General features: G+C 42.6%; 1 protein-coding gene across 1 annotated transcript; it reads left to right on the top strand.

The window, feature by feature from the left end:
• The first annotated feature begins 12,405 nt into the window (after positions 1 to 12,405).
• PIWIL4 (piwi like RNA-mediated gene silencing 4) lies at positions 12,406 to 54,840 on the top strand. Its single transcript, XM_032488312.1, has 20 exons — positions 12,406 to 12,559; positions 13,757 to 13,835; positions 15,968 to 16,093; positions 21,707 to 21,921; positions 24,667 to 24,788; positions 26,367 to 26,447; positions 28,498 to 28,695; positions 30,146 to 30,257; positions 35,186 to 35,309; positions 36,634 to 36,751; positions 37,284 to 37,395; positions 39,964 to 40,148; positions 42,628 to 42,700; positions 46,084 to 46,281; positions 47,221 to 47,324; positions 48,989 to 49,059; positions 50,440 to 50,593; positions 52,757 to 52,882; positions 52,990 to 53,137; positions 54,093 to 54,840. Exons 1-20 carry the CDS (start codon positions 12,473 to 12,475, stop codon positions 54,207 to 54,209), a joined length of 2,550 nt encoding a protein of 849 aa, XP_032344203.1. The 5' UTR covers positions 12,406 to 12,472; the 3' UTR covers positions 54,210 to 54,840.
• The last annotated feature ends 2,608 nt before the right edge of the window (positions 54,841 to 57,448 follow it).

Below are 57,448 nucleotides of genomic sequence, written 5' to 3'. Positions count from 1 at the left end.
TGGCCTGGCTAGGGTCCTGGTTGAGGAACGTAAGGAGTGTAATGGGAGCACAGATGCGGGGAGTCCAGTTCAGCGTGGATGTCAGAGTGGGTGGAAATTAGGAAGGTTTCCCTGACCTAGAGACAGCTGGGTGAGTCTTTAAGTAGGAAGCACACCTTAGAGGTGAGTATGAGAGATGTGTATTCGGGAGGAACTAGCATGAGCAAAAAGCCCATGAGTGTGGGAGAATATGGTGGGTTAGAGGGACAGCTTGTAATTCTGGACTAGAAGACAAGGGTGTGCTGGGGCAGGAGTGAGAGGTGAGGAGGGCAAGAGATGCTTCTAGAGAGGAAAGCAGCGTCTGAGCATGAGGAGCCTTGTAAGCGAGGCTAAGGATTTTGTATTAGTTCCTAAATTCAGGGGAACCATTGAAGGCTTCAGTTTCATTGCCCAGAATAAATGCCAAGGTGGAGCCATGCCTTTGCCGATGCTGCTTCTCTACAGATTTTTCAGCGGATAGCAGTCTTGGGTGTTCGGTTCTCCATGCTCATTTGCCTGTCAGAAGCCTGATGGAATTTTAGTTAGCCCCGTTAATTCACTTTGGCCATTCTGGTGGTGCAGCGCAGCCAGTGCCACTCCAGGGTCTGGAAACTGGGTCTTGTGGTCCAGTTCCACCATCCCCCAGTTTTCCTCATGCCTCTTTGGCCACAGCTTCTACCGCCCCCAGCTCTTGACAACCACTGATCTGCTTTCTAGTGCAATAGTTCGCTTTTCTAAAATGTTATAAATGAAGGGGAAGAGGAAGACAGAGCAGGTGAATTTTATTGAATCTGCTGTGTGGCCACCTAAGTTGGCCCACATACATTTTTCACATATATTATCCCATTTTACAGTCACGATACTCCCTGTGAGTTGACTTTTATGATCTTCATTACACAGATAAATAAAAGGCTGAGTTACCTGCTCAGGGTCACACAGCTTTTCACTGCAGAGCTGCCTCCGATTCTCTTGGCCTCCAAGGCCGCTTGTTTCCACAGTGCACTGCCTTGCGTGCCGGTGGACGGACTATTGCCATTCTAAATCTTTAAGCTTCCATAAAGGATTGTTTAGGAAGTTTCTTGCCCAAAAGTAAGGAAAAAGACTCTATGCGTGGCTTTCATACCTTTATTTTAGGAGCAGAATCTGATTTTCAAGCAAAATTGTATGTCAGTTTTATTTTCATGTATTTGGTGCTCAGTTATTAGATGCATATGTGTATAAAATTATTTTATATTTTTGATAAACACTTATTTTTTATCATTACAAAATGTTCCTATTTATCTCTACTAGTATTTTTTTTAAATCTCTTTTTTTCCAATATTACTGAAGCCAATCCAATTTTCTTACAGCTGTCGTTTACCTGAGCTGTATTTTTCCATTCTTTTGATTTTAATCTATTTGTAATTGAGTCTCAGTGTGTCTACTGTAGACAGCATAGTTGGGTCTTTGTCGTTTTCGGTCTAATCATCTGGACTTTGATTGGCTTATTTAATCTGTTTACATTAGATGTTTATATTGATACAGTTGGATTTATAATGCCATTTTACTAAACCAGTGCTACTTTGTGTGTCTGTCCTGTGAGCCAGTGCTGGTTTGTAACTGACTGTTATCAGCCCACCAAAAGATACATACAGGGACTGAAAGGGAGTGTAAGTGTGTAAGTAAGTGAATCTCTGCCTCATCTTGTCTCAGGCTGGTAACTGCCAAAAAAAAAAAAAAAAAAAAAGCATATATTGTATCACTGCATCTGCTAAAAAGTTTATTAGCTCTTCATGGACCACAGATTGAGCAGCATGGTGGCTAAACTGGGATTTTTTTTTTTTTTTAGACTTTTGCTGGGATCACATAAAAACTGATAAATATTCTATACACTATCCCCAGAAAAATGTGATGTAAAAAAAAATGTGAACGTTAATATAAAATGTCAGCATATAAATGTAGCTCCTCTGAAGCCACAGCCGTACAGATCTTAGGATCATTTTTTTTGCTTGTTTCTATTTTTTAAATTTTTATTTATTTGTTTTTATTTTTTAAAGTGGCAGTTTCTATTTATTTATTTATTTTTTTATTTATTTAAGAGGGAGATAATTAGGCTTATTTATTTATTTATTTATTTAATCCAGGTACTGAGGATTGAACCCAGGACCTCATGCATGCTAAGCACACACTCTACCACTGGGCTATACCCTCCCTGCTAGATCTTAGTTTTTTAATCCCAACAAAAGACAAAGTACAGGAGGATTTTGAGCAATCATTTCATCATTCAACAATGCCATTCCACTTATCTGGGAGTATAAACTGGAGTGGCCAAAAGAGAGACCCCATAACAGGCAATCACGGGAGTAAGTTGAAATATATCATTTATTAGTCACCCATTCATCCAGCCAAACCCAAGTGCCTACAGTGTACCAGATCAAGTTCCATTCTCACACCGCTGCTCCAAAAATCAAAATGTGTCCTTCTTGTTCCATCCCTCACGCACAACCTCTGCTCCCGGAACTTGCGCCCTCTTCCCAGGTTGGGAGAATTCCACACTGGAAGTGTTTTCATAGGAGGCAGAGACCATCTCCCTCCATAAGAGAGAAAAACTTACCTCCCCAAACATTCTTGCAGTTGGACAGGACACGAGGCTCCACCAGTCAGGTAACCACATGCCAGCCTCTGTCTTGGGACTTGGTGACAGCTAGGCTGGGCTAGGACAGTACAGAATACATTTGGCACTGGTGACGTGAGTGGCAGTCGTGTCATCCAGTTGCCAGGAGCAGCAGAGACAGCAGTCCTAGCCCCAGGGTCCAGCATCCAGCATCATGGGAGTCAGTGGCGTGAACAGTGGCAGCTGGGGCTAGCAGCATGGGCAGTGGTTCCTATATGGTACCTGACCTAGAGTGGGATTTTGGATTCTGGTCTTGGCTGTGTAGCCTCAAGCCTGCTCTGTGCCTTTCCCTGAAATAAAACAAGGCCCAATTTCCCTCTCTCATTTATGTTTCCATTAATTTGGAATCCATTGTTCACACCAAGAAGTGAGAAATCCATGTGGGAAATAGCCTCAGAGAGCAAGGAGTCAGAGATTTTTTTTCCCTCAGCTTTAATGAGATACAACATTGTGTAAGTTTAAGGTGTATAACCTGTTGCTTTGATACACTTATATTTTGCAAAAGGATGCTCACCATAGCATAGCTAACAACTGCATCGCATTACATAATTACCATTTCTTTTTTGTGGTGAGCACATTTAAGATCTATGCTCTTAGTAACCAGGAGACTTTATGCTGAACTGATAACCATTTTCTAAATCTTCCACCTGCCTATACCCCCGGTAGAGAAAACATGTATCTCCTAGCATATGTCTCGTCTTGTTTTTCTCCAGGAAAAAACATTTAAATGTGGATTTAAGTCCTCTCCCCTCAATGGTCCCCTATCTGGCTGGATTGCTTGTGGGTTTATTACAAAATCTTCAGGCCTATCCCCTGGCCCAGCATTTTACAATATTGGGCATGGAGTCAGGATCACTTAATTTAACAAGCCCTGAGTGTGAGGCTGATGCACAGCCACGTGGGAATCCTGGTCTACCTTCCTGCTACAAATGTGTGACCTGAAGACCAGCAGCATCAGCACCAAACTTGTTACCAATTCAGAACCTCATGCCCTACTCCAGACCGCCTAGATCTTAATCAGATGTCCAGGTGGCTCCTTTGCGCCCTAAAGTTTGGGACTCCCTGGTCATCGTGCCTTCTAGATGTGGTGTCAGAACTGAGCCACCTGTCCTCCGCGATCCAGGCTCGCATTTTCGTTCAGGGCGAGGTAACTGGTGCATTCATAAGCGTACTACTCACTGCACCCCGCGGAGGAGGCGCGCAACCGGGCCTGGTTTGCATCCACCAAACCACTTGGAGGGTAGGAGACCCCGGCCCCGCCCCCGCGGCCGACCACGCCCACACAGCCTCGCCCGATCTGAAAAGCGTGCTTGGTGGAGGCTGCGATTGAGTAGAGCATGGGGGGGGGGGGGGTCGGTGGAGGGGGTAAGGACTGACTTTAAAACGTCAGTTGCAGTGTAGCTAAAATGCCAAGAAAAGGAGTTTCCTGCTGGGGGCCGTTTCCTGCAAAGAGCTGCTTACAGGATTTATAGCGAATGTCTCAGCCTCTCCTGCCCACTTCAGTGTGGGTTATTTCCTAGTTTGCCCCATGGGTAGCAGCAAGCTTATTTCCCAGAGTTAATTGTTCCAGCTACAGCTATGGATTTCTTGTGTCCGTGGAGGAGGTGAACTCAAGATCCTCCTACATCATTATCTTCAACCAGAACCCGTAGTCTTGATAATCTCTCTTTGCTGCTGTTGAGAATGCAAGGATAGTGAGTGTTCCTTATTTGTGTTCCATTGAGGGCAAGTCATTTTTCCTTTTCAGCTTGTTATTGTCCTTTTTGACCTATTGACATTTTTGCAGGCTGTGTTTTCTTTACCTTAAATTTCTGCTTTCTTCTATAACAAATCTTCCAACAAAATTTTCATAACAAATCTTCCAACTTTTTAAAGCCAAACCCCAATTCAAGTATTTCCACAAACATTTATTGATAATTTGCTGGGTTCATGGAATTGTGCTGAGTTCAGAGTGGGACGAAGGGCCAGACTGGTTCCTTTGCTGAAGGAACTCACAGATTGATAACTTTGAAAAAGACAGGCTTACCAATAACTGTTGTGGTTAGTGCTGAAAGAAAGGGACAAAATGCTGAAGAAGCCAAAGAATGAAAACTGTTTTCTTGGAGATGCAAGAAACTTTCAAAACAGAAGAGACATTTGAATTGGGTTTGAAAAAGCTGTAAAGCACAACTGTAGGGATTTTAATTAGCAAGGAATTTAATTCAGGAATGTTGGACACACTGAAAGTCCACGTTCTGTCTTTTTCCGGCATGACTTCAGGAACAGGTCAGAACTGGCCCAGTAAGACACCTCCTGCCCCTGGGGCCACCACTGTGCTTTCTTGGCTCTGGAACCCACAGTCACACTGTGGCCCTTAGCCACCAGAAAACCAGGGGAAAGAGAGACAGGTCAAGTAGCTCTCACTACCCTGACAATTCCCAGGACACAGTTGGGAACAAGAGCCAGTGCCTGGGGAACTAATTACAAAAGCTTTTAAGAACCTGTGTCAAAACAGGACGTGATGGCTGTATTGTATCCACAGTAGTGACTCCGGTGACCAGGTCTGCTTCCTTGGGCTATTGTTTGTGGGCAGATCTGAGTATGATTATAGCATAACTCTTGGCTCTGTGAAATAAAATTCATATTCTATGGCAAGACAAGAAAAATTTAAACATAAAGAATTCTCTGCCTTTTGGCCTTCTCTCACCCTCAACTGTGCATTGTGTGTCTGCATTGGGCATTGAACACACCTCGCCCATCGGCAGGAATACCTACCCGACCACAAAGAGCACCATTCCCCTAGCATCAACAAGACAACTCTTTAAAAGATAACATTCCTTCTTGATCTTGTAAGGGGTCACATGACCCACCAGGATGCCACTTAGATCTGGATTATGTAAACTGTCAATAATACATCATTTGATATACAGCCCTCTGTCTCAAAAAAATTGATGTAAGTGTGCCTTGGTTCCTAGCAGGCAGAACAGTTCTCAGAGCTTTTTGAGATGCTCTTCCTGGAACCCTCAGATTTGCCTCGAATAAAATTTTCCATTTCTTTCTTGGATGGACTGAGTATTTTTCATCGACACTCTTTTCCCCATGTACCTGCTCTTAGTTGCCCCAGGAGAGCTACCTCAAGGGAAGGACGGATACAACCACTAGAGTCATCATGTGTCTCTTTTAACATCTCATTTCTAGCCACAAGATTACAAGTAAGTATTTCTCCAGTGGTCAGTGGTTCTAAAGGGAAGATGGGTCTGTCATGGTTGAAGAATGGAAGACAAACAGCCAGTTCCAATTAGCCAGGGTTTTTTATCTCCCCCTCTAGGGCAGCTAGCCCACTCTAGGATCTCAACTGGTGGTGTCTGGGACTTATTTTCCAATATTGCAAATGATATAACCTTGTCTACTTTGTGCTGATCTTTAAAATAGCACTGATAAATAGTATAAGGAAACAAAGATCACATAGAGATATCTGGTTAGTGGTCAAAACCATGTGAAAGTGTAGGGAGCGGAGTGACATTGGCATCATGTGGAGTGACTTGTTTCCTTTTTCTCTCTCCTTTGATTTACAACTAATTGGACATTTATAACTGAACAAGTGTCTCTGCACAGCAAACCAGGACATCTGGGCGATCTCTGCTCACCTGCACATCCAAAAGTGGGTGGATAGGACCTCGGAAGGGCTGCAAATCCAAGAGAGTCGGTAAGCCTGCCCGACCCCACTTACCACGATTGGGAAAGTGGGACCCTGGAGAGTGCAAAACTGAGTGGACACCGACAGGAGACAGAGAATTGTGGAGGTCGAGCCTGCCTGATAGGAGAAGCTGCCCTGCCATCAGAGCGGGACAGAGATGAGTTTGGAGGCGGAGGAGAGAGAGGAAACGGCCAAGGCAGCCCCCTTCCCGAGGGGGAAGGCAACTGAGCAGCGGAAGCTGCTACCTCTCTAGCAGGGGAGGTGGAAAGCAGCAGTGGTGAGTGACAGACTGCCCGGCTGCACCGGCTGCAGCTGGAGGGAACCGTTTCTCTCCAGCAGCACCCAGATTTCTGAGGAGGGACCTCTGTGCCTGCGGGGAGAGGGAAAGGAAGGGAGGCAGACAAGATTATCATCAAAGGGCTTTGAAGGAACACATTTCCTGCTGTCTGTCTGGGGCCTCAGCAGGATGTCCACTATGGACCCGTGGGAGCCCGCCACTCAAGGATCCCCCATGAGGCCTGGGGGCACCCCTAAAGCCCCAGATGCTAAGCCCACACCTCTCCCCACTCTGCTGCCAGCTCCCGGTGTGCGCTCTTGAGCACAGCCCTGAGAACCGGCTCCAACAGGAGAAATAAAAAAACCTGAGGAATTGCGCCACCTTCTGGAACACAAAGGAAAGGTTTCCAATTGTCAGTCTGTTGAATTCTTAGGAATCAAAGATAAATTAAATCCTTAACTAAGGCAGGACTCCACTGCTTCAAATGTGAAAAAACAAGCACATATTGTCAAACACTGAGAAAAATCAAGAAAATGTGATTTCAAAAAAAGAAAATAACTCTCCAGCAACCAAAGTCAAAGGCACAGAAAATTGCTAAGTGATAAAGAATTCAAAATAGCTGTTATAAAGAAATGCAACCAGCTACAATAAAAGCCAGAACGGTAATTTGGTGAACTCAAGAATAAAATTATTGAACAGAACGAGTTATTTACCAAGGAGATTGAAATTATTTTTTAAAAAAAGAATCAAACAGAGATTCTGGGGCTGAAGAATTCAATGAATTAGAAAAAGAATGCATTAGAGAGCATTAGGTAACGGAAGGTCAGTTGGAAAGAAGAATAAGTGACTTGGAGGATAGGAATTTAGAAATGAATCAGAAGAGGTGAAATGCTAAGATTTTTAAAAAGTGAAGAAACTCTAAAAGACCTATCAAATTTGATTGGAAAGACAAATAGAATAATTCGTGTACCGGAAGGAGAAAAGAGAGAGAAGAGGGCAAAGAGTTTATTTAAAGATGAGAATTTTTCAAGCCTGGGGGAGGAATTGGATATACAAGTCCATGAAGTTAATAGAACACCTTATTATTTCAATGCAAAAAGACCTTTTCTAAGACACATTATAATGAAACTGTCAAAAATTAATGATAAAGAATGAATTTTATGACTGGATAAAGAAGTTGTGATATATTTGTACAATGGAATACTACTCAGCCATAAAAAAGAAAAATGCTATTTATAGCAATGTGGATGGATCTGGAGATCATCATTCTAAGTGAAGTAAGCCAGAAAGACAAAGAAAAATATCATAGGATATCACTTATATGTAGAATCTAAAACACACACACACACACACACACACACACACACACACACACACACAAATGAACTTATTTACAAAACAGAAACAGACTCAGATATAGAAAACAAACTCATGGTTGCTAGGGGGAAAAGGGGTTGGGAAGAGATAAACTGGGAGTTTGAGATTTCAGGAGTAATATAAGGGAATAATAAAAAATGGTAAAGTCTTGGTGCAGAGCAGATATAGATAAGCAGAAAAGAAATGGAAGGCACAAAATCAGATCTAGGTATGTATGGGAATTTGTCATTTGCTGGATGTGGTTCCACAAATCATATAGTATACACTGTTTAATAGGTGATGTTAGGGGGAAATGGCTCAGTACACAGAGATAAAGTTAGATCTCTACCTCATATCATACATATCATATAAATATATATTTATATGTATAAAATATAAATGAACTCCTGAAGAATACAGGATAGCTAATGTGAACAGTAAACTTATAAAGTGAATAAAAGAAAATGTCATATAACATCCTTGTAAACTTAGGGCAGGGAAAATTTTCTTTCAAAATAAAATCAGAGTAAGTCAGAGAATATCACATGATACCGCTTGTATGTGGAATCTAAAAAAATAACACAAATGAACTTATTTACAAAACAGAAAGAGACTCATAGACATAGAAAACAAACATATGGTTGGAGAGGGGGGAAAGGGAGAGGGAAGGATAAATTGGGATTTGGGGATTGGTTGATACAAACTACTATGTACAGAAAAACAGCAAGGTCCTACTGCATAGCACAGAGAACTATATTCAATGGCTTGTAGTAACCTGTAACGAAAAAGAATATGGGAAAGTGTATAAATATATATATTTATATATGTGAATCACTATGCTGTACACCAGGAACTAATACACTGTAAATTATAAAAAAAAGAAAAAAATAAAATTTTCTTTCAAACCACAAAAGCACAAACCATAAAATTAAAAATTAGTAGATTTGATTACAACAAATAAAATAGAAATACAGAATATCATATGAGAATATTATGAAAAACCATATGGAACCAAACTGGATAATCTAGAGGAGATGGACAAGTTTCTGGAAACATACTGTCCACCAAGACTGAATCAAGAAGAAACTGACCACTTGAACAAACCAATCACTAGAAATGAAATCGAAATAGCAGTGAAAAACCTCCCTACAAATAAAAGTCCAGGACCAGACAGCTTCACTGGGGAATTCTACCAAACATACAAAGAAGAACTCATACCAGTCCTTCTCAAACTCTTCCAGAAGATTGAAAAGGAGGGAATACTCCCAAACTCATTCTATGAAGCCACCATCACCCTGATACCAAAACCAGGCAAAGACACTACCAAAAAAAGAGAATTATAGGCCAGTATCACTGATAAACATAGACGCCAAAATCCTCACCAAAATATTAGCAAATAGAATCCAACAACACATAAAAAAGATTATACATCATGACCAAGTAGGGTTCATCCCAGGGACACAAGGGTGGTTCAACATATGCAGATCAATCAATGTAATACATCACATCAACAAGAGAAAGGACAAAAACCACATGATCATCTCAATAGATGCAGAAAAAGCATTTTATAAAATTCAACACCCGTTTATGATAAAAACTCTCACCAAAGTGGGTACAGAGGGAACATATCTCAACATAATAAAAACTATATATGGCAAACCTACAGCCAGCATAGTACTCAATGGTGAAAAACTCAAAAGCTTCCCACTAAAATCTGGGCCAAGACAAGGATGCCCACTCTCACCACTCCTATTCAACAGAGTCTTGGAAGTCCTAGCCATAGCAATCAGGCAAGAGAGAGAAATAAAAGGGATCCAAATTGGAAAAGAAGAGGTAAAAGTGTCACTATATGCCGACAACATGTTACTATATATAGAAAACCCTAAAAGGTCCACACAAAAACTACTAGAGCTGATTGAAGAATTCAGCAAGGTAGCAGGTTACAAGATTAACGTTCATAAATCAGTTGCATTTCTTTACACCAAGGATGAATCAACAGAAAAAGAAAGTAAAGAAACAATCCCCTTTAAAATAGCACCCAAAGTAATAAAATACCTAGGAATAAACCTAACCAAGGAGGTGAAAGAATTATACACAGAAAACTATAAACCGTTGATGAAGGAAATTAAAGAAGACTTTAAAAAATGGAAAGATATCCCATGCTCCTGGATTGGAAGAATCAATATTGTTAAAATGGTCACACTGCCCAAGGCAATCTACAGATTTAATGCAATCTCTATCAAATTACCCAGGACATATTTCACAGAACTAGAACAAATCATAATAAAATTTATATGGAATCACAAAAGACCTAGAATTGCCAAAGCATTCCTGAAGAAAAAGAGGCTGGAGGAATAACTCTCCCAGACTTCAGACAATACTATAGAGCTACAGTCATCAAGACAGCATGGTATTCATACAAAAACAGACATATAGACAAATGGAACAGAATAGAGAGCCCAGAAATGAACCCACAAACTTTCGGTCAACTCATCTTCGACAAAGGAGGCAAGAATATACAATGGAATAAAGACAGTCTCTTCAGCAAATGGTGTTGGGAAAACTGGACAGCAGCATGTAAAGCAGTGAAGCTAGAACACTCCCTTACACCATACACAAAAATCAACTCAAAATGGATCAAAGACTTAAACATAAGACAAGATACAATAAACCTCCTAGAGGAAAATATAGGCAAAACATTATCTGACATACATCTCAAAAACGTTCTCCTAGAACAGTCTACCCAAGCAATAGAAATAAAAGCAAGAATAAACAAATGGGACCTAATGAAACTTACAAGCTTCTGCACAGCAAAGGAAATCATAAGTAAAACAGAAAAAGAACCTACAGAATGGGAAAATTTTTTGCAAATGAAACTGATGAAGGCTTGATCTCCAGAATATATAAGCAGCTCATACGACTTAATAAGAAAAAAATAAACAACCCAAACCAAAAATGGGCAGAAGACCTAAACAAGCAATTCTCCAAGGAATACATATAAATGATCAACAGGCACATGAAAAAATGCTCAATATCACTAATTATCAGGGAAATGCAAATCAAAACTACAATGAGGTATCACCTCACACCAGTCAGAATGGCCATCATTCAAAAATCTACAAATGACAAATGCCGGAGAGGCTGTGGACAGAAGGGAACCCTCCTTCACTGCTGGTAGGAATGCAGTTTGGTGCAGCCACTGTGGAAAACAGTATGGAGCTTCCTCAAAAGACTAGGAATAGACTTACCATATGACCCAGGAATCCTGCTCCTGGGCTTATATCCAGAAGGAACCCTACTTCAGGATGACACCTGCACCCCAATGTTCATGGCAGCACTATTTACAATAGCCAAGACATGGAAACATCCTAAATGTCCATCACGGATGACTGGATAAAGAAGAAGTGGTATATTTATACAATGGAATACTACTCAGCCATAAAAACTGACAACATATCGCCATTTGCAGCAACATGGATGCTCCTGGAGAATGTCATTCTAAGTGAAGTAAGCCAGAAAGAGAAAGAAAAATACCATATGAGATCGCTCATATGTGGAATCTAGAAAACAAACAAACAAACAAACAAAGCATAAATACAAAACAGAAATAGACTCATAGACATAGAATATAAACTTCTGGTTGCCAAGGGGTTGGGGGGGTGGGAAGAGATAGACTGGGATTTCGAAATTGTAGAATAGATAAACAAGATTATACTGTATAGCACAGGAAAATATACACAAGATCTTATGGTAGCTCACAGAGAAAAAAAAGTGACAATGAATATATATATGTTCATGTATAACTGAAAAATTGTGCTCTACACTGGAATTTGACACAACATTGTAAAATGATTATAAATCAATAAAAAATGTTAAAAAATTTAGATTTGACTACATAAAAATTAAGAATTTTGATGAAAGAACTTCACAGTTAAAACTAACGAGTGAGAAACTGTAAGTAGATATTTGCAATGTTAAAAAAAATTTCTTCCAAATCACCAGAAAAAACATGAGAAATCCAGTTTAAAACAGTAATGGGTATAAAGACAATTCACAGAAAACTCCACAGCAAATACGCCTATGAAGGGGTGGTTACCCACACCTGCGAGCAGAAAAGAAAGAAAAAAGTAACAGTGAGATGAAACCTTATACACACATGTCATGGGCAAAACCCAGAAAGCTGTATAATGCCAGTTTTTGGAGGGGGAGGAGCGGAGGGTGAGGACAAGAAGTCTGAGCCCCCCCCCCCCCCCGCCCACGCGCTCCCGCCCACGCGCTCTTCCCCTTCTGACCCCCGCCCCTCCCACCGCGGGCACCTGGCAGGCTGTGCGCGCCCCTCCACCCCGCAACGTCGGCTGCGGTTCCTTCCCCAGGGCCAGACACCCACCACCCCCACCGCCTCCGTCGCAGCTTCGCCATCTGGATGCCAGTGGAAAAAATACCGTGGTTGAGACTTGGCTGCCTTTGAAGTCACTCTGCGCTCATCCGGAACATGACTGGCCGCGCCCGCGCCAGGGCGCGAGGCAGGGCCCGCAGCTCCAGCGACGCGGAGGTGGGGCGCCTCCACGCCTCCCCTTCGGTTTGTAGACCCGTTAGCCGACAGAGTCTTGCTCTCTCCTACCTCTGCTTCCTTCCTGGACGTCGCCTTCCTCTGCAGATACCTCTTCCTCTCTGCTAGGAAGTACTGGGTTATCTTCTCTCTCAACTTGGAGTCTTTCCAGGCTTTCTGCCCACCCCCCACCTTGCTGGGGAATTTGTCTAAGATATTAATTAATGTCGCTATTTTAGCCAGTGAATAGGGCTGAAAATTGGAGGCAAGTGTATCCTTCTCTTCTGCTTCCTGAGTTTTAACTACTTCGTTTGGTCTCCTGGTGAAAATGCCCCTATCGTCAAAGGGACCATTTTATGGCAGATAATCGAATATAATCCGTTTTGTTAATTCATATATAAAAATAATCTCAAACACGAAGGTCATAGATAATCAACTACTGTTTCTTGAGCAAGCACTGCGTGTAGGGCTCCTTCCTAGACTTAGGCAGCTGGGTTGAATTGAGCGGCAAATCAGCAGTTTTTAAGTAACGTTACAACTACTCAGTATCTGGAGCAGTCTCTTAGACTAAAGGTGTTCACGTGAGTAGTCTGGTCATTATGCCTTTACTGTCACGCAGACGTCTTCTCTTGATCTGTATCCATTTTCTAGCAGGCCCAGATGTATACATTCTGGAACAAAGAGAAGTAGTTACTGTAAAGAGAAAATATTGATGGTTCCGTTCACCTCTTCCGTGAACTAATTTTGGACAGTTTATTCAGGAGAGTCATCATCTCAGCTGGTGGCCCAGGTCCTCGGGCCCAATTAATTTTCTTGCTCCAGGCGTGTTCACACGGGAGGCCCCACGTCTGTGCAGCACGAAAGCATAAGGTCCGCTCTTGCCTGTACCGCCTTCGGTCTGATGAGCTCCTTGGGCACAAGGATCACACCTCTGCCTCTCTCCGTGTCCAGGGGCTAAAGGCTGTGTCTGGCTCACAGTTGGCACTGAAATCAAAGACTGATGAATGCGGAAAACCATAGCTTGTCCTTATCCTCGCCTCCTAAAATGGGCAATCTCCTCTCCTCTCTCAAACATCTTACCTGTTAACATTCATTGCCTAGCTCTTGGTAATCTAATGACATAGCATGTGATATTCTTCTTGTGATCATGTTTTAATTTATGACTTAACATCCTAAATCTGGCCGAACTTTTTCTTTTTTCTTTTTTTTTTTTTTTTCCCATTTTAGCCTCCATCTGTTGGTCTCGGTGACAGTGAGGTATCCTCTAGCAGCGGCCCCGTGGGAACAAGCAGGATTTCCCAGAAATGTAAGTGCAGCTCAGTCTGTTCCACCCAGTCCTGTTCCAGTCTGCTAAGCCTTATGGTACAGGGTCACTCCTCGGGCCTCCCATCTTCCTTTTCCTGAAGGATGCCACTTGTTTGTTGTGTTTCTTTGGGGCTTCCAAACACAGACTCTGCCCCTGAATTTCCTGACAGTGCTTAGCAATTGGGAAGCCACAGACATTAGGAAGTTGGTTTTTCTGATTCTGTCTATTTACTGAATACTTTTTTTTCATGTTATTTTTTTGGGGCAGGGGGAGGTAATTAGGTTGGTTTGTTTGTTTATTTTAATGGAGGTACTGGGGATTGAATCCAGGACCTTGTGCATGCCAAGGATGCACTCTACCACTGAGCTATACCTTGCTCCCTACAGAATAATTTTGAAAATATATTTTTAAATTCTTTATGACATAAGTGCCAATACCATTGCCTTGCAGGGAGGGTAGAAACCGGGCATGCCTGTTGCCTCTTCTCCCTTCTTCCTTCCCCATCCATGATAGACATCACCAGATTTGGTCTCAGGATACTTGTCAGCATGCTACTCCAAGTAGCCCCACCGCACCATGCAAGTCGGCATGCCCGATGCACTGGCTTGCTAGGGCTGCCCACACAGAACCGCAGGCTGGGTGACTTAAACAACTGTAATATATTGTCTCGTAATTCCAGCACTACCGCCACCATTCAAGTGTTATTCCAACTTTTCTTTGGAATTTCTTTCCACATCTGCTGCACATTCTTGTGACTAGCAAGCGATGGAAAGCCTTCATCCTAAGAGGGTAGATTGGATTTTTATTTATTTTTAAAAATTGTAGTAAAACATGCATAAGGTAAAATGGACCACTTTACCAACTTTTAAGGGGACGGTGCAGTGGCATCAAGGACATTCATACTGTTGTGCCACCATCGCCACCATCCATCTCTAGAACTTTTTTCATCTTGCAGAACTGAAACTCTGTACCCAGTAAACAGTAACTGCCTGCTTGCCCTTCCCCCAGCCATTCCTGTTCTACAGTATTGAATTTTTAGAAACCACTGAACGTCTTTTGAAACCAAGAGCAGTAAATAATATGGGTAATCTAGTGAGAATAATCCAATTAAAAAAAAATTAAGTACATTTTGTGATTTTCCTGGGAGGCTTGGACTCTGCTGAGAAAGGTGTGGACAGCAGTTTTGGGCAAGTGGTAATGCCATTTGGGTAGTTGCCTACAATGTCTATGACAGTGATCAAGTCAGAGTCCTAGAGATCTGTCACACTGTTAGTCATATTCCTTCGTAGTAATAATAATGTAGTAATATAAAATTTATATTCTCATGTTATTTTAAAAGTGCCCAAGTTGTATCCAAAAAATTAGCATCTCTTCATACTCATTGAAAAAGAAAATATTCATCTGGAAACAGATTTTAATTTCTCATTTTCTAAAAGCTAACAGGTAAGTGGTCTCTCCCAAGGTGAAATGCTGGCTTTCATTCTCAGGGGAATGGTCTAGCATAAAACCTAATGGCAGGGGTAGGGGGTATAGCTCAGTGGTAGAGCACATGCTTAGCATGTACAAGGTTCTGGGTTCAATCCCCAGTGCCTCCATTTAAAAAAAAATTGAAGAAAAGAACAAACACACACACACAAAACTGGTGGTAGTGTCTGGGCATTTCTCTTCTTGTGATTGGGAAAGGTCAGAGATTCAGCCCCATCTGTACAGAAGTTGGTGCAGATGTTAGCGTTCAGGGTGTTACATAAGAGCTAAAAGAATCAAAGAGGGAGATGGAGACAGGCCGTCCATAAACGGGCGTGGAGCTTCCGCAGGGAGACAGAGCCTCCTCCTCAGCCAAGTGGAGAATCAGACCAGCCCCAAATGTTATGAGATGGGACTCACCCAAGGTCTGGTATTTCTAACAAAACATGCCATGCTTCCTTCACAATTTTCAATTTTCAGGCTGAAGACTTCCATAGAGTTATGATTGTTTCCTGCCACGTGGGCAGTTTGATTAAAAGCCACAAAAATCTGAGTTTTGGTTCTAGACGCATTTTTTTCCTAGATGCATTTTTGCTAGAGTACTTGTAAGCGATACCACTGCTTGAAATGTGAGAGATTACGGTGTTCGCTTCATGTTTTAAATGAAGATGGTATTTCTGCTGGTGATGCTGGATGTACCTTCAAGGAAAGAGGTGGGAAACTTAGACGAGACTTCGTGGATTTGGCTGTTTGTACCAGAGAGAAAATGGCCCACGTGAGAAACTGCAAAAAAGGTATCCAATTTTATGTTGCTTATTTTTTGAATGTTACCAAATCTTGCTTAAGGGATTTTAACTTCTAGATCTGAAATAAACAAATTCATGTATTGTCATAAAAGATATGTATTGAACATCTGCTTTATTCAAGGCATTATCACACACTAGTTGTTTTAGTCTTCATTTTCTCTTTTATTAATGGAAAGAATAACATTTTCTACAAAACAACCTTTCACTTGTTGAAAGGATTTTCTTCTTACCCCTGGGCTGTATGTCCACAGATATGTTTAGTCGCTTTCCCAAGCTTTTTCCTATATGGGGAATAATAACCTTTTTAGACTTCACCTGGGAAAAGAAAAATGTAGCCTATTTTGAGAATTCTTCACCCAGATTCTGGGCTCACCCCCTGAAATTGCACCTAGAATTGTGAGGATATGTATTTGCAGGGAAAGTAGGTCTGTTGTTCTCACATGATTCTCAAAAGGCTTTGTGATTCTCTCCAGAAGTTGACTCACTCATGCAGATCCGTCTTTTTCAAACTCTGTAAAATCCTGCAGGGAAATAAATAGATATATTGTTACCCAGCGCACACACACTACACAAACACAATCGAAACAAAGTGTCATGAAACAATGCTTGCCCTTCCGATGGGCATGGCACTGCGGTCCACTTTATTGTGTTCTGGTCTTTCCGTGAAACGTGGTGGTTCATTTCACTTAGCTTTGATAACTGCGGCACTAGTGGGTCGTGGTAACACCCTGGTGGAGTTGATCTCAAAGGGTATGTTGCCACCTCTGATATTCTGGGATGACTTCTCTTTGTCCCTTAATATGAGCAGGTAAAATATGTTGCCATTTCCTCTGGGAGAACAGCCACAACGAAAAGCTTTTCTTTAACTAAAATCACACAGTGATTCCTTGCTCTACTGGATAGTTACACAGGTCGAAGCTGAGGGGATACTGTGTAAGGTCTACATGGTACTTTTTCTTCCTCATCACCTCAAAGCTCATGTTTCTACTGCCTCCACGAGAAAGACAAAATAGTGTCTATTTGATAATTCTTTTCTATAAGTCAGACACTGAGTAATTCCCTACTACAAGGCGAGGTTGTTACCAAACCCAGTGCCAGACATACGGTGAGGATGAAAGAATGGAAACGTTGGAGTTTGGAGCTGAGAAAGGTTTTTTGCAGGACCGAGCAAGGGGGACTGGTGGCTCATGCCCCTCAAACCTCAAACTCCCGGAAGGGTTTCAGCAAAGCATTTTTAAAGGCAAAGTGAGGGGGGGGGGGTCCCAGGTATGTGATCAGCTGTGCACAATTCTCTGATTCATCGATGGTGAGGTGACAGGCCAGTTAACATTGTCGATCCTTAGGCACCAGAAGGTCTGGGAGCTACATGCTCATGATCATCAAGTAGTTAATTTCTTCCATTTGGTGGTGGTTTTAGCATCTGAAAAATTCAGGAAAGGTGCATCAGATACTATTATCTGGGTACTTCAGAGAGGAGCTACAGAAGAGGGTGTGGGGGGAGGGGTCTGTGGCAGGAAGGCCTCATAGGGTCCTGCTCAGTCACAAGGTGAGAAGTACTTTCTCTGTGCCTTTCTAGATTCTGTCTTGGAGGGAGCTTATGCCATCCTGGGCACTGACTAGCTACATCGTAGCCACCTCTGAATTTGTCTGGCAGATTTTGAAGAGATGCATAAAAATTCTGTGGGGGATCAAATTCCTGGCTACACACCTGGCCTCCTCATGCCTGCAGAAACCAGAAGCCCAGAGGCCCTGTCTGTTCTCATGCAGGGAAATGTGAAGTTTCTTCCTCCCTCCCCAGTACCCCCTAAATCTGTGAGGGCCTTCTCTGGGACTTGCAGAGCCTGCTAACCACTGATTGAACTGGTTCACAGTTTTCTGAAGTATGATGAACTTTTGATTATCTGGATTTCCAAGAGGATGAGGGTTGTCTTCATGGTAAAAACTGGATAGTTTCTCTATGATTCGAGAGTACCTAATTTCAGGGCAGCATCTGAAACTATTTCTCAAGCCAATTTGAGTTGCACAGAATCAGCTGGCAGGCTGACTTTGGAAGGAGTCCTAGGGTAGTTGAATTCAGATGTTCCTCTTCTCCTGAAACCAAGAGTGTTTGTTCTTTGGTTCTTATGAGACCTGTTTTGTACATTATCTTTTTGTTTGTAGGACATTGTAAGGTTTTCAAGCTGCTGGTTATTAGGGCTTATCTTTTTTTAAAAAGAAAACTGCCACTTATTAAACATCTTTGTCTTTACATGCTTTTTTTTTTTCTATTTTTATCTTTATCTTTTTTTTTTTTTTTTTTTTTACTATTTTTTGGTTTATTTTTGCTTTTTAAAAAATTTGGTGGGGAGGTAATTAGGTTTATTAATTATTATTATTATTTTTAAATAGACTTTATTCTTTTAGAGCAGTTTTAGGTTCACAACAGAATTGAGCAGAAAATACAGAGTTCCCACATAGCCCTCCCCACCCACACATCTATACTCCCCTACCCTCAGCATCCCTCATCAGTGCGGCATATTTGGTACAATCGATGAACCAACATGGGCACGTTATTATCAACCAAAGTCCATAGTTCACATTAAGGTTCACTCTGGATGTTGTACATTCTATGGGTTTTGACAAGTGCATAAGACATGTAGCCACTTTAGTATCATACAGAATAAATTCATTGCCCTAAAAATCCCCTGTGCTCCATCTATTCATCCCTCCCTCCCTCCCTCTCCCCAAACCCTTGGAAACCACCATCTTTTTATTGTTTCTGTAGTTGTGCCTTTTCCAGAATGTCACTGGGTGGGAATTGTACAGTTTGTGGCCTTTTCGGACTGGCTTCTTTCATTTAGTAATATGTCTTTTAAGTTTCTTCCATGTCTTTCATGGCATCATAGCTCAATTTTTTTTACTGCACCTATCTTTTAATTTACATATATGTGCTGTTCATTGTTTCTAAGAACGTTTAGAGCTTTAGCTTTTTAAACTTACATAGTTATCAAAGGAATAAAACCAACCACAATATAAGAATTAACTCAAAAAGATACGTACACCTTGCTATTAACAGCAACATTATTTATAATTGCCAAGATATGGAAGCATCCTAAGTGCACATCAATAGTTGAATAGATAATAAGACGCAGTATATATGTATTTGTAATGGAATACAACTCACCTATAAAAAAGAAGGCTATTTTGCCATTTATGGCCCTTTAATCACTTTTTTCCCCCACTTCAAAAACCAGAATTTTATAACTGGCAGAGACATTTCCATTGCATCAGAAACAACAAAATACCTAGAAATAAATTTAACCAAGGAGGTTACCTATACTCTGAAAACCAAAATGACACAAAGAAATGGAAAGATTTCTTGTGCTCTTGGATTGGAAGAATCAACACTATCAAAATGGCCACACTACCCAAAGCAATCCACAGATCCAGCACAACCCCCATCAAAATACTCGTGACATTCCTCACAGAACTAGAACAAACAATTCCACAATTTATAAGGAACCACAAAAGACCTCAAGCAGCCAAAGCAATCTTTTGTAGGTCTCTTTTTTCTCTTTCTTCTTTTTGTTCTCTTTTCTTTTGGTTTGATGACTAGAGAAGGTCCTTTAACATTTTGTTATAAAGCTGGTTTGGTGGTGCTGAAATCTTTTGGCTTTTGTTTATCTGTGGAGCTTTTGATTTCTCCATCAAGTCTGAAACGAAAGAGTTTCTGCTGAAAAATCTGCTGATAACCTTATGCAAGTTCCCTTGTATGTTATTTGTTGCTTTTCTCTTGCTAATTTTAACATTTTCTCCTTATCCTTAATTGTTGTCAGTTTGATGACTATGTGCCTTGGTGCGTTCCTCTTTGGGTTGATTCTGTGTGGTACTGTCTGTGCTTCCAGGACTTGGGTGACTGTTTCCTTTCCCAAGTTGGGGAAGTTTTTGGTTATTATCTCTCCAAAAATTTTCTCAGGTCCTTTCTCTCTCTCTTCTCCTTCTGGGAGCCCTATAATGTGAATATTAGTGCACTTCATGTTGTCCCAGCATTCTCTTAAACTCTCCTCGGTCCTTTTTATTCTTTTTTCTTTTTTCTGTTCTGAAGTATTGATTTTCACTAATCTGTCTTCTAGCTCATGGATCCGTTCTTCTGCCTCATTTAGTCTATTCTTGGTTCCTTCTAGTGTATTGCTCATTTCAGTGATTTTATTCTTCAACTCCGTTTGGGCGTTCTTTATATTTTCCAACTCTGCTAAAAACTTCACTCTGTGCATCTGTACTCCTCTTGAGTTCTCTGAACATCTTGGCCATCATGACTTTAAACTCTTTCTCAGATAACTTACCTATCTCCTCATCACTTATTTCTTCTAGAATTTTATCTTGTGCCTTGGCCTGGGAGATATTCCTTTGCAGCCTCATATTGTCTTTCTATGTGTTTGTGGGTTCCTTCCACAGGCTTTAGGATTATTGTTTTCTTGTTTCTGGCATCTGCCCCCTGATGGATGAGGCTGAACTAGGGGCTTATGCAGGTTTCCTGGCAGGAGGAGCCAGTGCCTGCCCACTGCTGGGTGAAGCTTGGTCCTGGACCTCTGGTGGGTAAGGCTGTGTCTAGAGGCTTTGTGGCTTAAGAAGTCTGATGAAGTGGTTTAGGAAGTCTGAGGCCATGTTCCCACCCTGTATGTTGTTTGGCCTGAAGTTTCCCTGCAGGCTGTTGGGCGGGGCTGGGTCTTGGTGCTAATGACCCAGTCAAGATGTCAGCTTCCAGGAAAGCTCATGTAGATGAACACTCCATGAATATCTGCCACCAGCTTCTATGTACCCTGGGTGAGCTGCAGCCATCCCCCACGTCCCCAGGAGACCCTTCAAATCCAGCAGGCAGACCTGGCCCAGGATCCTATGAAACCACTGCCTCTGCCCTTGGACCCGGTGCACGTGTTTCCGTGTCCGCTTCTCAAGCAAATGGAGCCTCCATTTCCCCCAGTCCCATGGGGGGCCGAGAGCCAAGCCCCGCTGGCCTTCAAAACCAGACGTCCTGGGGTCTCCTTCTCTTCCCGATGCCAGAACCCAAGCTGGGGAGCCTGACGTGGGGCTTAGATCTCTCACCCCTGTGGGAGGGCCTCTGCCACTTAACAAATCTTCAGCTTGGGGGTCGCCCACCTGGGGGGTGTGGGGCGCAGTTATATCACGAGCACGCCCCTCCTACCATTGTGCCGTGGTTCTCTCTTTATAAAGTTTCCAGTTGCAGAAGATCTTTTTTGCTAGGTTCCAGTCTTTTTTTGGGTGGTTGTTTAGCATTCAGTTGTGGTTTTGTTGTAGTCGCGAGGAGAGGGAAGCTCGTGGTCCTACCACTCTGCCATCTTGACCGGAACTCCCTTTTATTATTATTATTTTAATGGAGGCACTGGGGATTGAACCTAGGACCACCTTCATGCTCTGCCACTGAGCTATACCCTCCTCCACCCACCGCCGCATTAGAGCTTATTTGTGTCACTGAACAAGAATCCTTGCTTCGCGGCAACAATTATGCACATGCAAATTAAAGTTTGGATGCTGTGATTAATATGAACATGATGTGATTTTTTTGTTTTTGTTAAAAAAAAGTTTTTTATTTGTTTTCTTCAGGTTCCAGTGGAATACCTGTGAAACTGGTCACAAATCTCTTTAACTTGTACTTGCCCCAAGACTGGCAGCTCTACCAGTATCATGTGACATATAATCCAGATATAGAATCTAGAAGGCTGAGAATTGCTCTGCTTTATAATCACAGGGAGCTCTCCAACAAAGCAAAAGCATTTGATGGTGCCATCCTTTTTCTCTCACAAAAGCTAGAAGATAAGGTATTGTATGGTTAATTTTTTTTATATATACACGCACATATATGCATATATTTATATTCATCCATGTAGATTTGAGAGGTTAACTGATTTTCCTGGCAGTTGGAATGAGTGTTTCACTCACCCTTTTCTTCTTTCCTGTTCCGATGCCTGAGAGCAAAAGACTTTCTAATTAAGACCTCATCAGTGTTTGATTTCTTAACTAAGAAGCTGATGGTCTGGCATTTAAAACAGAAGAGCTGTAATATAAACATTGCTATTTCAACTTTTTTTTTTAAGGCAAAATGTCCTTGAGATAGGAATCTTTTTTAAACTTTTCCCCAAATTGGCAAGACTTTAAGAAACACCGTTTACCTATAGCCTCTGAGCTTTAAATTTACCTGTATAATTTTTTGGTCCTATGCAATTGTGTCCATGTGTCAAAAGAACTTTCCATCAATCCTTGATTTAAAACTTATTCCTTTCATCGCTTGTTCCATCATACGAAATCAGCGTTATTTATATCAATCTTAAGGGTATATTTAATGGTTGTCATCATTGGATATGGAAATTGCAGGATTTACAATGTTGTGTTAGTTTCTGGTGCACAGCATAGTGACTCAGTTATACATATATATATATTCTTTTTCTTTATAGGTTTTTACAAGCTATTGAATATAGTTCCCTGTGCTCTACAGTAGGACCTTGTTGTTTATCTGTTTTGTATATGGTAGTTTGTATCGGCTAATCCCAAACTCCTAATTTATCCCTCACCCCCGCCACCTTTCCCCTTTGGTAACCATAGGTTTGTTTTGTATGTCTATGAGACTGTTTCTGTTTTGTAAATGAGTTCAATAGTATAATTTTTTTCAGATTGCACAAAAAGTGGTATCCTGTGATATTTGTCTTTGTCTGACTGACTTCAACTTAGTATGATCATCCCTAGGTCCACCCATGTTGCTGCGAATGACATTATTTCATTATTTTCTATGGCTGAATAGTATTCCCTCATATAGTATATTCTTTATCCACAACTTCTTTATCCAATCATCCATCAATGGACACTTAGGTTGCTTCCATATCTTGGCTGTTGTAAATAGTGCTACTGTGAATATTGGGGTGTATATATCATTTTGGGTTAGAGTTTCCTCCAGATACATGCCCTGGAGTGGGATTCAGCACAGCTCTCTTGAGATGAGGTCTTAAGGAGTTGAAGTAACTTAATCCATATCATACAGGCTACAAGAGGCAGGGAACCAGGGTCTCTCCAAGTCCAAACCACGTGCTCTTGAGCTCAGTGGTAAATAATGGTACTAGAACAGCTGAAATGGATTAGAGACCCTGCTGGTGTAGACGTGCTAAGACTGGCCAACCCATTAGATAGCAGATGGAGGGGAGAAGTGGACGCTCCCTCTGAAGCTAGCAGCCTGGGGACTGGAGGCTGTGGGGTCCAGTAACAGGAAGCAGAGGGGCAAGTGTTTGATGGGGGAGGTATGGGGACACTGACGAGTTGCCCTTAGGTGACTGTTAGGAGAGCAGTTCCCGGACAGAGGTCTGAGCGGGGACCGTCTGCCGCCAGCCACTCATCCCAGCACCTTCGTAGTCTTCAGCCTTCGTCCTGAGACCCCTGTGGCGGTCTGAGAGCCCGCCCTCTCCTGCCTGCTAGACTTCTCTGGGATGTCGGTGGGCTCTTCCTATAGCTCTCTGCCTCTGAATTCTGTGCAGTTTTCTCAGAAGCAAGACATCAACTCGATGAAACACTTCATCCCCTCTGAAAGGACCTGTTTCTCTTTGTTTCCATTCAGTGAGCTATTCCTGCCATACCTTCTTGGTTTAACCTAAAAGTGGGTAAAACTACACTGTCACTAGACAAAGTAGGGATAAAATACATAAATGATTGCAATAAACTGACCTCTTTGAACTCCTTACCCTTCTGCAAAGTGCTTGATCATTGATTTTTATTGACTGTTCATTCTTTATTCCAAAAACCTGTACCGAGCCCTGCCTGGTCTAAGGAGCTTTAGATTTAGTTGGGCAGCTGGCATAAAAACCTATTCATGCATTCATGATACTGTTAGAACATCGTTCTGGATTATAAGAACCCTAGGGATTTCTCTAAACCTTTCAAAAGTTCAGATTTCCTCTCTGTTTAACTTTCACCATTTTCTTCTCGCTCTCCCTACATTTCCTTCCCCTCGTCTGCCCCCTGTCCTTTGCTTTCTTCTTCTTTTCCTCTCTGCTCCTTTCTTTTTTTTGAATAAAATTTTTAGAGGTTTTCTTCTGAAATCTGTGAACCCAGGATGGGGAGGAATAGTCTTCTGGGCACCCCTGAACTCCTGAGAACGGGTCCATTATGTACATTGTTGTGATACATACATATGTGACATTTTCTTAGGAGAGTATTTGTAACTTTTATCAGGCTCTCAAAGTAAATTATGACCTGTCTCCTGCCCTTCACATCCCCCAATTAGGTCAAGAACCATTGCTCTGAAATTCTCTTTGTGTTGAATCTCTGAACCCTGAGTCTGGTTTTGGTTCCTTATTAAGAAGTTCGAGAGTCGAGAGGTGTGTTTCTTTTCTAGGATTAACAAGATACAGAGAGAAAAAACTCTCCAAACGTAATGCAATGATTAGATCATAACTCACATGACTAACGCCTGCAGTTTTGTTTCTGTTAATACGTATCACATGGTGATGGTTTTATCGTTTCTACATTCTGTGCACTTGGGGATAATCTACAGAGTGCATTTTAAGTACTTCTTTTTCCAGGTCACGGAATTGTCAAGTGAAACTCGAAGAGGCGAGACTGTAAAGATGACCATCACTCTGACCAGGGAGCTGCCAGCAAGCTCTCCCGTGTGCATCCAAGTCTTCAATATCATCTTCAAAAAGTAAAGTGCCTGAAATGTGAATTTAGCTTCAGCTAATGATGCCTTTCAGCATCGAGCCTGGGGCTTAAAGTTAGTAACTGTTTGTTGGCAATGTCATCTTTAGGGCAGTGTTCGACGTACTTGCATGCTCTTGTGCAGTGACGTGCCCCACAGTGCATCCCAGCCTCTAGCTGCTGCCTCTGTTACTGTCCAGTATTACATGTGTTGAGACAAAGAACTTAAAGCTTGTGATGTCTCAGTGGTAGCAGGGCAGGTGTTTTTTCTCGCCTCTTCTTTTTCTGTACGCCTCCCAGCCTCCACCCCCGACTTAAAAGTTGAGTGAGCCTGGCTTAGTAACTGGAAGGACTGGTTTTGCTACTGGCCGATATAATTGAGGTGTGCAAGGCTGGCACCATCTGCTCTCAGCCCCTTCCCTCCCCCAGTGTGTTCCGGGGACAGAAGGAAGGTGGTGATAAGCTTTTCAGTGTTCTTCAAACTGATCTGAGGACCACTTGCTTCAGAGTTGTCTTGGGGTGAAACTTGACAAAATGCAGATTTCCTAGTCTCTCCCTGGACCTACTAAACAGAATTTTGTGAGTGGGGCCTGAAAATCCACATTTTTAGCAGGCTTTCTCAGATGACACATGGGAGCACAAAAGCTTGAGAATTGCCATTTTCCTGAACTATTGGTGTAGATCACTGGAATGATCTGTTAAAACCTAAAAAGCAAACCAGAGGGGCCAGGGGCCAGGGTGAGGATGGGGGAGTCTGCGGTTTTGCTGGGTAGGGCACAACTTACCCGACACAGATACGTGATTTCCTCATTCTAGGCCGCTGTCTTGCGAGTATCTTTAGATCATATCTGGGCCTCAGCTCAGTGCTGCCAAGCCCTCTTCAGCAGCCAGTCTTGGGCGTGGCTCCCTGAGAGGGGACTGTTTTAAGTTAGCGACATTGGAAGGTGCTTTGCGGTGGCAGACTTTTCTCCGGTGTTAGAACTTACTCGAGCACCCTGAGGCAGGTCCTGTTCAAATCCCCGTTTTAGGTAAGGCAGCTAAGCTCAGATGACATCTGACATTCGGTAGCCCCAAATCACGCAGTTGGAGCCCCTGTTTCTTGACTTGAAACTCGTTCCCCCCTACATGGAGCAGCCTCAGATCGGCCATGGGTCACATTCTAAAGGTGACCAGGTTTAGTTGTTGAAGAGGCAACCTGGTTACTTGGTAGCCCCTGGGGAGCTGGAATAGCCTCATCAGAAGAAGCCTCCTCATCTCAAAATGAGAAGGAGGCCTGAAGAGCCGGTGGGCATGGCCTGCCTCGCCCCATCCAGGCTAACCAGCGTGTTACAGGCACAGCCATCACCGGTGAGTGACCAGCTACTTCCCAGTGCGGTTAAACCCAGGCAGATAGAACTCATTTCGGCTGTGTCCTCCCCAGATGCGGGGGGATAGTTCCTACATACACTCTCCTACGTATGTGCGATAGCTAACCCTCCCAGCTCTGCACTTCCTACTGTTTTGGTTTCAGCACGGGTACAAACTTCCAACGACAGCATTAGTGACTGATGTTTGACAAAGATTTAAAATACATATATAATTGCAGGATCTTAAAAAGGCTGTCTATGTACCAGATTGGACGGAACTTCTACAAGCCTTCCGACCCAGTCGAAATTCCCCAGCACAAGTAGGTGTATTTGTATCTTGTGTTATGTTGACGTTGTTGCAATGTGAACGGCATAATTTACGGTGCAATATTATAGCACTGTGCCTCCTATGAGAGACTCTGTGGGGTGAAAAGTAATCAATTTTAAAAAAATTTTCAAATTCTTTACAGAATGGCAAGTGTCAAAAGCTAGCAGCCTGTTTTCTTATATTAGTGTGCTAGACCGTTATCATATGTCCTAGGAGGAATTCAGAAGCTGAGTTTTCTGTGGATGACAAGTAATGATGGAGCAGAATGAGCCGTAGTGTGTTATACCACATAGTTGGCGCTCTGTTTTCTTGCTGGCAGAAGGGTAACACAGCCAGGGTGGTTGATACGAAATTGTTGGGTAAGGAGAGGTCAGACAAACAAGCCGCTAAGCTGAGCTCCCCTGGTGAAGAAGGGTGGAGCTGTTAGGACCACTTGCAGAGTTTTCACCCTGAACTGGGAGGTTGATGCTGCAGGGAAGGTGGTCAGCTATGTCTTGAAATGATTGTTAGTCGGCTCTCCAGAATACGTGGTTGAGCCAAAGACAGAGGCAGCCAGTAACCCAAAGACAGACACGGAACAGAGGGAGATGTACAGACAGTCTCTGACTTACGGCACTTCGACTTTACGATGATGCAAAAGCGATGCACATTTGGTGGAAACCATACCCTGAACTGTGAATTTTTCTCTTTTTCCTGGGCTGCGATATGCAGTGTGGTGCTCTCTCGTGGTGCCGGGCAGGGGTGGGAGCTGCAGCTCCCCATCAGCCACCCGATCACAGGGGTAAACGACCAGCACACTTACAACCATTCTGTACTCACACAACCATTCTGTTTTCCACTTGCAGGATGGTATTCAATAAATGACACCAGATAGTCAACACTTCATTATAAAATAAGCTTTGTGTTAGATAATTTTGCCCAACTGTAGGCTAATGTTTAAGTGTTCTGAGCACATTTCAGGTAGGCTAGGCTATGATGTATTAAATGCATTTAAGACTAAGGATATTTCCAACTTGGGATGGGTTTATCAAGATGTAACCCTGTCATCAGTCGAGCAAGACCTGTGCATAAAAGAAAATGGGGCAGGGTGTTTGGCCTTCTGCCAGGTGGAGGAAAAGGGCAAGGTTTCCAGATGTTAGTTCCATGAGTCAGCGTGGTCTGTATAAAGCATCCTGTTCATTCATCCCTGTCACGTATCTCTGCACCTGGATTAGAAATTCAGTTCATTGCTGTGCTGAGCTGGAGCTAGGGTTGTGCCTATGCTGGTCCTGAAGGCTGGTTTAGGATCACGGTGACTGAAGTCCACAAGCTATAAACTGAAATGGTTTTTAAAACACATCTGTCTGTTCTTTCATGCCATTTCCCTAACTTTTTCTTACTCAAGACTTCAGACCACGAGATTCATGAATGTGGAAAGGAGCTGTAGCCACTGCTGCAGTTTCCCTTGTGCGTCTACATGGCACCGCTTAGATTAGTTCTTGGTCTCATTATTCAGTCTGTTCACTGTCTTACATCGAGTCCGTGTGCTTTGCTGAACCGAGATGTTCCCATGCTGCAACAGAGCCCTCCCTTAACATATGAATCCTACAGCTGTGTTCCCAGCCAGGGGCGACTTTGCTCTCTAGAGGACATCTGGCAGTGTCTGTAGATATTTTTAGTTGCCACAGCTTGGGGGTTGCTACTGGCATTAGTGGATAGAGGCTGGGGGGGGTGGTGGTATCGCTGAGCATCCTGCAATGCACTGAACAGCCCCAAACAAAGAATTATCCAGTCCACATGTCTGAGGCCAAGGTTGCAAAATGCAGCTCTACATTGCAGGAATGTATTTTATCCTAAATATAATGTTTAGAGACAGCCCAGCACTGAAGTGTTTAGTCAGCCACTGAAAGAAATCAGACTGAAAAAGAATTGTTTCATAAAATCTAGAGATTGGAATGTAAAATCACCATTAAAAAATGTTTATTGTTTTCCTGATATAACATTTAGAACATTTATTTAAAAAGTTTTACTTATTTGAGTTTTTTTTTTTTTTTATTTTAAAGATTGTCCCTTTGGCCTGGGTTTGCTGTTTCTGTATCATATTTTGAAAGCCAGCTCCTATTTAGCGCTGATGTGAGTTATAAGGTACTCCGGAATGAGACTGTTCTGGAATTCATGACTGATCTCTGCCACAAAACTGGCATGTCCTGCTTTACCCAGATGTGTGAAAAACAGCTGATCGGACTCATTGTCCTGACAAGGTAAAAGCCTGCGTGGAAATAGATGTTTCTCTGGAGAATGCATTATGTACGTGCATTCTCCAGAGAAATGTGGGAACAGGGAACAGGAGCAGCATCCGGGCACTGGCCTGAGCACAGATCTGGTTAGTCTGCTCACCTGCTTCGACTTGGCCACTCTCGGTTGTCTAGAGTTCAGGTGTCCTCGAGTGGCGTGCTGGGCCGTCCACAGTCTGACCTGGTCCTTCCTTGTCTCCTGCTGTCCCCTCTGCCCCCAACTCCCAGGAGTCTGCACTTTGCTGTTCTGGTGCCTCTGCCTGGATCCCCCACCCCAGTTTCTGCCTCCCACAAAGCCCAGCTCATACGGTACTGTTTCCTGAAGCCTCCGCTCAGTTGGAATTATTCAGTTCCCTCCCCTGTGCTGCTCCCATAGCACGGGGCTTATAGTTACCTCTTTACAACCATTTTATTTCATTTTATTCCATCACAGGACAACATCAGGTCCATGTCTCGCCTTCTCTGTAAAATGATGAGATTGTTAAGGCTGAGTCTTTTCATGCCTCTGGGTTTGTCTGTGTATAACTTGCCCTCCGTGCACAGGGAACTGAATGACCCCTGGGCAGTTAGGTGACTTCCTGAGTGTAAAAAGCTCCCATCCACTGCTGCAAGTCCATCAACACTTCTCTTAGAGGCTCTGCTAGCCTTCTCCAAGGTTGGCTTGGAATTTTCGCTGAAGTTGTTTCTCTGGGTGATAGATGGCGGGGGGCGGGGCTGGTTGAATTCCACGCCGGCCCCTTATCCTCCCGTCATGCTCTTCTTGAATTAGCTCATCACACTATCAAAGTCGCCGCGCAAGGTACCGAGAGCCCAGGAGAAACCTGACAGGGAGGTTTCCGTCCCGAGGCCGGGATGTCAGGAGAGGATGTTCCGTGCCACACAGAGCCTGCTGAGAAGGGGAGAAGGAGCTAGATGACCGCAGCCGAGCTGCCTTGCCGTTTTCCCCGGGGCCAGTCCTAGGTGGGAGATGGAGCAGGCTGCTGGAATTGCAGATTTGATCAGCCTTTTTTGGGGAGTGCTTTTTATCAGAAAAACAATCTGGGAGTTCAAAAACTCTGAGTGACACTGGAAGCTGATGGGAACGTTTCGAGTAATGCTTTGGCCTGTGGACATTTAAGAATGGTTTACCCGCAGTTACAGTGTCTCTCGGTGAGAAAAGCAGCGGCCGGGCTGATGACTCTCCCGTCGGTTCGGTTTTGCTGGAATACGGAGGACTTTCTGTGAACCGAAGAGCTCATTAATGCTCTCCTTAGATAAGAGCTGCTCATTTTTTTTTAAAGTGACTATTCTTGAGTTACTATCTTTCATAACTTCTGAAATTCTGGAGAATAATACTTTGAATTAAAAGTGTAGTGACATAGGTACTTACTTTGTATGATCTGGGAAAAAAAACTTAGGCACTTTTTGTATTTATCAGGTACAATAACAAAACCTATCGCATCAATGACATTGACTGGTCAGTGAAGCCCACGCACACCTTCCAGAAGCGGGATGGCACTGAGATCACCTACGTGGATTACTACAAGCAGGTGGGACTTTTCCTTCATCCTCATCCCCCTTCCTCTTAGCTCAGAGAAGTCTCCCTGTTCCATTCCAGTCCAATGAATCCCTCAGATTGGCAGGCTGGGTCTGCCTCCGTCATCATTCGCTGATCCATCCCTTCCCCTCCGTCCCCACCGTTCCTAGATTGGCTCAGACCCTCATCCTGTCTCCTGTTGTGCTTCCTGTAGTCCAGTTACCGCCTTTAAAAGCACATCTGATAATGTCACTTCCCTGCTTAAAATATTCCCACGGCTCCCTATTGCTGTAGAAGCCAGATGTAAGCTCCAGGGCAGAGTTTCCGAGGCCCTTTATGATCCGGCCACTCCCTGCCTCCTGAGCCGCATCCCTTACCATCCCAGGTTTCTTTGTCTGTTCTGCTGTGCTCACCATTTGTGGTTCCTTGAGTCAGTTACTCCCCTGTGCATTTTCCCACACGTTGCTTCCTCTTCCTGGATGTGCATTTGCAGCCAGCCGGTCACTGACCAGTCTCCAGTACTCAGCTAAGCAGTCAACTCTTAAGGGAGCCCCGGGACACTCTCCCCAGGGCTCCCCTCCCTGCACTCAGCAGCCTCAGATGATCACGGGCAGGATGTGAATGGTCTGACTCCCTTCCTCAACCCTGAGCTCTTAATTTCTGGAGACCCAGGGCTAGCACGATGCCTCGCATGTAGTACTCAAACATTTATTGATGTAATCTCCCAACTCTGGGAACTTGATTCACAACAATTATAATTACCCCATCCCCACCATCTGTCCTTTCAGAGATGCCTTCTTTTTCATACACAGTCAAATTCCAGTCTCCAAAATCTCACTGATGTTTTAAAAACAAAAATAAACCCAAAGCTAAAACCCTACCTTGACCATTCTACACCTTCAAGAAAAGCCATCTCCTTTTCCACCTTAGTTTATTTCTTTAGAAGACCATCTACACTAGCTCCAAGCTCCTCTTCAGTTCTTCCTTCCTGATGCCTCAGAAGTCTGGTATCCGATTCTGCTGTGATGGAGATAGCTCTCTGAGGTCAAATTCAGTTGTCCTTCTTATTCCAAGGGGCTTCTGGTGGCTTTTGACACTAGCGACCACGCCCCCCGAGCTGAACTCCTCATCCTTGACTCCTTAGTGCATCTCTCATGGTTCTCTGCTGGGTCTCAGGTTGTTCTTTCTCAGCCTCTTTTGACATTTTGCCCCTTCATTTCCCCCCAAAATTAAATGCATTTGTTCACTGTGGTCCCCTTGCATAGGATCTTCTCTGCGTATTTTGAGATTGCTCAGATATATTATTTTGCTTTTCCCTCGTTCCATTCCTCAATTACATACTCATCTCCATTTCAGGTCACATTTGCATGAATATCCTGCAGGCATCTCAAACTAACAGAATTCAAACTGAATTCATTGTCTTTCCCACTCCAGTCTCTCCTTGGGAGTTCTGCCTCTCAGGAAATCATTTTGCTCCCTTCCTCTTGTTACTGAGTCCAAACTCATTGTGCTCACAACACAATAGGCCAGTAAATAGGGAGACGAGGTGTTGGGGCAAGGAATGATGACTTTATTCAGAAAGCCAGCAAACCGAGAAGATGGCAACTTCATGTCCTAGAGAACCACCTTCCCCAAGTCAGAATTCAGCCTCCCTTTCATACTAAAAAGGGGAGAGGGTGAGGTTGGTTGTTACAAACTTCTTGCTGTCAGAACTCTTTGTTCTTACAGCTGTCCCTGTAGGTCAGGTCAGGATGTTTCTGTAAACCTCCAAGACGAATGTTATTCTCTGTTCTGCAACTTTTTATCGCTCTATGAATGGAAAAGTGTTCTACCCTTAAAGGTCAGAGGCTGGAGAATGGGCTGTCCTGTGTATTTCAGGCTATAGGCAACATTCTTTCACAAAAGATGTAGAACCAGCATGACTCAGCACAGGAAACAGCACAGGGTTAGCGGTAAAGGAACAGATCCAACGTGGAGTCAGATTTGCTCTTCCCTATTACATTCTTCTTCACCCTCACTTCCTCTTTCAGTTGTCACCTAGATGAGTTCTGCCTCCTTTATCCCTGAATTCTCCCTGGGCCCCATGCCCCGTTACCACTGCGTTAGTGCAGAACGTCTCATGGATTTCCGCTTGGGGGATTTCGGTCCCCCTTTATGATCTCCTTGTCCCAGCTCTCTCTTCACTGGGATCCATCACTCTCACTGCCACCAGAACGATTGTTCTGAAATGCTGCCCAGAAATGTGGTAAAGAGCATAAGATCTGGAATCAGATAGTCCCGGCACTGGCTGTGTAACCTTGGGCACATCCCTAAACCTGGAGCATCATCCATGAAGGGAGCCATCTGTCTTCTGTCATGATGCCGTAAGCGCTGAACGAGGTGCTTGTCCGCGCACAGCTCTTAGTCCGGTGCCTGCACGAGGTGGGCATTGGGCAAACAGCCTTCCTTTCTTCATCTGCAGCATCACATAGTTTGAGCCCACCTCACCTTTTGGCCTCATCCCACATGCACCCCATGCTGCCATCACCCTGGTCTACTTGCTGTCACTCTGTGTTCCTCAGCCTTTGCTCACGTTTAAGAGACAGTGGCATAAAGCCGCACTGCACCTCTCCTCCTCACCACCAAGTAAAATATTAGCTTCAAGGTCAGATGTCATCTCGTTCATGAGGTCCTCTCTGACGTGCAGAAAATGTGCTCCGTGTGTGTTTGTTTAACACAAAATTTGTTAAACTCCCGGAGCTTTCCCTGCATGGCTAAATTCATTTTTTTTTAATGCATTTTAGGACCTGTGACATTCTGAAAAAAGAATCATGATAAAATCCCACTCACTGTCTTTGTAATGAATTGTGGTTCATTGCATATATATTGTAATTAGGGAGAAAAAGAAACAAAATAGTGCCAATTACTAGAATATCCTCCTCTCTCTCCCAGGAAGGGAACACTAGATTATTAGGTAGTCAGCTTTTCAAGTGGAAGACATCTTATATTGACCTTTATATTTCTCTGTTTTTATCTTATCATGAAAAACGGTTTCAAATGCTAAGAAAGTCTGAGCATGGGAGAGAGGAAGGATCACCTGATGACACAGCTTAGTGGGGAGAATTCGTGGCCATGCTCTAGGGAAATAGAATACCCTCTTCCTGAAGTATGCGCCAGTTGCGCTGGAGCTGTTCCTGGAGCTTGTTACACTCCCACATTTTTTTCAAGGCGCTGTCTCAGATTCTCCCTCCTTCATGAAGCCTTCCCTGATTTACCAGCCATAAATTATTTCACTACCACCCTGTCTCTCACTCCTTGCCAGGGACTCGGGACCGCCTCTTTTATCTTTGCATCCCCTGTGGTTCCTGGGATCCAGTAAGCACAAGATGTGAATTAATGAAGTCATGTGTAAAAACTCTCATTCTACTAAGGCTTCTCCAAGCTTTTCAGCCATAGCATTGTTGTAGTCATCACTTTCAATTGCGGTTTCCTGGATTGTTTTTTTATTTTAATGACTTTAAGTCCTTACTCAATAGAGAAACTCTCACTTAGTTATAACTGTTGAGGTCAGTAGGAGATAAATCCCCAGGCATTTTGTAAATGTTAATCCCAGTTCTGTCATCAGTGTTGAGTAAATTATACTGGAAATGAGTGTTAATTGGAAACTTGGCCGTTGGAAGGTAAATGGACTTTTGGCAAGGTGAGAGTGTTGAAATTCAAGTTTATGAAGGGAAAGGGGGTGGGGTAGGAGCTGATGATTGCCAAGGACTCATTATAAACCAGACACCGTGCTTGCGGTTTACACGAGCCACCCCTGAGCTGCTGGTCTCCTCTTTTCATAGATGAGGAAAGGTAAGTGCCACAGTTCAAGTAAGCAGAAGAAGTGGGGGTCAGATTTACATTTGTCAGACTTCAAAGCTGCTTCCCTATCACATTGTCCTGGAAATTAAGGATAGTTGTGCCCTTCTGGGAAATCTGTATGTTGACTCAGTATAATCCTTGCCTCCAACTTGTGTATAGATATTTTCAAAATGAATACAGATACTGAGAGCCAGTGAGTTCCATCAGGCAGTCTGCCTCGGTCTCCAGTGGTGGAAATGTTGATGTGGAGTCAGCTACCGTGAGATCATTGCGCCACGTCTGGAGCCAGCTGGAGGCTATTCTGACTGGATGAAACTCAGAATGGTACCGAGTCCAAACTCGTTCTGCTCACTGCAGGACAGGCCAATAAATCAAGAGACAAGGTGTTGGGGCAAGAAATAATGACTTTATTCTGAAAGCCAGCAGACTGTGGAGATGGGGGACTAATGTCCTAGAGAACCATCTTACCCAAGTCAGAATTCAGGCTCCTTTTATACTAAAAGGGGAGGGGAGTGTGGTTGGTTGTTGCAAACTTCTTGGTGTCAGAATCCTTTATTCTTGCAGCTGTCCACCTAGGTCAGGTCATGGTGTCCCTGTCAACCTTCAACAAGACAAATGTTACTCTCTGTTCTGCAACATTTTATCGCTATGTGAATGGAAAAGTGTTAAACCCTAAAAGGTCAGAGTCTTGAGAATGAAGTATCCTGTATATTTCAGGCTTTTGGCAACATTCTTTTATAAAAGGTGCAGAACCAGCACGACTAAGCACAAAAAACAGAGCACAGGGTTGGAGCTAAAGGAACAGATCTAATATGGAGTCAGATTTGTTCTTCCCTATTACAAGAAGAGAGCAGGGAAATAATCGGAAAAAAAGAACAGTGTTGCATTTTAAAAGGTAATGATTAAAAATCATGAAACTGGCCCTGAGATACAAAAGAAAGGTTCTAGGAAGGAAGTAGGAATGAGGAGGTCGCCTTAGGGATTAGCAGGGACTTCTTTTCCTTTATTCATTTCGGGATTGCTTTGTTGCTCCTGCGCAAGCATGCTGACTTTACAATGTTTCCATATTAACTTTTCCCTCATTAATCTTGCGTTCTATAGCAATATGATATTACCTTGTCTGACCTAAACCAGCCAGTGCTTGTTAGTCTGTTGAAAAGTAAGAGAAACGATGACCCTGAGGTTCGGATGGCCCACCTGATCCCCGAGCTCTGCTTTCTCACAGGTAACGTCTGTGTTTTACACTCTGTCCTGCTCTCCATCACAGACTGCTGCCACTTAGCAGTGGGTAAAACCTCCTTCAGTTACCTGAGTGCCAGAGCACTAATTTAACCCATGGAGGATGACCCTTTAAGTAATTTATTTGATTATACAGAAAGTGGGAGGGCAGAATGTCCTCTGGAAATTGCTCTGCAGAGTGAAAATTACATGTTTCCTGTATCTCATGCCTTCCATTGGTTAATTCGATGTTAAATTGGTCTCCAGACATTTTCCTAAAACCAAGCTGCTGTTCCTCAGTTTTTGAACATCACTGGCCTAGGAAGCCACATGACTTTAATTTCCTTTTAGTGTATTCTTTGAGTGGTGCCGAAATGATCCTTAGTGTCTTTCACATGAGCTTCCAGAAGGTAATCTTTACTCTGTAGTGGAAGCTGAATAACTGTGTCAGGTACTTTTAATCATGTCCATCTGATTACCGGGGTGAGACTGAGGAGGGAAGGCTTTCTGCCTTTCACATTTTTGTATTGCTCGGATCAGTTGTGATACGTACATATTTCTTTTGTGATTAGAAAAGTTAGTAAGGACATCCTCCTGGTGGGGAAGGATGCCCTTTTTTTTTTTTTCTCCATTGATGTGTAGTTGATTTACATTGTTGCATTAATTTCAGGTGTACAGCAAAGTGATTCAGTTATACATATACATGAACATATATAAAAATATTTAGATTCTTATCCATTATAGGTTATTACAAGATATTAAATATAGTTCCCTTGTTATACAGTGGGTCCTTGTTGTTTGTTTTATATATATAGTGGTGTGTATATGTTAATCCCAAGCTCCTAATTCAAGGATGCCCATTCTTAGTGATACCCTGGCATTCTAGATCTGCACAGTCCACGGTGGCCTCTGGCCACGTGAGTTCACTGATCACTTGACACGTGACTAGTGCAGCCAAGGGGCTGGACTGAGAAGTGCTGTAAATGTGAAACAGATTGGATTTCTAAGACATAGTATGAAGAAAAAGGGAAACTACCTCATTAATAAATTTTTTATATTGGTTGCATGTTGATATTTTGGATATATTGAATTAAATAATATATACTATTTGAATTATTGCATCTGCTTCTTTTTGGCTTTTTTTTTTTTTTCATATGGCTACTAGAAAATTGTAAATGACACGTGGCTTGCATTGCCGTCAGATGGTGCTATCCAGGGGATGAATCTGATTCAGTTTAAGTGAAAGGTATTATTGCACTGTGCCTTGAGATGGGCTGGGGTTGCATCGAGGACTGTTCATTTTCCACTTTGTCTTTGTTCACATTTAATAGGGCTTCCTAGCCAGGCGACTACTGATTTCCAGCTGATGAAGGCTGTAGCCGAAGAAACGCGTCTCAATCCTTTGGGAAGGCAGCAGCGCCTGGCTAGACTCGCAGACGACATCCAGAGGTACCAGGACATCTCTTAACATCTGGGGTTCCACAGTGTCCCTTTGTTAACAAGTTTATTATCAGGATTAATGCCTCACCTTTATTGAGCGCTTTATTGCCAGGCAGCGTGGTCACACTTGCCACGTATTGTCATATGTAAGCTTTACATCAACCCCAGGAAGTAGCTAATTATTCCTCCATCTTGCCAATAAGGAAACCATGGCTTTAATAGATTTCAGAGTTTATTCAAGGTCACATGTTACTAAATGTTGGCACTTGGAGTTGAAGCCTGGATCTGTCTGGCTCAAAGGCCCATTTTGCCAACCAGCAAGGCACCCCGGGAGTCTTTTCCATCCCTGTGTGTCCCACACGGGCGCCGTCTTCCCGTAATTCCCTTCAGCAGGGGAAAGAACAGTGAGTAGAAGTGGAAGTTGGGAACCTTAAAAAAGTCAGTCTTTGAGTGGTTCAGTAAGTTATAATTCTATTACTAATGATTACCGTTCTTCAGAAAATAAGCCCTTTAAAGATTTAAAACTCAACTCTGTTGACAGGAACAAGGATGCTCGTTTTGAGCTGGAGACCTGGGGGCTGCATTTTGGATGCCAGATGTCTCTGACTGGCCGGGTGTTGCCTTCAGAAAAAATAATACTGCAAGACCATGTAGTAAGTGTTTTGATTTTATTTTCATTTAGAAGTGTTTTCTTGAATGTGTGTCAGTTTGATCGTATGCCAGAGTGACTAGTGGACTCACAGTATAATATTCATTTGGTTTCTCCACAGTCATGTCCATGCCCTCCATTCGTCCTAAACCTCCAGGTCCCTCTGTTTTCCTTTTAAATCCGTGTGTACTTCCCAGGGCTTAGCGGTAACCAGAGGACATGATTTAGGTCAGTTAGTGTGGTGTGGTGTCACCTTTAAAGACACATTAGAAAATGGCATTTCAAGTCATTGCAATCAAAACACACCCACCTATTATTGGGTGTTGTAGTAATCTTATTTGACTAAAAAAAAAAATCCATGATACCTCAGGTTAATTCCAGATAGAATTATTTCCTCCCACCCCCCTACCCCAAAGCAAAATGCTGCTCACCCAGTCTAAACATGAAGAAATTCGACTCCACACCAGCCACAGCATTTAGGCAGAGAGGCATTCTGCAACCTGGAGAGACACATCATTGCCACTTCTGGGATTCAGTGGAAAAAAATGAACCTATTCTATGCAAAAATTGTACATTATTTTTCTATTCTTTCCCTCTGTTTAGCCCATTTTAAAAAAATTGAAGTGTAGTTGATTTACAATGCTGTGTTCGTTTCTGGTGTACAGCATAGTGATTCAGTTATACACACATACATGTATTCTTTTTCATATTCTTTTTCTTTATATGTTATTACAAGGTATTGAATATAGTTCTCTGTGCTCTACAGTGGGGCCTTGTTGTTTACCTAGATTATATGTAGTAGTTTGTCTTGCCCATTTCTAAAGCAAGTTACATTCCGTGTCATTTTTTAAGGATGAATATTAAGTGCTTTTCATAGTACTACACAGTAGACATACAGAGATACATGATCACAATTTCATTTTAACTTTTTAAGAAATTGATTTTTATTAATATACATTTGATTTACGATGTTGTGTTAGTTTCAGGTGTACAGCAAAGTGATTCAGTTATATATATACCTCGATACTTTTCAGATTCTCTTCCATAGAGGCTATTATAAGATATTGAACATAGTTCCTTGTGCTGTATAGTAGGTCCTTGTTGTTTATCTGTTTCATGCATAGTAGTGTGTGTATAGTAGTTTGTTTGTTTGTTTGTTTGGATTTTTTTCTTTTTTTGGTTCACATCTCTTTAATGAGATCAAAGGCTCCTGTATATGACTTGGGGGTAGAGCTATCACAGACCTCCAGACACTGCCCTTCTCAGGACTCCAGTCCTTTCAGACAGATTCTAGGAGGGCAGGGCAAGGCCAAGGAGAACTCAAGGTGTAGGGACCAGGTCTATTTCTGGTGGGCAAGTAACCTACCACCCACTCAAAACTGCTTATGGGATGTCACCTTCACTGGAAGCCAGCCCCTGGGAGAGACCTGCGGTATGGGATTTAGGGACAGCATGCAGGGGAACTGGTCCTCCAGATCTGGTGAGGTGGCAGTGGCCCTAGCTTCCGTAACTGGCTCACCCTCCCTGGAGTCAGGACAAGGGCAGAACTCAGGACCCAAGTCACCAGTCCAGCGGAGACAGCGGCAGGAGAGGGGTGTGGGGCAGGGCTCAACCCTGGCCCAGGCTCACTATTCTGCTGAGGAGGGGCACTCTGGTGGGGGGAAACACCTTCCACATTTGTTCCATCGCAGTAGGCCGGGCAGCTAGAAGTGGAGGAGCGACAGGTGTTAATCCCAACTCCTAATTTATCCTCTCCCCAGCTCCCCGGCCCCGCCTGCCCCTTTCCCCTTTGGTAACCATAGTTTGTTTTCTATTGTCTATTCCTGGTTTGTAAATAAATTCATTTATATCATTTTTTTCAGGTTCCACATATAAGTGATATCATATGATATTTGTCTTTGACTTAACTTCACTTAGTATGATCATCTCTAGGTCCATCTATATAAGCAGAAGCCTAGGGACCAGCCTAAAGTCTCTTCAGTGCAGGAGCTTGCTTTTCCTGGTCACCCGGGGAAACTTCCAAGAATGAGAAGGCAGCTTGTGTCCTGGCCTCATCTGTGCTCCTGGACGTAGCCGCTCCTGGCGTAATGTATATTCTGAATTGCCCTGTAGGGGTTCTTAGTTTCGGTATGATGATCTGGCGTGTCAATCGTCAGCATTTTCTATTTGCGATATCTTGACGCCCAAAGCAGAGATACCAAACCGGACAGCCACTCACCTGAGTCATTCATAGTCAGTGCCATAGATTTTTAGAGCTGGAAGGGAACCTAGAGCTTTGAACCAGACACCTGTCTTTGCACATAGCAGAGGCCCACGAGGTAAAGGGACTTGCCAAGGGTCTGCAGGCCTGGAATGGCTGACCTGCGATGATGCTCAGATGCCTTTACTCCCAGGAAGTACGTGTATTCTGTTCAAATAAATGTATAGCACTTATCTCTGTGTTTTAAGTCTGTGGATAGCAACTTGTACTAAATAGTTTTTATGACAAACACAAACTATCTTCACACCGTCTTTACTTCATTGCTCTCTGAGTAAATCTGTGTAACCCTTTCACGACCCTTCATTTTCTCAGTGTCAACCTGCGTCTGCTGCTGACTGGTCCAGGGATATGCGAACTTGCAAGATTTTAAGTGCACAGTCTTTGAATAAGTGGTTGATTATATGTAGTAGCAGAGCTGAAAGAGTGATGGAGAGCTTTCTGAATTGCTTGAGGAAGGTTGGAAGCCCCATGGGATTTCACGTGGACTACCCTAAAATGTGAGGATATGCTGGGAAGCATCCCAACTCTTTTCTGTTTGTTTGTTTTTTTTTATTGAAGTGTAGCTGCTTTACAATGTTGTGTTAGTTTCTAGGGGACAGCAAAGTGATTCAGTTATACATAAATATATTATTTCATATTTTTGTCATTATAGGTTATTACAAGATATTGAATATAGTTCCCTGTGCTATAGATTAGGACCTTGTTGTTTATCTATTTTATATATAGTAGTTTGCCAACTTTTTTCGTATATTAATTTGGTTTTGTTAGAAGATAGGATATAATGGTTGATATAGCTACAAAAGTTTCTTTATGTTAATAAAATTTCCTAATATAAAGTGCCCAGAAAATTGTTGTAAGTAGATAAATTTGGCAATGATTAAATTTTGATCCTGTTAAAATATATTTTATGTTGGTCTTTGTAAAACTGGGTTTTCGTAGTTCTTCCTGGGCAACAGTTACATTTCCTCAAAATCTTTCCAGTCCTTGTTGGGATATAAATCCTAAGTAAATCTGTATTGTTGCCTCCTCCTCTTTTGTCTTAATTCCTCCATATCACTTATTTATAAAGCTTAACAGCAAATAGGATATTAACAGGTAAAAGTTGCATTTCCTGACTTATTTGATAGATTTTATGTTTTAAAACCTAACGTAAAAATAGATCCGAAATTAGCTTTTCTAATTCTGTCACAGTAGCATAAGATTTGTCATTTCGATAGTTTTTTGATAAAGCCAAGCTCGTTCATTTAGCCTTTGAACATTTATTGAGTATCTACTACTGTAGACACTGTGCCATTTGCATGGGGATGAGGCAGATAAGTAAGATGCTTTCAGTTTAGTAAGGGACCCATTCATACCCAGCCACACCCAACACTGACTATTGTTTTGCTTTAGAAAAACCATGAAGTTGGTCATGCCTTACTTCACTGAGCTCTATATGCTTTGAAAAGAGCAACAGATGGTTCTTTTCCTTCATTGTAGTGGAGGTGCAGATGTCCTGATTGACAGGATGGGGAGTTACTCTTTAAACACACGGGCGCTAATTAATTACATCAGCCATGCAAGCATTGTTGAAAACCAGGGCTGTTCCCAAAGTCTCATTTTACACTGTAGGCTAGAATTCCCCTTTTATCAAATCTGTCAATGATCGCCTGGTGTGAGTTTCACCTGCCCTAATTTCTTTTAACCCATGAGGTAATAAAGCAGGAAAAGATTAATGAAAGAAACCACAGACCCAGACCCTGGGTTGGCATCATGGGCTCTCACACAAATTCCAACAAGCCCGTGCCCACGTTCTCTTCTTGGCCTGTTTTATTTGAAAGCTCATATTTCATTCCATCCTTTTTCTTTCCCATGAAGTATCCATTTACCTGTTAGATCTGCATACATAGCTTCTCCCACCTGAAACAGTGCTGCTGGTCATTCCTGCAGCTCACATCCAGCAAGGGGCAGACAGTGGTCCTGCCACCTGCTGGGCAAGGTTTAAAAGGCCACTGGGCACTGGGACAGTCCAACCATATATACATGTAGGAGGGCGAACCTACATCTAGAAACAAGATCTATAAATTCCTCTGCGTGGGATTTTTTTCTGTAGCCTCTGGCCCCTAACATAGTGTCAGCACAGAACTGCTAAATTGATAAGTACTTGTCCACTGATTGATTAAGGCTAAATATTCCAGGCTCCAAAAAGGTGCTACTAAGGAAAAACAAATCTTGTAATCTGAATCATACAGATTAGCGGAATATCTCGGTCTCATTAACCTAATGATTTTTATTTTAAATTTTTCATGGAGATGCAGTGTTAGAGAATTGTTAGTCCCACTTTAACTTGAACTCTATGTCAGATTTTTTTTTTTTTAGGTTTTCTCTTTTTTTGAGTTGGTTTTGATCATTTGTATTTTCATAGAAATTTACTTCAACCAGATTTTCTAACTTTTTAGCTAAATGCATAGAGTAATACAAAAATATCTCATATATATATATATATATATATATATATATATATATATATATTTTTTTTTTTTTGGTGGGGGAAGGTAACTAGTTTATTTATTTATTTGCATTTTTTTGACCGAGGTACTGAGGATTGAACCCAGGACCTGGTGCATGCTAAGCATGTGCTCTACCACTGAGCTATGCCCTCCCCCTTGATGGATATTTGATATTGAAACTTGTGGTTTCCAAAGTTCGCTTTCAACCCCGTTTTGAACGACAGAATTGCTGTTCACATAGAACTGTACAATTGAGAAAATTTCACTTTTCACCAAGCTATTTTTTAAGCTAATAAAAATGGTAATTAAATGGCATTATCTTCTGTGGGAGAAACAATTTTAGACTCCAGAGGTTTTCACTTTAATGATTTTTTTCCCCTCAAATTATAGTCGTTATAAAAATCGATTCATATTATTTTTAGCTCCATATGATTATGTGTTACTAGGAAGGGAATTATATATTTTCAAAATTAATCTGTTTCTGTAGCATAAAAGTACAAGAAAATGCAGCTGCCTTTGTTCACGCTGTACAGAAGCATGTTGACCCTGAGGTCCAGTTGGTGAGTACAAGATACTTTTTGTGTTTTGATGTATAATTTTCATTTTTTCTTTATATCTAACAGCATTGAAAGAAGGAATTTGAACATATTCTTCCATAATTTGTTTGCAAATTGCTGTGCATTTCCCAAGTACCCACGAAAGTATTAGTCTTAGTATTTTAAGCAATATTTTATTTCCCTTTCATGTTTCTAATATTCATTTCCAAATACTTGTTGTTACATCTGTATCAGCGTCTTGGATGCCTGCATAATTTTCATCATGCTGCCGGGGTCGAGGGTAGTGGTCATCTTTTACTTAAGATTCAAGATAAATTGACTTCCATCTTATCCCGTTAATGTTGGGGCACCTGGTGTTCCCCCCAGCGTTTCAGGGGATTCTTGGATGTTTCCATGTCACCTATGGCCCCACGTTCCTTCCTCCTCTGAATTCTTGCCCCCTTTCGTGAGTGCCTTTTCCTCCTGCATTGCATCACCCTGAGGGGCACCCACAACTGCTTCATTTCCTGAAGTGCTGTGTGTGTGTGTGTGCGGAGGGCTATGTGGTGTGCGTGTGCATGCAGTACCGCAGGGCTTTTCCTGATCCGTCTCCTCCAGCGCCTTCATCCCCACTCCCCACATTCCTGTTCACAGCTTATGCGAAGGAGTTTAGCTTTCTCTTTGTCTCCCTTTTAAAGTCAGACACAAAAAATGGTGTAGGAGGATATTATAATGAACAAAGGAAGTTCTTACCCTAAGAGCATTCATCTTTCACTTAAAAAAGTAAAATCAAACTTGGAGACAAGTTGCAAGAATAGTACAAAGAACTCCCGTATACCTTTCACCCAGATTCCCCAATTGTTGACATTTTATCGTATTTCCTTCCTCCCTTCCTTCCTCCCTTCCTTCTTTTCTTTCTTTCTTTCTTTCTTTCTTTCTTTCTTTCTTTCTTTCTTTCTTTCTTTCTTTCTTTCTTTCTTTCTATCTATCTATCTATCTATCTATCTATCTATCTATCTATCTATCTATCTATCTATTTTTTTCCCTGAGCAATTTGAGAGTAATTTACAGGCATGATGCCCATTATCCTCTAAATACTTTTGCTCACATTTCCTACACGAGGTTTCTCTCCTATGGAACCACCATCAAAATCAGAGAGCGGTATTGACCAGCTAATCCACAGACTCCATTCACCTTTGTCCATTTGTTCCCAAAATGTCCTCTGTAGTCAAAGTATCTAATATGTTGCACTTGGTTGCCCTGTCTCTTTAATCTCTCCTTCAATCTGGAACGGTTCCATAGTTTTCCCTTGACTTTGATGACCTTCCAGTTTTGAAGCTTATAGACCAGTTATTTTATATAATGTCCCTCAGTTTGGGTTTGTCTGATGTTTCCTTATGATTAAATCAGGCTATCACTTTTGGCAGGAGAATGGCAGCAACAATTCTGCGTTCTCATTGCATCTTACCGGGGACACTCCCTTGATTAAGGTGCTGTCTGTCAAGTTTCTCCGCTGTAAAGTTACTCTTTTTTCTTTTGTAATTAGTTTTTTTTTTTTTTTCGGTAGGGAGATAATTTGAGACTATGTAAATATCCTGTTCCTCATCAAGGTTTTACCACTAGTTTTAAAATCCATTGATACTTCTTGTCGGAATCCGCTACTGCTATGATGGTGGCTTTCTAATTTCGTACTTCCTTCTGCATTTGTTAGGTAGCATTATATTAAAAGGAAGAGCTTTCTCTTCTTCTCGTTTCTTTGTTCGTTTAATGGCATCAGTGTGGGTTCATGGATCCCTATTTTATTTAACCAGCTTAAAAGTCTATTACTACTGTTCTTTATTTTGATGTCCAAATTGTCCCCAGTTTTGCCAGTGGGAGCCCCGCTGAGGCTGGCTTCTGGGTCTTTTTGACATGTCTCCATCTTTTTTGGAACACTTTCTCACTGTATGGCGCAGTAAGAGGTTCCACGTTAATCTTGACGTTTTGCTGCCCAGCTGTGGAATCAGGTATTTCTCCAATGAGCCCCGATTCCTTTTGGTAGAGAACAGCGTTTAGTAACCAAGATCTGGGCACTGGGGGTGCTTATTTGCTACTGGGGGGGGGGGTCATCGCCCATAGGCTTTCTCAGTGGGCAAAGCTAGGAAATATACACGTGTTTGTGTCTCATATATGTGCATACATGCACACTGGTATCTATTGTATTACTGTATGTAGCTATACATATATTGAAATATTTAATAAAAAATTGAAATATTAAAAACACGTGCTTACACTCCTAGTTCCAATCCAGTGCCACGGGAAAGTGTTCCCGCTTTCTGTATTTGCCCCTCTTTTCTCTGATAGTGAGAAACATGGCTCTTACTATCTTCCACATACTTCTTACTTCTCCGTCCCTGGTGTGTAACCAATCTCACTTGGCTCCCACCTTCTTTTGGCCCTGGTCCTTACTGGGCCACCGCCTTGTTCTGCCACCTACCTTGCTTGTCCCCAGATTCGTAGGATGGAAGGCAGGAAGACCCCTAAGAACATTGATGACAATTAAAAAATATTTGCCTTACTTTAATTACATAGAGATAATTATAGCCCTAACATGATTTTGAAGAGTTCTGTAGGTGAAAACAAAATCACTTTTTTTTCCTGTTAATCATTATCTTTTCTATAATTTGGGGGTTTTTGAAAGCAGAGAATAAAAGATAGGAAGAAGATGGAGTCAGGCCAGGAGAGGTCCTTCTATGAGGAAATACCTGGTAGGAAGTAGAGACAGTGGCAGAGGAGGGTGGAATTTAAAAATACCAGGGCCCTGAAGCTTCTTTCTCCTTATTTGCCCTCCCCTCAGACCCTACACCCAAGTTCTAGTCAACAAAAAATTTGTGCTTGCTGCTTTTATTTCAGCTGTCCAGTGCCTACTGGGAAAAAGACCACAATTTAAGCTAATTTTCCACTTTGCTTTCCGTGGATGGAGCTGGAGAGGTGGCAGTGGGGGGCAGACCTGGAGAGCCCCTTGGGTGGGCACTGCCCGCAAGGGAGGTAGCTAGCTGGAGGAAGGGCCAGGAGAGAAAGGAATCTGAGGAGACGGACAGAATCAAATCGGTAGAGAAACAAGGAGGAAGGAAGAGCCAAGAGAGGTGGTGGGATTGGAGAGGGGGTTTGCAGAGCGGATGGGAGTTGAGGAGGCATTTCAAACGTCTTGGAGTCTTTGTTCTTTAAAGGCCATTTAAGAGAAGCGCTGTAGTGTGTTAATGCTTGCTTCTTGGGATCTTAAGGGCAAAAAATGTTTGGAGAATCCATGTATTCGTTGTTTATCTTTTAAAGCTTCCTCTAAGCATAAGTTAACTGACTTTCTTTTCTCCTGTTTTTGTTTGTTTGTTTTAAATTTTGGTTCTGTTTGTTTGTTTGCTTGCGTTTAGGTAATGTGTGTTCTGCCTTCTCAGAAGAACTACTATGATTGCATTAAAAAATACTTGAGCTCCGACTGCCCAGTCCCGAGCCAGTGTGTGCTCGCTCAGACGCTGAACAAACAGGGGATGATGATGAGTGTGGCCACCAAGATCGCCATGCAGATGACCTGTAAACTCGGGGGCGAGCTGTGGGCCGTGGAGATTCCTGTGAGCGCCGGCACTCATTTCCTTTTAGTCGTCAGCCAGTCTATTAATTCATTTTAAAAATTAAGTCAAATTAGAAGCCATTTTCATGCGGTCCTAGAAATACCTATCTTGTTTGTTGGGTGTGCCTGTGGTTTGTCCGCTTGAGTTCCATGACGCAAGCCAGCGGGAGGGCGTCAGGAAGGTGAGGGTGGCCCCCCTTCTCAGAGAGCTTCAGTTAAGCTGATCACAGAGTATTTCATGAAAGAAAATCTAGTTTGACTGAGTATGGAGGGACCTGATTTGGAGACTCCCAGCAGCAATTTATAATCTGTGCTCCTTCACTTGCTCTCGGCCAGGTGCCACCTTGACGGGAACCCCCTCCCTAGAGCTTGGGGAACTGGCAGAGCCTGTGAGCCGAGCGTCCAGGCTGCTTTGGGAACTGAACCATGGCCCCCACGGGAGGAAGCCAAGTAGTGAGGGATGAGGGAATGCTGCCCACCCCCTTAGGCTTCCATAACCAGGTTGTACGTCTGAGATTACCCCCAGCAGCGCCCCCGGGAGGTGCAGAGACAAGGGAGGGCTCAGAGAGCTGAAGAGCCGGGAGTGGAATTTCTCTTCAGACTCCTTCAGCTGTGAGTCAGGGAGATGGATGGACTGACCACTTTGCCAGAATCCCTTAAGCCACTGATGGCCCTTGCCCACCCCCACAAAGCATGGTGGCCACTTTGGACCACAGTGGGTCTCTTAAGTGTAGTATGTACTCTATTTTTCCTCTGGCTTTAAGTCTCTTTGGCTTGTGGTTTAAAAATCTGCCTCATCTGGACCTTGATCTCCCTGGCACATAGCTTAACTTAAATAATTGAATGACTAGGGACAGTCTTTTTAAAAACTTCATATGAAATCATTGCTTGGGAAAATGATACCGTGTTCCATTAAATCATGAAAAATTTCACTTTACAGTTAAAGTCCCTGATGGTGGTTGGCATTGATGTCTGCAAAGATGCTTGCAGCAAGGGAATGGTGGTGGTTGGATTTGTGGCCAGTATTAACCCCAGAATCACCAGGTACTTTTACAATGACCCTAACATCTTCCTCAATTATTTAGATTATTACTCGTGGTTTAATGAAAGACTATACCGCAAGGAATAGTTTATATTCTTCACTCATTTTTTAAGTATGAACACTTATGGTCATAAATTATGCCTGTATGTATAAATGTGATTGATAATATTGGCTTCATTAAGCCAGTATTTTAATGAAGCTAAAATGTAACCTCATTAGAAAGCTATTTTTATACAAACATTGGGGCCAGCTATTGCTCGTATGCAAATCATATTTCCCAAATGGTGGCTGTGTAGAAATTCTTGTGCGTTTCTTTCCTGAACGCCTGTCCTCTATTGGGCGCCGTACTGGGAAGTTTACATACATTATATCAGGCAGCTGAGAATCAGATTGCCTGGATCTATATCCCGATCTGCCATTTACTTATTCTGTATAAATGCTTAATACATGCTTGCTGTTATTGTTATTATTTTTGGGGGGGGTAATTAGGTTTATTATTTTTAGAGGAGGTACTGGGGATTGAACCCAGGACCTCGTATATGCTAAGCATGTGCTTTACCACTTGAGCTACACCCTCCCCCTCTTGTTATTATTTTTAATGCTTGCAGACGCTGGATGTGGTGGTTGTTCACACAACTGTTAAAAACATAGGCAGGATTAGGGATAACCCATTAAACATTGACTCATAGAACATATTAAATTGTAGTTCTTAGAAATGTTTCAATATCTGTAAGTAAACAATGTGTTTTGAAGCTGTTTGTAACATGTTTTCTTCCTAGAACTAAGCTATTTGATTTACTCCATTAAATTTGTGATTGGGTATTTATCTGGGATTGTGGGAAACAGGAAGCGTAGCAGCCTAACTGCGTGCCTCCGATTTCAGTCCTGGTTGAATGCGGTCCCTGTTCCGTGTTACTTCCTTAATCAAGCACGTACAGGAGCTGTGGCTTGTTGGCAGCATTTCTGACTGTGCCATTATTATCGCACAGAGTTGGAGAACTAGGATAATGTGGATGCATGTGTACCATTAAGTCATGATCTTCATTTTCCAAGTGCTTTTAATTAATAATTTCAGCAAGAGAACTTATGGTCAGTTAATCATATTAAGATGTCAGTTCCCAAAAGCTCACATGTAGGAATGGAGTTTATGCTTGAGAAATCTTTGAATATTTTAAAAGTAGACAATCGACTGCTAAATGAATAAATTCCTTTATAGTAATAATATCCTGGCCTCTGTTGATTAATGCCTATTATGTACCAAGTGCTGTGCTAAGTACTGTACATATTATCTCATTTAATTTTGACAACAACCCTTTGAGGTACTAACTGCCTTACTATCTGATAAATTTCCTTGGTACAGATGAGGAAACTGAGGCCTAGGGTCACATAGCAAAGTCACGGAGCTGGTGAGTGTACCAGCAGGATTTGAACCCAGATACGACTGATGCTACCACTGTGCTTTAGTTTCTTGTATCAGTAAATTTTATTTGGTTGGGGGGGTTGTGAGAGAAGAGTATTTTAATATAATTGCGCGTCGAGTCTGGAGTATATAAAATTATGAACATCGTTTTTTACTTATAATGTCTGTTTTGCAATTTAACACTAATGCATATTTGTATTAGGACTTTTGAGGGTGAGCCTTCCTTTTGTTCTTTGCTGACTTCAGGTGGTTTTCCCGCTGTATCCTTCAGAGAGCAGCGACGGATATTGCTGATTGCTTGAAAGTTTTCATGATCGGTACTGAATCAGTCTCAGTGGGAGTGGGCTCCGAGGACTGTTCCTTCAGACCCAAAGTCCATCAGCCTCTAGCAGACCAGACCGCTGGAAACAGACTCCTCAAGCTGGCCTGAGTCAACTGGCATCCAGTTGGAGACCCCAAAGCTGTGGCCTGACTCAGACTAACAGTCTCTGTAGAATTTATGTGTGTGCCTATGGGTGGTAAACTCAAAGCCAGGGGGCAAAAGTGTTGGTAGCTGCTGGTGGCTCTGGCAAGCGGTTTGAAGGCCAAGAGAAAACTACTCTGGAGGAGCAAGGATTATGACAGACCAGCATTGGGTCTAGAAATAGGAGGGACGCCTTTGGGGCTGGGGCTGGGGATGCTGGCAGACAGTGTGTCCTGGCAGGAGAAGATGGGGAAGACAGCAGATGGGGAAGGGCACCCTCCTCAAGGCGGGATGCAGAGGAAAGCGGGATGTGGGGTTCCCATGCCCTCGCGAACCCTGGCTGGAATCTGGCCTGACCACTCCCTACTACTGTGACCTGTGCAACTCCCTTCCTCCCTCGATCTGCGTCGTCCCATCTGTAAACTTTGGGCGTTGTAAATATTTGTCTCCTAAAAAGGTGAATTTGGTGAAATGTGTTGGTGATGGGCTTACAAATACGATCATCATCTATCAAACTAAAATGAATTTCCTGGACAATAAAGTCTCCTAAAGCAATTGTGTGATGTGAAGAGAACTACTGCAGCATATTACTGCGCCCTCACTTCAAAACCTGCTCATCTTTTTTTCTTGCAGTAGTTAGGAAAAGTTTTTGTTAGGTAGGAGTCAGTTACTGTCTGGTCTCTGCTCTTTAGGCAATTCCTAGTTAGAGTGGCCGGATGTTTTTCAGAGTTGATGTTGTCATCAAGACTTATGGGTGGGTCTGGTTGAAGGGACGCTTTTAGAGGAACAGTCAGGTCCTTTCCTATGTTTTCATATTTGTGCTCACTGGGGTAGAAAATTCATAGAATTATCCAGTCTATACTTATAGAGAGGATTTAAACATGTCAAGAAACTAAATTAGTATTAATTCGGTTTGGGGGAATTTGTATGTCTGTCACATGAATTAAATTTTAACTTATTGCTTAAATATTAAAATTTTACTGAAGAGATGTGCTAAGTTCAAGAATATATTATGCCATAGAAACCATTACGAACCCTCAAATAGCAGAGATGCACGAATATTCCTCAAAGTTACCTGTTTTTATATTATTGCAAATACAAGCCCAATTGAGTATGACCCTACTTCACGGGGGTATGAAATAGATAACTATTTAAATATTGAAATATATGGTAATTTTATTCTTTGTTGGCGTCAGACCAGCCGTTCTTTTCTTACTAATGCCGAATTCCGCAGGGGCACTCAACAAATGGCACAAGCATAACCACGATGTGCCAGCACGGATAATTGTGTACCGTGATGGTGTCGGGGATGGTCAGCTAAAAACACTCATGGAGTATGAAGTTCCCCAGCTGCTGAGCAGTGTGACAGAAGCGAGTTCGAACACCAGGTATCAAATTTGTGTTCTTTCCCCAGACTCCCAATTCCAGCACATTCATCGTAACTATTGTCACTACTAAATGCCAGCATCTCTCTCTTTTTTTTTTCCACGCAGTTCAGTTTCACTCTGTTTCTGTATTGTGCAAGGTACAACTGGGTGGGTTCCCCTAGATTAGAGGGTATTTTCGATGGTCTTATGTAAACAGTTGGGATGGTGTAAGCTTTTGGGGGCCGTGGCTGGGGGCACCAGAGGAAGGCAGGTTTCCTCCAGTGCAGCTGACACTGAGATTCAGCAGGAAGCCCGGAGGGCTGCTAGCAGCTGGAGATGCTTCATACATATTAACATGCTAGGGGGAAAAAAACAAGTGATGGCTTCAAATTTGAGGCCCAAGTCAGCACACAGGGCAGAAGCCTCTGCAGTGCAGACACTGATGCAGCGTGGGTACCGTGAGAGCGGGGCTGTGTGTGGAAACCAGACCACCCTAAACACCAGACACCTTGCTTCGCCATCACATTCCTAGATTCGACGTTTTAGTACATTTTCTTACACAATGATGCCAAGTGGCGAGTGTGAGAAAAATATTAGAACTGGAAAATGGAGGAGGATGACAATTTTAAGTTGGCTTCTTAAAATACTCGGAAAGCATCTTATTCCAAGCAGTGCATAGTCCTTGTCTGGAGAGTTATACCATTGTCCCCACCATGAACCAAAGCGTCGCAGCCACAAGCCACAAGGAAGCTGAGCCTTGACCTCATCTGTGACCTCAGAGAAGAGGGAGAACCTGATAACTTGGGGGCGGAACCATCTCTATCTGCATCCAAACTGTCAGAGCCAAAATTTCTCACTCCCCACTGACCTATTAAGAATCACCAGCAGTGCAGTTTAGGGATCACAGGAGTAGATTTAGCTGACAGTGCTAAGGAGTTAGTTCTCTTGCACTGTAACTTCAACTTTTAAAAAGTTTCAAGATTGAAAACATTAATATATTTTAAAAATAATTGAAATGTTTAAAATGAAATTTCAGAGGGATCGTTGCATCCTAGAGGTTTCTTCCATGATGGTGAATATTTGAATTTGGAGTTTACCAAATACTGACTTGACTTTTGATCATTCAGCATTTGGCCCCAATGTGTATTTGGTCCATCTGTCCATCCACCCAGGCATGTGTTTTGCAGGATTCAGAAGCAGTGATTTGAGGGGTAAGAGGGACTTGTGGTTCTCCCTTTGCTCTTCAGAGTGAAGGTGGAAATAGGGAGACTGTTGCTAATGGGAAAAAAAATCTTGTCTCCATAGATCATTCTGGAAAATCTTTCTTTAGAAGTGCTAATTATAGTTTATTGTCCTGTTAACCATTCCTCTCCCTTAAATGATGTAAACAGGTCAAATGACTGGGCATAACATACTTTTGTAACAAATGAAGACAATCCTTAATTTAAAAAATTATATGATCTAAAAAATTAGAAAAGAAATTGTGGCATACACACACACACACACACACACACACACACACACACACACACACACAATGGAATACTACTCAGCCATAAACAAGAATAAAATAATGCCACTTGCAGCAACATGCATAGACCTAGAGATCATCATTCTAAGTGAAGTAAGCCAGAAACAGAAAGAAAAATACCATATGATATCACTCACATGTGGAATCTAAAAAAAAGAGACACAAATGTAGTTGTTTACAAAACAGAAACAGACTCACAGACATAGAAAACAAATTCATAGTTGCCAGTGCAGGAAGGGAGTGGGAAGGGATAAATTGGTAGTTCAAGATTTGCAGATACTAATGACTACATATAAAATAGATAAACAACAAGTTTCTGCTGTATAACATAGGGAGCTATATTCAATATCTTATAGTGACCTATAATGAAAAAGAATATGAAAAAGAACAGTATATGTATGACTGAAACATTATGCTGTACACCAGAAATTGACACAATATTGTAAACTCACTATACTTCAATTAAAAATAAATTAATTAAAAAATTGTATGTCTCTCTGGGGGAGGGGAGATGGGGATAATTTTTATTTTCTGTGTTTTGCTAATGACATTATTTTATTTCAAAGTTACCCCAAGATAAATACCTAAATGGGAAGCTGCCTGGCTTGGTTTACGCCCTCTCCATCTTGTATTTTTGCCTCTCTGGTTCCCAGCCCCAGACTGTCGGTGATTGTGGTCAGGAAGAAGTGCCTGTCCCGGTTCTTGATGGAATCGGGCCGAACTGTGCAGAACCCACCCCTCGGCACCATCGTGGATTCGGAAGCAACGCGGCCCGAATGGCAAGTCTGTTAGAAGATCCGCTTTTAACAAAATGGTCCCTGCGCGTTGTCCGGCTCGGCCCCGTTCCCCGTGCCTCCATCCTCACAGTCCTCCCGTCCCCCCTCAGGTATGACTTCTACCTGATCAGCCAGGCCGCCTGTCGCGGAACCGTTAGCCCCACCTACTACAACGTCATCTACGATGACAACGGCCTGAAGCCCGATCACATGCAGAGACTCACGTTCAAACTGTGCCACCTGTACTACAACTGGCCGGTGAGTGGCGGCTCTTCACCTGGGTGCAGTCTGGCACTCCAGGTGCCCACCCAGGGACTGTCACCTGATTCACCTCTGCGTCCTGACCCCCGGCACAAAGCCTTGCTTTTCACAGAGGAGGGATGCATAAATGAATGACTCCCTAATTCCACAGCAGGTGAAACCCAGTCTGTCATAGACGGAAAATAATAACTTATTTTTTAATGGAGGTGCTGGGGTTTGAACCCAGGACCTCGTGCATGCTAAGCTTGCACTCTACCACTGAGCTCTACCCTCCCCTCCAGAACAATAACTATTATAATGCATTAATTGCCTGAGGGTATAGCTCAGTGGTAGAGTGAACGCTTAGCATGCATGCACAAGGTGCTGGGTTCAATCCCCAGTACCTCCATTAAGAATAAATAAAGAAATAAACCTAATTACTCCCCCCACCACAAAAAATAATGCATTGGCATTGATGATTTCTAGAAGACTTTATTATATGCGTTATCTTATGCCAGTGCAGCCTGGGAGGAAACCAGGACATTGCTATTTCCAAGTTACAGGTGAGGAAGTTGAAACCAACTCAGATGTTGTGTCTGGTGGGAAAGTAACAGACCTGGCTCTGTCCTGTGTTCCCGGGCATTAAGCCCAGAGATGCTCTCAAAGTCTAAAGCCAAGATTTGCTCTGAGCCCCTTGGAACATCAAGTCACAGGAAACTTTGATGAGCCCTAAGTGTGTGGCTCCCAGGTCTTGGCACAATGAAACCAGACTGGCCCTCCCCACCCCCATCCTGCCCAGTGAATGCAAGTTCCCAGGGAACAAGGTTGCCCTTGGGTGGTTGTTTTTAGTTATTAAGGACTGATGCCGCTTTCTGTCGTATAGGTAACTAGTGGATGAAAAAACTCAGGAGAAGAAATCACTCTGAAGCGCAGGTTATCCTCTTAGCTACTGTCAATACTTTTCCCTCCTCAGGGCCTAATCAGTGTCCCGGCTCCGTGTCAGTACGCACACAAGCTGACCTTCCTGGTGGCACAAAGCATTCATAAGGAACCAAATCTGGAATTAGCCAGTTCTCTCTTCTACCTGTGATGACATGAACCACTGGCATCCTTAGAAGAGGAGTCTGAGGAGCAGTTGGTGTACTTTGTACAAATCTGCCAGGAGCTCGAGGCTGTGCCTCGGGGAAGGAGATTGAGTTGAGTTTTACCTTCTGGAGGAAAAAAAAAAAGCCAAAACAACTTAAATGTGAAATGGTTCAAAAGAAACGTACATTACTTTATTTTATTTTTATTTATTTAATTTTATTTTTTAAACATTTATTTATTTATTTAATTTTCTGGGGGGAAGTAATTAAGTTTCTATTTATTTATCTTTAATGGAGGTGCTGGGGATTGAACCCAGGACCTCCTACATGCTAGGCATGCACTCTACCACTGCGCTATACCCTCCCCACTACATTGCTTTATTTTAGAGTTATGTCCTTGGGGTAAATTCTCATTCTGGTCTATGGAATTAAAATGTACCATCACCTGTAAGTAATACCAAAAAACTAAATATCTTCTAAGAAAGTAACTGTTTGCATGATGTTTTGATGGTAGGTGAGTGGGGTCTAATTTCCACCCTAAATTTTGCAGAAGTTTTTCTGAATAATGTTATAGAGCATTTTGTTGAGTGGTTTAAATAGTTGTTAGAAAATAAAGAAAATTCAGAGCATCGTCTACATGTGACTTGAATTTCAGTTGCTGTTTCGTGTGAACCTCATTCTTTCAGGGTTTTCAGCAAAGGCTCTTTACCCACTAGATCACGTCACCATCACTCTTTGAGTTATGTTTCTAAAAATGGACGTTTCATTTGTTCTCGAGGGAATTTTATTTCATTTAGTAGCAACCACTCTCATGAGTGACCTTGCTTCCTATGGCACAGAAAGGACAGATGCCGTCAGAAGGATGACTTGCATGGGCGCCCAGCCCATCGACCCGCCTCCAGGCAGCTGTGCACGTAGACCCTGCCCATCTCCTCGTTATCATAAAGAAACGGCATCTAAGCTCCAGTGGGCGGGCTCTCCACCGGTGGACCCAGTCCCGCTCCCTCTGACCTATCAAGGATGCTGCTGTAGGAATTCTTCCTTCTTCCTCCTCCACCATCAGTTTCCCCCCACGCTGGATTATTCGCATCAGCATTGTGAATACACTCTCATCTCTCCCATATTAGAAAAGAGACATTACCCCCTCCAGCTACCACCCCATTTCTTTGCCCCTCTCTGCAGAAAAAGTTCTCAAAAAGTCGATACCTGATGTGTCCAATTCCATACTCCACTCAGAATTTCACCAGAACCATGACAGCAAAACTGCTTTGGTCAAAGTGATCAATGACCTCAGGTTGGCTAAATCTGGTTCTCAGTTCTCAGTCCTCGTCTTACCTGACCTGTCACAGCCTTTGACCCAACTGGTCATTTCCTCCACCTTCAGGAAATCTATCTCTCCTTCTCGTTTCTGGTTTCTTCTCATTTTCTAGCCTTTTCACATGAGAATAACCCCACAGATGAGACTATGGTGACATGCAAAAATATTTTGATGCAGGAAAGACCAGAGGTCCAAATTCTTTGTCCAGGGGAGATATTATGTGGCAGGCTGCAGTGGAGGGGAGAGCGGAGAGCTGAAGCTTCTCTCCGCGGGGTGAGGGGAAACAGACGCCAAAGCAGAGATCATTTAAGAGGGCACTGAGCATGGTCTTTTCCTGTTTGAGAGTTTCATCCAGGCCTGGCAAAAGTGCACCCAATGTGGGTCCCTTCCGGTAATAGCAATGATAGCCATTTGTGGGCGTGAGGGTGGAGGGGGTTTAAGGCATTCATCGCAGGCACAGTACCAAGCACTTTGCATATTTTTTTTTTTAATGGAGGTACTGGGGATTGAACCTGGGACCTCATGCATGCTAAGCATGTACTCCAGCAGTGAGCTATTTCCCAACCCCTGCCTATACATTTAACCTTTGCAACAACGGTATGAATTAGGCACTCTGGTGACCATTTGACAGATGGTAAAACTGAGGATTAAAGATGCCATGTGGCTCACCCACGTTTATAAGAGTAATAATTGTGGAGCTAAAATTTATCCTTGGGTGTGTTTGACTCCAAAGCCTTAGAGATGGGCCACAAGACCCTACTGCCTTAATAAAAGGTGCTATCAGATTTTAAATATTTCTCCAGAATTCTTAAGTGGGGGAGTGCTTTATATGACTTAAAGTTACAATTGTATAGCAAGTCTTTGGAGGCCAGGTGCTATACCACTCCAGAGTGGTGGTGTTCTGGTGTTGAGGTGGTGTTTTCTTCCGTCCAAGTACAAGGATGCTGCAAAGTGCCACCAGCTAACAGTTGGCTTGTGTGAACCTCCATGCAGCATGTTGATAAGGCAATCGAAAGGTCTGTACCGCCCCTCACCCTTTTACCTATTAAGTAATGCCCAAGGTGGCGGCTCTTTACCACTTTAATCCACCAGGGGGCACACGAGGACTGTCATACGAGCAGAGCCCTCTGCCTGTGCAGTCCCTGTGGTGCAGCAGATTCTGGGAGAATAGCCAACCTCAGTCAGCTCCCAGAAGGCATCATGGATTAAGAAACTCTTCGTTTGCACTCTTGTTCCAACTGTTTTAGCTGTGGGATGTGATAACGTCCCCTCTCTCAGACTCAGTCACCCAATCTGCAATATGAGAGCGGGTGGGAGTAGACTGGTGGTGCTCAACCTTGGAAAGATCAGTTGCACAGACTAGAAATTCCAAAGCAGGTCACTGCATGTATGGACACTTGTCATTTAATAGAGCTGGCTTTACAGATCTGAGAGGAAAAGGACGAACTGCTCAATCAAATGGACTGGGTGGCTGGGCTTCCTACAGAAAGAAAAATTAGGTTTCCATCTTACATGAAAAACAAAAAGAAATTTCCTACAGATTAAAAACTTAACCACTAAAAACAAAAATTGTAACAACTAGAAGAAAACATAGGGAAAAATTTTTAAGATACTACAGTACGGAAGTATATTTCATATATTCTTAAGCAACATATAAAAAAGCATAAATTATACAGGAAAAGATTGATGTTGACCATGTCACAGTGTAAGTTTCTGAATGACAAATAGGGGCATTAAAAGACACACAACAGAGCAGAACGATACTTTTGCAGTGTATACAACAAGAAAAAATTATTATCCCCAAAATATATTTTTTAAAAAAATCTACCAAGTAAATAAAACAACTAGGACGACAACAGCAAACACCACCCAATAGTAGAGTGAGCAAAAACATGAACAAGCAAGTCACAGTTAAGGGTCCCAAAT

This window comes from Camelus ferus, chromosome 10 (genome assembly GCF_009834535.1).
Source record: "Camelus ferus isolate YT-003-E chromosome 10, BCGSAC_Cfer_1.0, whole genome shotgun sequence".
NCBI lineage: Eukaryota > Metazoa > Chordata > Mammalia > Artiodactyla > Camelidae > Camelus > Camelus ferus.
The sequence above is the reverse complement of the archived record's forward strand: the minus strand, read 5'-3'. Positions and strand labels throughout refer to the sequence as shown.

What these genes read in the sequence shown, in the direction of transcription:
- PIWIL4 (XM_032488312.1), top strand. Translation starts at nt 12,473, where the DNA reads ATGACTGGCCGCGCCCGCGCCAGGGCGCGAGGCAGGGCCCGCAGCTCC. An exon ending in TTGACCCTGAGGTCCAGTTG is followed by an intron (nt 42,701 to 46,083) that starts GTGAGTACAAGA and finishes GCTTGCGTTTAG; the next exon opens with GTAATGTGTGTTCTGCCTTC. An exon ending in GAAGCGAGTTCGAACACCAG is followed by an intron (nt 50,594 to 52,756) that starts GTATCAAATTTG and finishes TCTGGTTCCCAG; the next exon opens with CCCCAGACTGTCGGTGATTG.